This window comes from Vicia villosa, linkage group LG1, assembly GCF_029867415.1.
Source record: "Vicia villosa cultivar HV-30 ecotype Madison, WI linkage group LG1, Vvil1.0, whole genome shotgun sequence".
Lineage (NCBI taxonomy): Eukaryota > Viridiplantae > Streptophyta > Magnoliopsida > Fabales > Fabaceae > Vicia > Vicia villosa.
Window position 1 is genome coordinate 12,073,750 of NC_081180.1, and position 72,089 is coordinate 12,145,838.

General features: G+C 33.3%; 5 protein-coding genes across 5 annotated transcripts; 1 reads left to right on the forward strand and 4 right to left on the reverse strand.

The window, feature by feature from the left end:
* Positions 1-9,027: 9,027 nt before the first annotated feature.
* LOC131628646 (uncharacterized) lies at positions 9,028-16,569 on the reverse strand. Its single transcript, XM_058899477.1, has 15 exons — positions 16,121-16,569; positions 15,816-16,001; positions 14,927-15,335; positions 14,386-14,504; positions 14,203-14,280; positions 13,694-13,834; positions 12,823-12,867; positions 12,554-12,720; positions 12,182-12,260; positions 12,030-12,115; positions 11,470-11,599; positions 10,921-11,053; positions 10,535-10,680; positions 10,125-10,311; positions 9,028-9,847 (listed from the first exon to the last, which is right to left on the reverse strand). The coding sequence occupies exons 1-15, from the start codon at positions 16,409-16,411 to the stop codon at positions 9,642-9,644; spliced, it is 2,403 nt and encodes an 800-aa protein (XP_058755460.1). The 5' UTR covers positions 16,412-16,569; the 3' UTR covers positions 9,028-9,641.
* A 314-nt stretch (positions 16,570-16,883) lies between these two features.
* LOC131648937 (uncharacterized) lies at positions 16,884-18,999 on the reverse strand. Its single transcript, XM_058918700.1, has 6 exons — positions 18,840-18,999; positions 18,637-18,724; positions 17,806-18,531; positions 17,586-17,722; positions 17,326-17,537; positions 16,884-17,246 (listed from the first exon to the last, which is right to left on the reverse strand). Exons 1-6 carry the CDS (start codon positions 18,997-18,999, stop codon positions 16,884-16,886), a joined length of 1,686 nt encoding a protein of 561 aa, XP_058774683.1.
* Positions 19,000-25,005: 6,006 nt separating this feature from the next.
* Positions 25,006-27,291, reverse strand: LOC131601099 (uncharacterized). The gene is made up of 4 exons (XM_058872838.1): positions 26,873-27,291; positions 26,508-26,605; positions 25,491-25,564; positions 25,006-25,374 (listed from the first exon to the last, which is right to left on the reverse strand). Exons 1-3 carry the CDS (start codon positions 27,153-27,155, stop codon positions 25,511-25,513), a joined length of 435 nt encoding a protein of 144 aa, XP_058728821.1. The 5' UTR covers positions 27,156-27,291; the 3' UTR covers positions 25,006-25,374; positions 25,491-25,510.
* A 9,377-nt stretch (positions 27,292-36,668) lies between these two features.
* On the forward strand, positions 36,669-44,004 carry LOC131628654 (homogentisate phytyltransferase 1, chloroplastic-like). Its single transcript, XM_058899482.1, has 14 exons — positions 36,669-36,704; positions 36,909-37,019; positions 37,130-37,183; positions 38,379-38,656; positions 38,812-38,895; positions 38,988-39,062; positions 39,329-39,412; positions 39,502-39,591; positions 40,457-40,558; positions 40,953-41,048; positions 41,149-41,220; positions 41,304-41,399; positions 43,395-43,499; positions 43,577-44,004. The coding sequence occupies exons 2-14, from the start codon at positions 36,956-36,958 to the stop codon at positions 43,616-43,618; spliced, it is 1,242 nt and encodes a 413-aa protein (XP_058755465.1). The 5' UTR covers positions 36,669-36,704; positions 36,909-36,955; the 3' UTR covers positions 43,619-44,004.
* Positions 44,005-50,868: 6,864 nt separating this feature from the next.
* LOC131649016 (uncharacterized) lies at positions 50,869-52,705 on the reverse strand. Its single transcript, XM_058918786.1, has 4 exons — positions 52,061-52,705; positions 51,351-51,964; positions 51,014-51,242; positions 50,869-50,928 (listed from the first exon to the last, which is right to left on the reverse strand). The coding sequence occupies exons 1-4, from the start codon at positions 52,703-52,705 to the stop codon at positions 50,869-50,871; spliced, it is 1,548 nt and encodes a 515-aa protein (XP_058774769.1).
* Positions 52,706-72,089: the final 19,384 nt, after the last annotated feature.

Genomic DNA, 72,089 nt, shown 5'->3' on the forward strand with positions numbered 1-72,089 from the left:
GGCACAAAAAATATGTAGTCATTTGCTCTGCTAATTACTCACGGATGTTAAGTCTTTATGTAAAACAAGAAGAGAAAGTTGGGTACAAAAATGGTCAACTCAATTATGCATATTTGACAAATAATAATATGGAATGTTAGGTGTTTCTATAGATTGTTAAGTGTAAAGATATTTGAGGGGACTACCACACATCTCAAAATTTGACAACTTGTAAGGTGAACTATTACAAAATGCAATTAACTTTGGAAAATTTCTTTACCCACCTCCCTATGGGGGTCACCCCCAGCGAAATTCCCAAACTACCCCTGCTTCGGAAATGAACTTCCGAAGCGTTTTTTTTTAAAAAAAATTTCCTTGATTCGGAAGTTCATCTCCGAAAACACCTCATGGGGGGTGCGTTCGGAGATGAACATCCGAAAACACCTCATGGGGGGTGAATTCGGAAGTTCATTTCCGAATTATGCAGAAACTGTGTTTTTTTTTATGTTTTTTCTTAAACGCAACCGCATTTTAATTAAACGTTACCGGCAAATAAAATAAACAATAGATAGACTGAAAATACTAATATGATAAATAAACAAAAAAAAATACTAATATGAAAATATTATATACAAACCGAAATAAATAAAAATAGTGTGCTAAATATACAATCCAAAATCAAAAAATGAATAAACCCCACCACTACTGGTGTGCCTAACCCGCTCACCCTGGGCCCTCCTCTGCCGCCTGTACCCCGCCGCACGGCACGCATCAGTGACGATCATCTCCATCACGGCGACTGCCTCTGGTCCGCCCTGATGAATGACACCTCGATGCAACGCGTCCCGCCCAAGCATCTCTATCCGCTGGCAGATCGGAAGGAGATCAATGGCGTGGTCATCCTCCGCCTGCCGGTTCTCCAGGATCTCCTCGTGTGCTGGCCTAGGAGCGCCGGGAACGTCGGGTCTCAAGAGAGGATGGGACACCCGGTAGAACCATGTGACGTACCCCTCCACACTGTGCCAGTCCTGGGTGACCCGCATGCGACGGTACTCCTCCGGTACCACATGATGCTGCCACTCCTCCCATATGGCAGTGAGCTGCACTCTGGTCACTGTGTCAGGAGCAGCCTCGAAGGGTGACCTGGGTATGATCTGCACGAACCCAAACTGCCGCATGCACCGCTCCGGGAGATACCGGACCATGATGTCGGTCCCGCATGCCAACCAGCCTGAATATAGAGCAACCCCGTCGAAGGGGACAACCTGAGCATAGTCGGCGAACGGCCTCCAGGTGACGTCGTCGTGCATCGTGCGGTCCAGGTACAGGCGGTATGGTCCCACCGCATCGTTCCCCCTCTGGAGGTCGTATCTGGCGGCCCTGGGCATGGCGTCAACGTACGCAGGATCGATGTGGAAGCCGTGGATGCGGGAGAAGTAGGAGATGATCCAGCTCTGAAACACAAATACGATAATGTATTAAAAATAAATACGAAACATAAATAAATAAATAAATACGAGAATGTGTTAAAATCAAACGTACCGTAAGCAGAGTGCAGGATCCGACCAGCTGCCTCGTCCTCCAGTTGGAGGCCTCATTCAGCTTCTGGTAGAGATATGCCAGAGTAGCTGCCCCCCAGTTCCACTGGTGAACGGTATCCAGGTCCATGAAATAGCGGAGGTAGGTCACGTCGACGTACCTGGCGCTCTTGTCCACAAAGCATGCAGCGCCTACCACATGCATGTACCAGCACCGGAGAGCGCAGCCGCGGTGATACTCTGTGAACAGCTCGTCACCCTCACCCTCAGCCTCGGCAGCCGCGTCCAGGTGGTGCTCAAAATAAGTGCTCAGTGTGGTGAACCAGACATGAGGCCCAGATGTCGTGACGCACTCAAAGTGAGCAACCTCGTGCTCCATGCCCAAGTAGAGCGTCATCCACTCAATGGCCTCCACCCTCTGGATCTTGGAGTGGGTCAACAGCGGCCCCCTAATCGGCAGGTGGAGAAGACACTGCACGTCATGCAAGGTGATCGTCATCTCCCCAACCGCAAGTGGAAAGAGGACGTCTCCTTGTGCCAGCGCTCCACAAATGCCCCCTGCATGCCGGTGCTGATGGTGGTGTACCCCGTCATGCAGAGCCCGCTGAGCCCTGAACCTCGCACATGGTCGTTAAACCACTCAGCTGCTGGTTTAAATAGACCGAAAATCTTGCGGGCGTGGTTCACCATTTTCAGCGGCTCTCTCTCCTGTTACAAAAAAAACAAATAAGCGAGAAATAAACGGTAAAATTATAAAAAATGGTGACAAATAAACGGCTAAGTTAAAAAAATACCTCTCCCTCCCAGATCCGCCGAGCGACGTGATCCTGGTAGTGAATCAGCAGGGAAGTGTCAAAAGGCCCTCCCGGAAAGCTATCCACCTCCTGCTCCTCCTGCTCCTCCTCCTCCCCGACTGGAGGGTCAACATCCGGTATGACCTCCTCCTCCTCCTCATCCTCATCCTCCTCCTCTCGCTGGCGGGAAGAAGATACCCGAGCCAGCCTACTCCTAGAGCCTGAAGCAGATGAACTCTCCACCAAGTCCTGTGGAACGCGGACACGGCGTCCCTGTCCCTGCCCCCGTCCCTGGGTCGACGCCAGCTGCGCCGCCGCCCGCTCGCGTCTAGCCGACGCAGTCTGGGACTCTCTCCCCTGTCTGATGCGTGTTGGCTGGTCTGACATGATCCTGTAAACAATCGAAATCGATTAATATGCGAGACAAATGAAAAAACAAAAAAAAAATTAACTTCTGGTACAGTTCGGAAGTTCATTTCCGAAAACTGGGATGGAGGTGTTTTCGGAAATGAACTTCCGAAACACCCCCACGCAGAGCTTCTCTGCAACCTCCAATGGCAGACCCAAAAACCTAAACCAAATCCATTTTTTTGCCTACTAAACATCCTAATATCAGTACTAAGCTATCTTAATGTCATTTTTTCAGATTCTAAACACCCTAATATAGTTTAATCAAATAGATCTAAAACTTGAAAAAACAATGATAAACTTACCAATTAGTGTTTAATGATGAGTTTGGTTGAGTTTGGAAGAAGAGTTTGGCTACTTCACACTTGCTTCTGCAGAAATTTCGCCTATGGAAGTGTTTGATGATGATTAGGGTAAATGATTTGGGGGAGGGGGAGAGTTCTGCTTAATCTGCAGAACGCGTTTTATTTCGGAAGTTCATTTCCGAAATTGTAGTTTCGGAAATGAACTTCCGAAATAAGACATTTTTTTCAAAAAAAAAGGCGCTTTCGGAGATGAACTTCCGAAAACACCTTTTTCATGCATTTCGGAAGTTCATTTCCGAAGTCAGGGGTATAATGGGGTTTTCACCGGAGGTGGACTAGAAGATAGGGAGGTGGCCAAAGAATTTCTCTTAATTTTGTGTTTATATACTAACACCTAAAATGAAATGAAGTTTAAATGTAAATTAAATGAAATGTAAATGTTAATTACAATGTTAAATCTGAATTAATTACAACTAACATCACACATCTCAAATTTGTTATGGTTAAACTCATAAAGTAAATAAGATCTCATAAAAATTTTATAACACTTAAAATCTAGTTAAATAGGATATTTAATTTATTTTGTCATGATTGAACGGTGATTAATTTACAAATTTTTTAATGTAAGAGTGAGTGATTAAGTTCCACGAATGAGTGAAATGTTAAATTTATAAGATAGAACACATATACTAAATATCCTTGGCTATGTTTGACATTTTTAAAAAAAATGTTTGTATAGAATGATAAGAAAGTATTTATCATTACTATGTTTTTAATTTTCACAATATTATAACAACATAAAATATTTTTAAAAAAAATTGTAAACCCTCCAAAACTCTCATTTCACTATAAATTTTGAACTCCCTTAAATTATGGGAATTTTGTGTTATGAATAAAAATGAGTCCACCAAAATCCTCTCCACCTAAATCCTTTCTATTTTTTCCATCAAATTTTTTCTTTTTTTTTCAAAGCATTCTCATCTCTTCTACTCCAAACTCTCAAATAAAGCCTTAAAATTTTGGATGATAATGTAGCATATTCTTCTCTTGTGATCTTGGAGCATTTTGCGCTCGTTGGTGCTCCTAACTGTTAATTTATGAATATTTATTACAAAGAGTATGTTCCAAAATGGCAAGAAAATGGAAGTGAGTAAATGCTAATAAATGTATGGGAAATAGTCTCACATAGAAAGATTTACTCACATTAAAAGTTTTTATAAAATGTTAACATCATTAACTTAACAAAATGACAAAAGAGGAAGTATGGACAAATGTGGTGGTCTCAAGCATTATATCATTTGTCTCATCCATACAACCCCCGGCTCCATAATCGGGTCTGAGGACATGGGCGTAGAGGCGCTAAGCACTTAGGCACGACGATCAGAGTAATCAGACTACTCGCGGCGTCGGGGGCTACTTGAGCACTTGAATAATTTCGAATTCAAAAATTGCAACACTTCATGAAATGTTGCATAGTGAAAACATACAATTTCTGGAATATGTTGTTGTATGTCAAACATTGTAATTTTGGTAAAATGAAGATTGTTTCTCCCAAAGTCGCTTTCTTGTGAAACAATACTAATGTAGCCTATAAATATTTCATTTCAGATTTAGAAAATCACAATACAAAACACATATCCTCTAGAATAAATTTTAGGTACTCTTCGCTAAATTTGAGTTTCATTTGTCTTGTGCAAACTCGAGAAGACTGAAATATCATGTGTATTCCTACATCAAAACTCTAAGACATTTGAAAGTGCTTGAAATACTATAAAAAAAGTGTTCCGTTCACGATTCAAGCCTAGATTCATTCAATTTCAAAGCGTTACATAGCACCAATTGCTCCGAACTCCCCAACAAGTGATATCAGAGTCGTCGTCCAGTTTCGTGGGGGAGCGAAAGCTGGATCCTAGGTTGGATCCTGTATAGAATGTGAAAGCTTACACTCTTACACTTATAAGAAAATTATTAGATGCAAGTGTGGGAGATTAAATCTCACTCCGTCTATAAATAGATGAATTATTGAATTTATAAGAGAGATAATTCCCTTCTAATTCCTTAGTATAGATTTAAACTTTAAAAAATATATATAATTCAAAAACATAAGACAACCCTGGAAATAAGCATTTGGCCATATGGCTTAGTGAGCTTCTGCAACCATTGTTGGTTTCAATTCAAGTAGCTGATAAAAATAAGAATGCAGCAACAATCACCACAAGTTTGTTGCCTGTCAAGCAAGTTGCCATATGCGATGTGTTAATCATATGAAAATTGTTAGAGCTGTCATGTACTTTTTGTAACCATATGACATTAATTAATACTGTAACTATCAATTGGGGGTTCACATGCAATCTTTTAAATGCATATACTCCCAAATTATGCACAAATATATGGACAAATATACTTTGTTTTATGTACTAATTTTGGCGTTAAAAGAGCCCTTTTGTTTCCTTCCGTAGGGCAGGCAAAATAGCTGACTTAAAGAGTAGTAATATCTTTTTTAAGTTTTAAAAAGTTAGAATTTTAAGTTTTTTTTTTACATAATTAAGTTTTTTTTTGTTTATAAATGTTTGCATCAATAATTTTCACACACATTTGTTAGTTACTATATGTTCTGAAATTCTTTTTATATTGATCAAAACAATTAATTATTTCAAAGTTTCATTTTAAGAATCTTGAATCTTTTTATTATATATAATATATATTATGAAGAAAAAAAAGAAAACCAAAAAAATTTCTACTAAGTAAACAGATAATAAGTAGAAGGAAAAAAAACTTGGAACTGAAATTTTCTTATTGTTTTGGTAGGTGTTCCTCGAAATCCTTCATGGAATGACAATAATTGTTAGGTTTAGTTAGGCCATCATAGTGCATGGAGAGAGGATTCTCATGTTTTTTTTTCTCAAATGTCATAATTTAGAGATGGACAAATTTGAACAGTCCGATTAAAATCGACCGATTAATTTTTTTTATGTAACGGGTCGGTGTCGGGTTTAGAGATGGCAATAGGTAAAGGGGTGCTATAGTACTCGTTCCTATTCATGTGGTTTGAAAAAATTCTCGTACCCATGTGGGCACCAATGTTCATACTCGTATACATACTCTATGAGTACCTTAATGCCCGTACTCGTACCTGTTTACTCGCGTTTATAGTAAAATTAAATCGATTAATTATAAAATATCATATCATTTTAAATTTTTTTAGCAATATTAAAAAAATTATGAATATTATTGTCGAGTTAAGAAATAAATAAACACTTTTACTAAAATGTGTAATAGTCAACAGCAGTAATTTTTTTAAAATTGATGCATTTTCATTTTTATATAATAATATAAATGAAATTATATAAATATGTAGTGCGGGTATGGGACAGAGGGGTAGTAAAATACTTGTACCCGCATCCATACCCACTTATTTTAATGGTAATTATTCACATGCTTGTATCCGTATCCATTTTGCGGTTGATATTGGTTGGGTTGAATATTTTTTATTTACAAATAATCAAGATTTATATATATATATATATATATATATATATATATATATATATATATATATATATATATATATATATATATATATATATATATATATATATATATATATATATATATATATATATGCAAATTAAATTAAGAAAGTTGAAGTGGTCTAATGGTACAGTCTCTTGCCTAACAACCAACATGACATGACTATGGGAAGGCAAAATTTTAGAATTTTTTTTGAAATTTTGATGACCTTAGTGATGAACATATGTAGTATCAATAACAGTTGAATGCCAAGTGAAATTTTATTTTGACTTTAATTAACAGGTCTAATGAAAAGAACTAACATAATGTTGTTTGAAGACATGAAGGACTACACTGATCCTTTTAAAAATTATGAGACCATAATAAATTTTGAAATAAAGATAAGAGACAAAAAAATAATATTTTGTAAAATATTAGTCACTTTTCTCTATAATATGAAAATAATGTTCTATCCAAGTCATATCTAATCTCAAATATATATCGGTCCTAACATGTATAGTAGGCTTTTTATTAGAGTTTAAATTTAATTTAATAAAATAAATGTTCTTTTAAAAAAATTGAGTTTGATCTTTTTAATAATCTATTCAAATCGAGTCAAACTTAAGTAAATTATTCTTTAGACCTTTGTTGGAATGTCTGACATAATTTCTCCTTTTGATATTTTGCGAACTAATTTGAAGAAGAAAATTTGTTGAATGCAACTCTGATTAACATTGTTCATGTATACAAATTAAGTTCTTAAAATAAATGTTTGATGCAACATATAATTAATTGAAATTAAACTTCATAGAATAATACGAAAAATTCTCTTTAAAATATATAAAATTGTAAAAAAAAAAAAAAACTAAAATTTTATTTTAAAAACTAAAAAAAAAAACAGATTATCCATTAATGTAATGTCTTATACAATTAAAAAAGTATATTAAATTGTATTAAAAAAAAATCTGAATTGGTACCATTTTCACACAAAATATATTAAAACATCACTGATATATATATATATATATATATATATATATATATATATATATATATATATATATATATATATATATATATATATATATATATATATATATATATATATATATATATATATATATCCATCCTAGTAATTTTATTTTCCGGACAACCAAATTAAAAGTACTATATTTAAATAAACAATAGTGGTCCGTCGACAGTTGATGCATGAATTCATTCTTAGGAACATAGATTCTGGTCCATATCATATTATTTTTAGTAATGTCAGTGTACTATTTTATTATAGTTTTGAATAAATTCGCATGAGACCTTAAATTTGAACTACCTTGCGTAGTTAATTAGTTATGTTTCAAAAACAAATTCAATGTATGATCTTACACAACAATCAGAATACCACTCGTGCCACAACTTTATCTATGCAAACAAAATATTATCTCATTGTTTTATTTTTATAAATCAAATATCATCTGTGTGCGCCTGCACGCAGCTGCAGAAATTAATCTCTCAAGTCTTGTAAGATTATAATAGACGACAAATTCTTCCTAAAAGATTTAACATTGGTGTGTGTCCATAGCTAAATTCAAGAAAATGTATTAATTTTAAAATATCCTATTATTTTAAAGTAGATTTATTTTAAAAATAGAAATTCGGTTTTGACGTGATAAGCTACTTTAAAGTAGTATTGATTTTAGTTCTACAATTAATTTTATTTAAGGTTAGCATTTGTATTTTTGAATGTAAAAGTAATTTAATAGGGATGGTTATTATATAGCCATATATAAATTTTATTTTAGTCAGGCTAAAGAGTGTCTCAACATACTGTTTAAAATTTTCAAATATAAAAAATATATTTTTAATTAATTAATTATTTTAATTTACAATACATTAAATAATTATTTTTAAAGAAACATACCTTTTATTTTTTTAAAAACTCAATTATTTCAATTTTCGTGTCCCAGCATTTTCCATTTTATTTTGAGAATAACTTTAGAAAGAAAAAAAAAAAAAGTGAATTGAAGAATAACTATAATTGTAAGAAATTATTTCTAAAACCAAAAGACTCAATTTCTTAACTCTTGACATAAAATCAAATTTAAAAACAAAATCAATTCTACTTTAAAATATCAAACATAATTTTTATACTTTTAAATCAACTATGTTTTCAATAATTAACTTCAAAGTTGTTTAACATTAAAAAAAAAAATTAAGATGCTTATCTTCACCGCAGTTAACACTAAATGAAAAATGTTATAAAATGTAAAAGTTTCTTGTACTAAAAATGTATTAGAATAGAGGGTTTGGTCAAACAGAGGGTGATGTCTTTAAACAATAGCAGATGGGAGTTATGTGGTCCTTTCCTCCCTTATAACTTCCTGTAGTTGCATATTTATCACATCCAACTATTCCTGCTCATCACCACAACATCATAGTGTGATTTCATTTAATTCATTATTGCATCCAACTTCGTGATGCTAACTCCTTCACACACAATATAAAAAAGCTTAAGAATTGCATTACACCTAACCAATTACAATGTAAAACAGACTCATAAATGAGGTAAAAGTAAAGTCGAGAAAGCAGTTGTATAGAAATAGAATGCAGAAAACGACTGATAAACATAGTAAATCAAAAACTCAGTACTGTTACATTAACTGTTTTTTGCATGTCATTTCCAGCTAAACTATCTAGACTCATTCACAGCATCACAAGCCTAAAAAATTGTTCCGATGCAAGCTTACAATTTTTTAAAACGCTGACGTCAACAACATTCATTACTGTCAAAACTTTCATCCAAGAAGGGATACTAAAGCACATATATAACTTATAGTAACTAGCAAAACAAAATTTTAGGGTGGGGGGACCTCTCTGGTACACTAGTTGTCCACTCTCGTACTGCGTAAGCTAACCATACAAAAAGTTCCCATTAAGTGACATGCCCACATGCAGCAGCTAGAATGTAGGGTTTAGACATGTTTTATAGGGAGCATGTAACTACATCTCAACTTCAAGCCCAATCCTTATGCCTCTTCAGCTCTCTGTTGAATTAAGTGTAAGTGGTACCAAAGAAACAAATATCCTACAAGTGATTCATACATGTAGTTATGTCATTCTACAATTGATGTCCTTTTCTCAAGTAGAGACTCCAAAAATTCAGAACACAATTTGGAGAGGGGTGGCAACATATGTGATGACCCACTAAATATGGTTTCCCAAGACCTATTTGATGCAGCGGAGTAAGCCGATGAAGTTTTGTTCCTTTTTAAATCAAACTTGGGCAACTCTCCATAAATTGATGCATATCCGAATTGTCCTGAAATAGTGGAGGGGAGGAAAAATTAAAAGTTAAATCTTAAAACATGTAAAACCAGGAGAGAAAGAAAAGGGTGGAAGTATTTACATTTTTACCTATTAATTACAATTAAAAACAATTTTGATAACTAATTTCAATTAACTCTTTTTTCCTTTCCTTAAAAAGAAATAACACATTGAAAGGGATTGAAGCTGTGGTTTCTTCGGTCCTTCCATATATATGGAGAAAACAATTTAAAAACCTGATCTAAAAAAGAATAGAAGTAAATTTAACCCACCATTTTCTTCAAGCCCAACAAAATCATCATTCATAGACATATTTAGCTCGCGTGCTTCCTTGTCATATGGATCAAAGAGGACATATTCGCGATCTCTATTTAAATACGCAAGCAGTGTTTGGGATGATTTTCCATCTGCTTGTTCAGATGGATTTCCTTTAAGAAAAGCAACACTCCCTCCCTTGGCCTGAATAAAGAGTAAAACACCACAAAATTTTCCACGTTAAAGAATTCATTCTAGCATTGAACTGGCTAAAAATTAAAATAAGAAGCCAATTCCGGAAGATATGTCCAGTTGCAGTCCCAAAACAATCTGATTATAATGAACTTCTATTCCTTCAGAGATAATTATGCACAGCACATAAACGGAAAAACAAACGAAACTAAAAGGATTTGGTAACAGGCAATACCTTCGTTACAGACCAGGAAGCCACAGGAATAGGATCCGTTGCATTGAACACTAAGATTATTCCATTACCTTTAAATAAACTTTCATTTGATTTGGGAAGGAGAGCAAGGATTGCAAAATATGATAAATCTAATGCGCAGGCAACAGCTGCATGGATATGAATAGCAAATTTGTCAGATTAATACAACCCCCATTCAATGATTCATAGGTTACAAACAAGGACTATCTAGTAAAATGTAAATAACGGAAGTGACAAATATGATTACCAATAAAAAAAAAATAACAAGGGCGGGAAATTTCAACACATCTAAAGATATAGCATCGCAAGTTAGACGAGTGAAACTAGCATAATAAAAAAAAATCATAGGGAAAGATATTTCTTCAAACCTTCTATTTGAAGCCCGTATGACCACGAAGCAGCTAACTTTGACATACTCCAAACAGATAGCTGTGGTGTGGAACCATGAGATACAGAAAGAAGATACTCTGACTTTCCAACAAAACTAAGCCTACCAATTGGCTGGAAACAAAAAGAAAATGTTAGACCAGCAGGGCAGAGTACAGGTACAAATTAATGAGACCTAAAATACAGAACCGAAGTAATACTAAATAGGCATGTATTCTTAAAATATAACAGATAGAAATTATTTTCTGATGTGCTGTGTTTTCTTCCTCTTCTTTTATTTTCACGCTCCTGTATTTGATGCTTTAATGAATTATGCAACTAAAGTGCAAGCTTTGCTGCCTCCAACAGTAGCCATAATCTTCATCAAAATTCCACAAACTAATCACACAAGCAATAGCAAATGAATTTTACCACAAGCATCAGCGTGAGGAGCTGGCTTGTCTTATTTGTTGAAATGGAACACACTTGATAAAACTTGTGTGAAGAAACACACAAACATAAATAGACATGACTAGAGTTCAAAAGATCACCGATGGAGTCTCTCCTACAACAGCAATAAGCTCATTCTTGTCAGGATCCCACAATGTAATAATAGTGTCTGCTGCAACTGCAAGCACGGAACCATCAGCTGAAAAGGCAGCAGCTCTCATTGCCTTATTTCTGCAGGGGGTGGAGAAACAGCGTGATGAATTAGTTAGTCATATCATAAATGTCACATGATCAGCTATATAACTTTTTCTGCTTGCCCTATTGAAGATTAAAATTAGTATTCAACTATTCAAATGAGTAATCATACTGAAGATACGCCAAGGGGCCAGGTGACACAGTAAATAGAAGACTAAAATGCAAGGAATCTTGATTGAAATTCAAAAGAGAACTTTCACGCCAACACTAATGCTACAATTTTACTAATTAATAAGGAAATGTGCTCAATTGCATTAACCACTTTAATACAGCACCACAGGCAAAAGATGACTAGGGGTTGGTGAAACTTGCATATTGAAGGCAAAGCTTGTTAGTAAAGTTTTGTTTATTTTCTAACGCCTACAAAAGAAAATATTAAGTCTAGCAATTAAAGTAGGATTTATACTTATATGACCCAACAGCATGGCACATCCAACTAAAATTCTGTAGTGTCTGGTCTTTATGCTGAGTTGCTTCCCTGCAAACCCATATCTGAAAGAAAGAAAGAAATGTCACCAGGAAATTCTCTAAGCAATAAAAAAAGCTATCTAAAAATACCTTGAAATCTCCGCCATCAGATGTGCTGACAGCCATATGACGGGTCGGATGAAAAACAATGGCAGAAATATGAGCATCCCTGTTAATAAGAAAAAAAGTGTCAAATCCACTTTCTAACATATCTGAAGGTACAGCACACCTAACATTGTGATTCAGAAAAGTTACAACTTAGTTGAAAAATACAGATTGTGATTCAGAAAAGTTACAACTTAGTTGAAAAAAAGCAAACACAAGACTGAATCTGGTTAAGCAATGCCATCCTACTAACTTACAGCTGCTTACATAATGTAGGGAATCAGAAAGACTGAAACTAAAAAATAATCCAATGACAAACATTCTTATAATTCTTGTTCAAATAATTCATTGACACACCTGTGAGGCTCATAAATAAGGGTGGATATTGAAAATCTTTTGGTATCTGAATACAAATCCCAGAATTTCAAACAAATAAGACCTCCTATTCCTTCTTCAGGACGCTTGACTTCTACTGTACCCATCATAGAACCATCAATAGACAGTTCCACGATGGTCACCACTACCTGCAACCACATTATTCAATGAAAAAATGTAACAATCAATAATACTTGTATGCAAGGTTGTCAACGTATCATTTAAACGAAGCAATAGACAAATTGACATACCGTGACCTCGTCAACTGGTTGATAATTTCTTTCACATACTTGAACCTGCAAAAGCAACAAACTTCAACATTTTAAAATCCATGTGTTTAATTTAAAGGTTGTTAACTTTCACAACTTAAAGGCAAGGCAAATGCCAAGGAGAGTTTTTAGAGAAAGGAAATAAAAGTAATTAATAAACGGGAAAACATTTATTACATTGAAAAAAAATCATTTATTTACTGTTTTTAAGTACTTATATGAAACGTTCAAAAAAAAAGTACTTATATGAAACATTTAATAGAGCATACTACTTCTTAACCAGTGTTTTGAATCACTAGCAACACCCTAAAAGTAATCATGAATTAATCTAGACATACCAGACGAAACACCAAATCAATTAACATAAACTAAATAATGACGAAAATTTTAATTAAAACCTAATGATGTATATTTTTATGTGAGAGCAGTGAGTAAATCATATCCATTAGATCAAACAATAAATAGTCAAGATAAAAACACAAGGTCATGAGACCTTTTTAGTGGTCGTGGGCCCATTAAAAAATGTTTAATCTCAATCATCCATGTATGGGTGTATGGCCAAGTCTTAACCCTTGACTCTTGTATAAGAAAAGCTCTCTACTAGAAACATCCCATGAGTGTGTTAAGATGTTGACAAGTTTTGCACAAATACGTGAACATATTTTGTTCGCAGAAACTAGGTTTTAACTTAAATCAATTGTATATATATTTAAAATTAGTTATAATAACTTCACGAAAATAAATTGTTTTTAAGAAAATATAAAACCCGTTTTCAATTTAGTAATTTTTTAGGAGCAGGCGAATCAGGCAATTATAATAATTCCAAAAGGAAACTTGAACCTCAAGCTATTACCTCATAAATTCCACGATTGCCAAACAAGCTGTAGAATTGGATGCCATAATTCTCTGTTTGTACAGCCACTAAACCAGAAGTGCGGTCAAAGGCAGCTTGACTAGAAATGCTTTTACATGTTTCTTGAGAAGACAAAGGGGGCTGGAAAAAAGTGAATGTAAAGGTTGTATCAAAACTACAACAAATGCATTTTCATGCATGTGATTAAAACACACATTTAATATATAGATAAAATAAAGAAGAGTTTTCCCGTTGTTCTTACAAAATCGTTTTCAAAAGGCGAATGACCATTTTCTTAACACGGTTCTTATATATTCTCAGCACAGTTAGTTGTTGAAGTGAATCAAAAAGTCATATTCATACAATAACAACAGCTAAACTTTATCCCACTAAGTGGGGCCAGCCAGCTACATGGATCAAATTCCACCATGATGTTCTATCCAAAACCATGTTTCTAAGACACACTGACGACTTAACAAAAAAACAAGAATATGAATAGAGGAACTAACCTTTATCCCTGAAATAGACCTCATTACTTCCATTGAAGAGGTCTTTAATATATGAATTTGGTTATCTGCACAAGATATCTGCAGACCCTTAATTAGTTAAAACATTATAAAGAGCTAGTTTGCTGTTGGGACATACCCATAGACTAACAACCATATGTTCGACTACACAAAGGTAATCCTCACCGAGGAAAATGAAGGATCTGGAGAATCTATAAAATAACTTAGTGGAGATCCAATTCTTGGTAAAAATTTCTTCTTTCCAGTGTCTAGCTTCCAAAGCACGAGAACTCCCTCCTTCCCACCTATTAATGCCACACACAAATTTTACATTCAAAAAGCCAATAATTTTCTGCTCAACAAAGAATAAGACAGTTGGACCATCATTAACCTCATCTTATATTTGATTAGCACAACTGCTGGTTTTTGAAAGACTGGGTTGCTACTAGGTGTTTGAATATACACGTTATTCAAAGCAGTTTGAAGGGTTACTTGAAACCCTAAAGATATATAGCAAGTAAATAATTTATTAAACCTTAACTGGAGCAAGTATTGTTGCATATGAGCCATCATATGACATACATGGAGAAGTTAAGGTCCACATAAGATGATTGGAAAAGTTTTCAAACTGAACAGAAGAATATTCAAAACAGCCTAGTTCTAGCTTCGCAAACAATCATTGTCCAGTTCAATGGTTTTTTAAAATAGCTCCAGGCATATGGTTTACCTGAATACAAATAGACTCCATCCGAAGAAAAGGACAAGAGATTCACTCCGGAGGAGTGCCAATGCCATGTGGAGCATGATTCAGCATGATTATTTAGCCTTACCCCGGGCTTCGATTCCTCATCAGTCAATGATGTTCTATTCAACACCTCACCACTGTCCCGAAAGTTCTGAGCACCAAATCCTCTAAATATCAAAATTCTTCCGGTTACATCGCCTGCAGCCACAATCCTCTCAGTTGGATGGAATGCAAGAACTGCAAAGTCTTTTGAATGATGCAGGGTAATCTTCTTCAAAACAGCAGAATCAGAGTCCACTTTAGGAAGTTTCCATATATGAAGTCTCCGTTTGTCCTTTATGCCCAAAAACTTTCCACACGGACTAATGGTCAAATGTTGAGGCCGTTTAGTCTGCCATAGAGTGAAAATGTTCAACTTAATAGGATCAACAATAAATCAAAAATGACTTCTAATTAGACGATCAATGATTTCACACCGCAGCAATGCTGTAGTGTAGCTATAGTCGTTATCCGACAACATTTTGTACTAAATAGCATATCATATCGCATAGCAATGGTGTAAATAGTTCAACTTCTGCTACACTATAGCAACATAGCACCAACATATCCGCGCTATTTAACAACACTATCAACAACCCACAATTTATATCATCATTTGACAACATACAATTACAAAACCTAAAAAAGTTATAAATACCAAGGTTCTGCGAAAATAGCCACGACAAAATGGTATCGGAAGGTACCAATACATTTATTCACCGTTTAAGTGATAAAGAGCAAATTATGGTTAATTCGCACCACGTCGCAGAAACTCTACCGACCGAAATTGCGAAAACCTTTACGTCTGGTAAATACTACATAATATAGTTACCTCTTTCACGGTAAAATTGGAAAGCTTCTGAAAATTTGTCAAGTTACACTTCCTGATCTGTGCAGTACGAATCCTAGGCTTATTATCTTTATCTTTATCATTTTCAATTGGCATACACATATACGCATAAACATTCTGCTGATTTCCACTCTTTTCCTCTGAAGAGGACAACAACGAAGGTATAACCTAAAACATTCAAATCCAAAAAAAAAAAATCAATTCAGAAAAACAAACAACAGCTATAGCATCAACAAGTAAAACAACGATATAGAAATGTAAATTGAATAGAGAAGAAGGAGTTGTACCATGGAGATAATCGGGAGGTGAACGTCGATTGTTTTGATACATTCGAGAAGTGAGAAATTCCAGTAACGAATGGTTCCGTCGAGGGAAGAGGTCCAGCAGTAGGACAGAACATTTGAGCCGGGGACGACCGTTACGGAGGTGACGGTGTCGGTGTGGCCTTCGAGAGAGGAGACCTGTAAGGCGGTGGCGGTGCTGAAGATGGCGACGGAGGCTCCGCATCCGACTAGAAGACGGTTGCCGTCGTTGGAGAAGGATGGAGGATATGAGACGTAGCTTTGGCCGCCTCTCATGGTTGGTTTGACAGTGGAATTTGAGGTTGAGAGAGATGGAGGCTGTGGCAGCAGAGTTGAGTGAAGGAGGCGCCAAGGGAGGTACTGGTTGTGTTCAGGTATAAGGGTTTTGGGTTTTTGTTTTGAGTTTAGTGTTTACCGTGTGTTTTTGTTATTATTACCCCAACCTTCTGAGTTTCATTTCTGCACCTCCTATTTAGTACTCGTATTGGACGTTTGGGCCGAACTACCATTAGCGAATGAGTTTGAACCGAAGGGCAAAATGGTAAATTAAAATAGACAAAAATATGAAAATTATAATACATGAACAAGATAACTTATAAATCACAACATTTAACTAATTTAACTAATAATTCTTAACCATCAACCCCTAATTTAATAAGCTCAAAAGGTCAAGTTCAAAATAAGTAGCTTAAAATGATCAAATTCAAAATAAGTAGCTCAAAAAACATAAATATAACAAATAAGTAGTCTAATCATCTAAGATATTATGCATTCTTATATCATGATAGTCATATAAATCTTCCTCCTCATTCTCATCCTCATTCTCTTCCACTTCAATGACATCATCTTCAACAATGGAAGGAACATCTAAATCATCACCAATAACACCACTAGCATCTTCTCCAGCATCAAGTGTAATATCTTCATCATCTTCATTATCCTCCACATTCGCGATCCACTTTTCCCCTTCATTTTCATAATCAATTTCATCAACCTCATAGTTAGCATTCTTTCTCTTGTTCTTCTTTTTCCCCAATTTTGAGTTAGTCATCACAAAAACTACCTTATTCATCGTGTTTTGCTTTAAGTGATTCCTCTTCTTAGTATGAACCTAGATGATTATATAACATAAATGATTAAAACACAATAGATATTTAGAATACAATTGTTCACTATATTTGAAAACTTACCCTTTCAAAAGTACTCAAGTTCCTTTCATATCTAGATGAGTTACATGTCAAACTAAGAACTCTGAAATCAAACCACTGCAATTCAGGATGACCGCCTCTATAAGAATCCCACCATTGTGTTGGTATTTTAGTTTGAAGTGCAAATGTAGCAAAATCACTACCAAAAGATCCAGCTTTTCCTTTGAAATCCCCAAGTTGAAGATCAATCAAGCCTTTTCATTCGGGATATTCCAACATTCTAGCCAAACATTCTTACATGCCATTTGTAACTTCATTATCAATAGTGAATCCCGGAGCAAAACGCAAGATGGGGTTCAAATAAAGGCCTGCAGCATGTAATGGCCTGTGAAGTTGCTTATCCCACCTTTGATCAATTATCTTCCAAAGGGGATTGTAGCTAAAAGAGAGAGAGAATAATTGAATTACTACTCAAACTAGATGTATGATTATAAAACAAAAATTAAAGGGGAATATAGTTACCTCTTAGTAATCCCATTAAAGCTTAACCGAATCTTCTCTTTCGCCCGATCCATTTCTTCATAAATAAATCCCATGGCCGGCTTCTCATCGGAGTCCACCATACGCAACATTCTAATAAGTGGGAAAGCGCTCCTCATACAATTCAAAACATTCTTCCAAAACAACTTATCCAACACAATCTCTTCCACAATGATTCCATCTTTACTCTTTGCAATTTTGCTAGTCTTCCATTCTTTCGAATTGAACATATTAATTAGTTCACCTCGATGGTCATTCAAACATCCCAATGTCAAATAAAAAGTGGCAAAACGAGTCATTGCAGGTCGAATCAAATCAGCATTGTTAGTAAACTTATGCAACAAAGAAATAAGACTTGTTCTTGCATAAATATAAGTTATGATCTTTTTACCCTTAGCAATTGTATCTTTATGGAGAGGTATTTTATTCTCAAAATCTTCCAACATCAAGTCAATGCATTGGGAAGCACAAGGTGTCCAATACAACTTTGTTCTCTTTTCCATCAACAATTCCCCTGCTGCTTTATAATTGGCAGCATTGTCGGTAACAACTTGGACATCGTTTTCTTCCCCAACCTCTTCAACAATATCATCTATCATCTTAAAAATCTTACCAGTTGTCTTAGTTATATCATATGCATCAATAGACTTCAAAAAAACAGTTCCTTTAGGACTATTCACCAAAAAATTCAGTATAGTCCTTCTCCTCCTATCGGTTCAACCATCCATCATTATAGTGCATCCTAACTTCCTCCAAACAGCCCTATGCTCCTATAAATCTTTGTTAATCTGACCATAATAATAATCTAAATACTTCACTATAATTTCATGATAGGTTGGTGGCTTAAATCCTATACCATGTTTTATAGCAGATTCAAACATTTTTTGAAACTCTTCAGACCCTGCAACATTAAATGGAATAGAATTATTGTAGAAAAAAAGAGCAATATCCTTACATGCATCCTCCCGCAAATTCTGCTTAAATTTATCATTGATAGTGGTCTGTTTCTTGTGTACTGGTGATTCCTCTTTTGAACATATCCTTAGGTGTTATCTCCACCTGACTTTTCCCTTTTCCACTTAAACAACTATTGGCAGTAGAATTATTATCTTCAATGCTAACTTCTTGTGACTTTTGCAGCAACTTTGTTTGTAATTTGTAAACCTTATCCACCATTTTAATCTTGATGTCTGATAAGTGCAAAATTGTAGTTATTTTGTATATATGTTTTGTTGCACTTATCGATACTTTCTGTTAATACCGTTCGAATAATACCCCGTTTTGTGCATAAATACGTATACTTTGTGAATAGATATATTCTCATACACTTTTATACTTTTTTTATAGTTTTCTATTCATTTTTTAGGTATTGAGGCGTATTTGGAGCATGAGCAATAACGTGTCGAAGACACGGCTTCAAACGCGCGTCTTTGAGCATCGAAACCAACTCGTCAACGAATAAAGCTCAAAACCAAAGAATAATAAATCACCAATTTTGTTGATATGTTGTCATTGTTAGATAGGAAATTGAATAAGCTTTCCAACGCTTCGAACCGGGCGCAAATCGGAGTTACGGTTCTCAAGTTGCGCCATTTTTACTAAAAGCTGTTTTTTCAATTCAGCAGGTTGGGCGCGATGCGCGCTCCTGCGCGCGACGCACGCTGTACCAGATCCAAAATTGCATAAATAGGCGAACATCATATTTTTTTTAGGTTATGTTTTGGGTATTTTTGAACCCCAACTCATCAACCTTCAATTTTTGGCCATTAGAGCTTAGAAAACAACATTTATGGCTTGCTCATTGATGATTCGGAGTCAGGAGCTTAGTGGATCGTGTTTGACACCGCGAGAAATTGGGTTTTCTTCTCTTCATCTTCTCTTTGTAACCATTTATGATGGGGTTTTGTTGTAAGTATGCTTTGTCTATATGTATATTTATTGCTCATGGTGTTGTTTAATGCTTTCATTACAAATCTTCATTAGTGATTGCTTTCTCTATGTGGGTTTGGATTGTTTCAGACATGGATGATTTGAATCCGAGATTAGGAAGAACATTTATTGGGTTTTAACTCTAGATATAGGTTAGAACTTGGTATTCACTTTAGTGTCGGTTCTTAATGCTTCAGTGTTGCTCGTATTGTGCTGAGAGATCGTCGACGCGAGTAATACGATCGTTGTCTCACTTTGCGTTAGACATAACCTCCGTGTGAGCGATACGTGATGATGTTGATTTGTAGTTTAGGTTGATTTCAACTGAGTAGTAAGTTTAAGTATTTAACGGGTATATGAGTTTCAAATCTCGAGAGTCTCTATTGTCCGACTAATGAAATTATTTTGTGTTCATAAGTTAAATTTCCGCATTTACCGTCTAAACCCATTTTAACCCGAACTCAAGAACTAAGAATCCGTCGAACGGCAATTCAGTAGCACCGATCTCTGTGGACACGATAAATTCCCGGATAAATATTTCCAAAACTTTTGTTGCTTGCCGCTTTACCGCCACAACAATGTCATCTGGAACGGCTAAACACATCTTAGCATTATTATGGGTTCCAGCCAAATGATGTTTAAAACGATAAATACCTCCTGTAACTTCACTCTCACAGAATTTACACTTCACTCTTCTGGTAATTGGGTCAAGTAAAACGCAGTATTCCCATGTCGGGTTAGTTTTCATTCCAGCAGCATTTTTTGCGGGAGTAGGAGTGTAACAACCCGATTTTATTAGTATTTTTATTAATTATATTAGTAATTATATTATTTGATGTTTTTAATATTTATTTATTTATTTAGTTATTATGTGATATAATAATCATTTGAATATTTGATTATGTATGTAATTGTGCTATTTAGGTTAATTGAGTTATTAGAATGATATAACTAATTGGGCCTAAGTGTTATAATTATGATACTAGAAAGATTGTGGGTTAAGCCCAAATAAGAAAAGAGGGATAGTAAGAGAGTTAGGGTTTTAGAGAGTTGTTTCATAACATTCATTTTGGAGAAAGAGGCAAAAGAGAAAGAGAAAAGAATAGAAGAGAGAAGAGAATAGGGGATTTGTAGATTTTCATCAAGAGAGTGGATTTGAACTAGAGGTAAGGGTTAGAATCCAAGTTCTTATAGATTATATGATTGGGTAATGTGTTTGTGTATGTATTCTCTTCATCTTTGCCATTTCATGAAAACATAGAAAAATTAGGGTTTATGCTAATTTCTATGAATTTGTATGATTAAACATGACTTTGATGATGAATGTTGTTTAATAATGATTAATACTGGTTGTATTTGATGTTTATTGATGTTTGGAAGTGATTTGGAATGGTGGGTGTGTGATTTCGCAGTTCTGTGTTCGCTATTATTTTTCTGCATAATCGCATGTCCGCTAAGCGGATGCTGTTTGTTTTTGAAAAATAAAGAAGGCTCGCTAGGCGGACCCATCCCACTAAGTGGAGCTCGGTTTGTATTTCGCTTATGCCTATCGCCACTTGAAGCTGGGTTGTTGAATTTTTATTTCCATAAGCCCGCTTGAAGGCCGCTAAGCGGACACTGCTGTATGGAGCTTTTTCCAAACTTTGAAATGTTGTATCTTTTGATTCGCAACTCCTTTTTATGTGTCGTTTGAAACATATTGAAGCTTAAATAATTGTCTATATGATAGAGTAGGATTGGTTGGCAATTGTTTAATTTAATTATGATGTTAATTAAGAATAACGTGTAAATATGTGTGTGTGTGTGTGTGTGTGTGTGTGTGTGTGCTATGGATGAATTGTGTATGATCAATGTTCATGGATGCATTATCAGATGTTAATGTAATGAATTATGTAATTGATTTGCTAAATACTAGTTGATGTGGAATAGTTTAAATTTGATGTTAATATATGGATAACACGTAATTACTTATGTGTGCATTATGAATTAATGACTTATGACTAATATTCATAGATGTGTTAAGTGATGTGATATCCATGATATGTTGGAACGAATATATATATATATATATATATATATATATATATATATATATATATATATATATATATATATATATATATATATATATATATATATATATATATATATATATATATACTATTTGAATGTGTCTTGTTGATAATGATTATTTAAATGTGTATGTATCGAGATGTGGATTGAATAAATGTTAATGCTAGACTTGAATATGTGATTGATTGATGTATGTTAAGTGATGCCTTGTTTGGAAGTGAAATCATGTTGTGTAATGTTATGCAAAGTTGTAAAGATGTGATTGTGTAGTTTAAGAGATAGAGAGATCGTCTTAAATGCACGAGTCTTGTTTTGTTGCACACGTACACAAGCATGAGTCTTTGAAAGTGGCAATGTTGGGTAATCTCGCGAAGGTTATTTACTTGTCCCAAATCTAGCGCCGAATGAGATTTGAAATCTTAACGCGGAATGAGGCTTTTTGAGGTGGTTATCTAGTCTATAGAGGAAAGACAATCGGCGTGACCAAAAATGATAACAGATGGGATCCACATGCATATCGCATTGAGTCACACTTGAGTCGCACGTGTCGGTGTGAAATATTATTGTTGGTGTGATTTATGTGATATGAATTGTGTGGAATGATGTTGTTGGATATGCATATATGTGGATTTGGTGATTCATTTGATATGAATGATTGTTGGGTTATGAATTTGATATACGTGATTGGAACATATGTGATGTAGATGTGAATTTATATGTACTAATGATATATGTATATATGTGGATATGTGAATAATGTTTGATCGCTTATAATTGAATGAGCTAAGTAGTATGACATGAACATGGGAATCTTAATATATTATATATGGATTGTTATTTTGAGGAGAGTGATAAATTGTGAAATGTATGCTCGTTTATGTTTGCATTTCCCATTATTATGTTTTCTATAATAATTTGAATTCTCACCCTTCTGTTTGAATGTTATCCTTTGTTGGTAACGCGCAGGTTTTCGAGGATAGTGGTGCTTCGAAGGAGGCTTAACTTAGAGATTTAGATCTCTTGTAGAGTGTCGTGACTAAGTAGTCATTTGTGCTATGGTCATATGTAACACATGGGATTTGGGTTTATATTTTTATGACTCGATGTTATGAGATATTTGTTTACTCATATTGTATTCCGTATTTGATTATGTTATTTTGTTGATGAGTGGCCTTGAGCCGAGATGTTAAGACGTGGTGGATGATGTATGGGAATCATCCGATTTTACCATTTATTTGATGAGATGATTATTCCACTGTGGTTTTGCATGTTGTTTAAATCCCGTGTTATTTGGAAATGACCATTGCATGTTTAAAGATAAAATGTAGTTTTATTTTGAAATATGTGTAATGCCCTCGTGAGATGCATGCTTCTTTACTCTGATCTATGCAAATGTATGCCTTATTTGTTTAGTATAGGATTGAGGGTGTTACAAGGAGCAAAAGCACCACTTTCAGCAGTTGATGAAACATTTTGTGATCCTTTATTTGAAGTCATTACAGAGGGAAGAATCGTGGGAGGAAGAAGATGATGAAAAGAGGGAGAAGATTAGTTGATAGCAAGGTGAGAAGAATGAAGATGGTGAAAAGTTTCTGTTTTTGGTGAAAGGATGAAAGTATCGTGAGGAGGAAAGCTGCAGCCGTTTTGTGTTTCTTAATATTAGGGTTAGGAAGACACAACTTTAAGTAAGACAAAAATTTGGGTTCACTTAAAAAATATGACCCGGTTAGAAAGCCCAACAAAACAGACCCGGATCTATGATTTTTACGATCTTACTAAAAAGATCTCGATCTTGACTACAAAAGCATACAAAAAAGATTTTTGCAAGATCTTAGCACTAAAAGGCAATAAAAGATCGTAAGATCTTACGATCCTACGACCCATATCTCGATCTTGACTACATTGATTGGGAATGTAGTAAGCATTATGAAGGATAATTGAATTGGACAAGAATATTGTGTCTGCTATGAGAGTCACTATTTTATCACCATCTGGCAGTGACATGGAGATAAATGGAATGTTATATATATAATGAAGAAAATGTTTGTAAACTATGAGTGATATGGTATGTTGCTCCTGAGTCTATGACCCAAAGAGTGGATATTTTTACCCATTATGAAAGTGAATGTGGAAGTAAAAGCTACAAGAAATGAGATAACCAAATTGACCGGGAACGACACAAGTAAGAGGAATGACATACGTGCAATTACGAATTGGTCAAAAAATTATAATATCTCCCACAAAGTGGTTAAATGAGTAAAAAGGACGAGATAACATGATTACCTTGTTGAAATTTAGCCAATTCCTTAAGGAGATCAACAACTCTACAAACATCACCTTGTGTTAATTGTTTCTCTAATCGCTTCCAAATCAAGGAGACTCAATCATACCAAATAATTGATTTCACAATGGTTTCAGAAATGCATCGTTGAAGCCAAGAGAGGCACGTGTTGTTACATCCTAACTAGGGCTCATGAAGGGGATCTGAAATAGTAGGAAGATTTAGAATGACGTCAACAAATTTCAATTTGTTCTTGGAAATTAAGGCAACTCGCATGGAACGTGACCAAGTATGATAATTCTTGTTATCCAAAGATGTATTAATAAGAATAGTAGGAAGATTTAGAATGACATCAACAAATTTCAATTTGTTCTTGGAAATTAAGGCAACTCGCATGGAACGTGACCAAGTATGATAATTCTCGTTATCCAAAGATGTATTAACAAGAACATCTGATGGATTTATTTAGTCAATAGTGGATCAATAGTTTTTACTTGCTCTAGACAATTCAACAATCTTGATTCTCATTGATATATCTTATAAAGATACATGACGTGATTATCAACAAATTAAATAACAAGTTGTATTTGATGATCAAATTAAAGTTTAACCAGTAATATATACTTCTTCTCTTTTTTTTTAAACATTTTAAAAATATCTCTCTGGCTCCATAAAATCAAAATATATTATTAAAGGTAACATTATCATTTGAAATTGATTTAATTTTTTTAGAATATTTAAGACATATATTAGGCCATACTTAGTAATATGCATTGTCACATAGACATTGACATGGAATAAAATCTATTTATAATCACATTATTAAAATACTTAATTATCATATACACTATAGTTTTCTCTTGACAGAATATATATACTACTGTTTAAATCTTATCAAATTTGACAAAAAATAATAAAATTATCAGATGATCCAAATCAGACCCTGTCATTTCATAAGGCATACAAAATGTTTCTGGAGATAATAACATTGTCGCCATAAGAATGCAAGTAACAATGTTTTTCCTTAACCAAATGCAAATACAAAAACAGCTCCTAGGCAAGGAAAATCGAAACACTACTTAAACTACAATCGAATACAAATACGATACAATACAAGAACAAAAGCATTGAATCAGAAGATCAATGGTTGTAGATCAAATAACTCTTGAACATATCACAAGAATTTTTGTTTGTCTACTCCACATGTAAGTACGAAGGTATAAATATACTCAAAGCAAGAGTCTTCGCGTCTCACTTTTGATTAAATCCTACATAAAGATATCAATTGCACTTATGTGATATAAGTACTTAAAACTAAAAGTGCTTAATTGGACTTTATCCAAAGAAGGACTAAGTATTGCAAAGCAAAGGTAATAAATATTACCATCATCAGCACTAGGCAAGTCAAACATTCTGTACTTTGCTTGATACTTCTTTCACTTTTACATCTCCTTTTGCCTACAATGAAATCACATTGATAATAATCAAAAAGAGACACATTAATATACACCATATGTATATGAGAATTCATACATATTCATTTTTCACTCTTGTAACTTTTATCAGACTCCAAATTGTTCTTTGCAAATCCTCATTATCTCTTGTTATAACTGAAACTGAGCAGTCAATTCTAGTTTTGATAAGACTCAAATTTGGCACACTCGGGAATCACTTAACCGAATAAAAATGATAAAGCTAATAATCACTAACTTCATTATCAAGAACAGGTGGAAATACCCTTATTTAACATGTTCTTTAGCTTCAAGTCATAGTTTTTAGGGTAACTTACATATAAAGCATGTGGCCCAAAGGTAGACTTAACTTAAAAGGATTACTTATATCATTATAAACCCTTTAGATTAAGCTCAATGGAACTCCATTTAATTAAAAAATAAATAAAAAAACAAGAGATTTTGTCTCCCTTTTCTCTAGGAAGTGAGCAGAGCTGTGTTAAATTTTCAGAGACCCTGTGTTGGTTAACGACGGCTTAACTATAGCAAAACAAATAGAAGCCCTATATGTCAAATTTTGGACTATGTGCGATAGCATGCCTTGCATGCCCTCAAAGACGGCCCTGAGAATGAGTATTAGACTGTATGATATATGCAGTTGTGATACTACTTCTGAGCTTATTGTACAACTCGTCAAGCATTGCAACATAGTGAAACATACATTTGTGATTTCAGGACTCAACACAGACAAGGAATTGACTGATTTGAAACAAAAGTTCATTTGAAAGACTAAGCTAATAACCTAACACAAGAGATACCAGCATACATATGTTGAAATCAGATGAAATTTCATGAAAACAGGTAGAAGATTAAGCAACTCCAAAAGCATATTAAGCAATATTCAAGTGTTAATTAGTACTAGTTTAATATCAAATGAATAGCTCGCTCACCGTTCCGTTGGTCTCATAATAATCATCAAGAGCCCATTGATACTTCGACTGATTCAACCCAAACCAACGAGCCAAATGCTCATCCAAACTTGAATGAGCTGTGAAACAAACCACTTAATTAGCAAAAAATAATCAAGATAATAATCAATAATTAATCAAAAATCTCAACAAACAAAATCATGCATTAAAATAATTATGGATATTTAGTTAATCATGAAATCAAACAAATAATAATAATAAAAATTCTAAAAATAGAAAACATGACTCACTCACTCTTCACACAATCACAATCAAAATCAAAATCAAACTTTTCAAGTTTCAACAACTCATTCCAAAATTCAACTACTCAGTATAGTGAGACATACCGGTTTGAACCTTGTTAACAGCGTTCTTGAAAAATCCAACAAACGAAGAAGAATCATATGATAGGGTTTTGGAAGACGGTACAGGGTTATGAATCTGAGGTGGAGGAGGAAGGATCTTAGCGTGATGGTTACCATTGTTGATGTTTGGTGAATGAAGAGTAGTAGGAGTAACTGGTTCGGAAGAAGAGGGTTTAGGGGTTGAAGGCGGCGTCATGAAAACAGTGTACGGTCCAATTTTTCCGATGACCGGCGGCGGCGGCGAAGATTCGGCGTTGGTAGACATTGCCGGAGAATGAGAAATTTGGTCGGAAAATGAGAAAGACAAAGAAGCGGAGATGAAGAGTAGATGTGGTTGGAATGTTTTGTTTTTGTGAAGTGTAGTGTACTTTGCTAGTTGTTTCGCATTCTTTTCTTTCTCTTAACTCAACTATACTTTTATTTACTGCCTTTTATTAAAGCTTTTTACTTTTTGCTTTTCTATGTGTATCTCTAATAAAGGCATTTCAAAACTTCAATAAAATTCACCTATTAATTTCTGATTTTAGTGAGAGTGTTTATTTACTCAATCCATCAATGTAAGAATTAAAATTAACAATGAGTACTCTCTTTAAATTTTACATGTTTTTTAAGGTTAAATTTGCCAATTTTGTATTCATTCAAATATAATTTTTATATTCTTTTTCAATTGTATTACATTACTTTTTCTTTATCTTCCTATATATCATCTCAATTTTCTTGAGAATCTCTAACTCACCCATTGGAACTCTCACCTACCATGCGAGTTGTCTAAAATGTTTTTGCTTTTGTAGATGTATTTTCGAAAACACTATTTTTTTGTTTAACATTGTTTTGTTCCGTAGATATATACGAAAGCTTTCGTAGCTGCATCTACGGAAGCATTTGATGTTATATTCACGCCAGACTCTTCCTCTCCCCTATTCTTCACTTTTCTCTTTTCCAAACACTCAAACTCTCCAAACCTCAAATATCAAACTTCCACAAAACTTGTTTTCTTTCACTCGAGTTCGGGCGATAACGTCAACATGAACTATCAACAAATTCCAACAACTTCCAAATTTAATTTAATCGGTAAGTTTTCGACATTTCCAGTTATTTTAGAGTATTTGTAATAAAGTTAGAATTCAATTTTTAGGTGTAGAAACGATTGGATAGTTTTGGAAATATAGTTTAGAGACAAAGTAGGTACTGTTTGATGTGTAAAACAGACGATCAATCCACCAAAATGGGGTTTTTAATCCTCTGACATAGTGACCAGACGCCAGCATTGCGTTTTTGAGGTTTTCAGAATCTTTAGTATATTCATCTACAGAAGAATGGAACGTTGGGTCATTCCGTAGATGCACCTACGGAAGCAACCTAGTTTTTTGAAACGTAAGGTACTTCCGTAGATGCATCTACGGAAGAGCAAATTTTTTTTCTTTCTTTTCTATCTAACTCGATTTTATTTGTATCACAATGCAGACATTATGGCCGACCATCCAGACCGCATTATACATGGGAGGACTGCACATCATGCATCCGTGCGGCGTGAACGGATGCATGTTGATAACACGAAATTATATAGTATATTTGATTTGATTTACATAAGTAATGTTTGTATTTTCTTTTAATTATCTCATTTTATTTTAGTATTATGCCAGTATTTTTATTGTTTTAGATATTTAGGATATTCGAAGACTAGTTTAGGAAAGGAAAGAAATCGAGAAGAAACCGTTCAAAAAGTCAAAGAAATGGAAGGGAGGTTATATAGCAAGAGGGAGGTGAAGAAGAAAAGAAATAAATTGAAAAGGCCGAGCCCACCTCACAAGGGAGGCGCCCGCCTCCAAGGCTACGAAGGCCCACGTCTCCACCACCCATGGTGAGACGCCCGCCTCAAGGGGACTTGGGTCCCACGTCTCAAGCAATGGGAGACGCCCGTCTCCAAAGGATTATGGCCCCCGCCACTTACCCATTTTCTCCAATATTTTCGTGGACAAATTCCAAGTCTTCATTCATGTCCTATATTTTCTCAACTTCTCCCACCATGAACTCCACTATCTCCACTACCTCTCCCATGATAACTTCCAACAATTCTCACTATATAAGGAGGGGAGTATTCATGTAAAAGGGGGTTGGACCATGCTTTGTCCCAGCCATAGTTTTTTAGCATTATTTTCTACATTCCAGCAATTTATTTTTTCAGCTTTATTTTTCCAGTCTTACTTCTTTTCCGGTTCTTTTCTCACAATAGCCTATACACCGGAGACTATTATGTACTTTACACTATATCAAACCTTACGTTAGATTCTAGTTTTTATTTTCCTTGTTCTATTTTCTCCGTTCGAGCATCTGCATTCAAGTATTTTGAAGTTGAAGTTTAATTCCAATATCATTTAATTCCAGGTTTCATATTTATAATAGCTTTGATTTATTTAATATTATTGCATGCTATATGTCTGGATGTTATTGAATATGCCTGAATATATTAATTACGATTGTTTATGCATGTTTAATTTAATGAGTATGTTTAGTTAAATCAATCTGATATCGGTATGTAAATTAATCTAACCAAAGGGGCCGAAATAAATTGGCATAAATAACATTTTATTGAAAATTACCTTTTTCTGGTTTTAGTGTCTAATTGAATGTATTAAAATTTATAAAATCAACAGAGCGAAAGTTTGAGGTTTTAAAACTGGACTAAGGTTAGAAACCAACAAAGCGAGAGTTTGAGATATTTAACCGGATAGTAGACACTGGACACTAGTTTTAAGGACAGCGAGAGCGTATTAAAACTAATTAGATATTTATTTATTTTCAAAAAGTGTTTTTAAACTCGACGGGACAGCAAGAGCGTACGTTAGGGTATTAGCATAATCTAAGTCAATAGAGCGAGAGTTTGAGACAAGGGTTTTTAAGTAAATAATATTTATATGAAAAAGGCATTTTATTAATTCTGTTGTTTTCAAAAAGCGTTTCTAAATCTGATGGGACAGCGAGAGCGTACATTATGAGTTAGGATCGCAGTCTAAGTCAATAGAGCGAGAGTTTGAGAGGAGGGCTTTTAAACTGACGTATTTAATAAAGATTTTTTATTTGATAAAGAACTTGGTCAGTGGAACTTCGGATTTCCTAAGTCAGACGAATTACATACCGGTATCCGTTTATTAATATTTTATCTAGATTTAGTATTATTTTCCCCCTAAAACATAATTAAAATACCGCTAGCCTTAACTTTACAAAGCAACGATAGAATAGAGTAGGTTGACATTGGTCCCTATGGATTCGATATCTTTTAAAACTACATGACACAACTGTGCACTTGCAGTCTTCCGACTAATAGACACATAAAGTCGTGATCACATGTAGTATCACATGTGACTGATAGAGTTGTTGTTCCAGCAGATGTACCTGCTACACCCGTTTCAGTCGAGCCTTCTCCATCTGTTCTAGTTGAGGGGCCTTCTCCATCTACTACTTCATCACGAAGGTTTCAGGATGATGCTGAGGGTTCCTCACATATGCCCTCCGCCCACAGACATCGACAGGGCAGTTTTTCTACTTATGTGCCTGTGCCAGTGACGGCTGATGCATGATCTTCGGTGCCACCTCCTGAGCTGCACGAGGATGATCCAGTGTCGGAGCTTGTCTGGTACCCGGGGGTCCTATAGATGCATCCCTGTTGACAAGGTATGCAGATCATTCACTCAGACATATCTAAGATATGTAGGTAAATTTTCTTTGGTTATTACTAATTACTTTTTTTCTTTAGTTTTGGACTTTGCTTATTAATAACAGTGTTTTTTTTGGAAAATTTCAGGATAGGGATCCCCAGAGGTTCTACAACCACGACCAGAAGATTGCCGCTCTCGCGCAGCTTGACGAGCCGTGATTCCAGGATGTAACAGCTTCTGGGCTAAGGGACCTCTGTTAGGTCGACTTCTAGATGATACATAATGGGATGCTGATGGCATTTGCAGAGAGGTGGCATCCAGAGAGTTCGTCATTTCATACTGGGTGGATATTCACATTAGCTGGAGGTGCGATTTCTTGGAAGAGCAAGAAACAAACATGCATTACTCTCTCAACCATGGAATCAGAGTTTGTGGCTCTTGCATCTGCTGGACAAGAAGCAGAATGGTTGAGGGATCTCTTATTAGAGGTTCCATTAGCTAAAGACAATGTTTCAAAAGTATTGATACATTGTGATAGTCAAGCCACCCTGGCTAGAGCATTCAGTGAAATATACAATGGAAAGTCTAGACACATAGGTCTTAGACACTCTCTCGTGAGAAAAATGATAAAGGATGGGATCATTTCACTGACATATATACAAACAAGCTACAATTTGACTGATCCTTTTACTAAACCACTGGCCAGAGATTTAGTAAAGTCTACCTCGAAAGGTATGAGATTAAAACTCCTTGAATGAGGGTTCCGACAATTATAGCAACCCAGTCTGAAGTTAATACATCTTAAACAAAGATTCAATGGGTAACAACAAGTCGTTGATTTGGAAGTTGGTGCAACATTTCGCGATAATGTTGACTATTACATAATTGAGGGTTGAGTTTTAAAGAAACTCTTAATGAAGTTCTATATCGAGGATATGTATCTAAAGAGATACTAATGAAACTTCACCTATATGAATTTCGAGATGGTGCCGTCTCAAAGTGAGAGTTGGAGTTTCTCTTGTGAAAAATTCATGAAAACAGGAAAAACACATGGCCATAAATAGTGTTAGGCGAGATATGTAGGCGAAGAAACTCTAAAAGTGTGTGTATAACAATGTCGGTCTAATCACATGGGATAATGGTTCAAAGCATAGCTACCTAACATTCCGATTAGACTTTGCGTTGTCTTTACTAAGGTTAAGTTCAAATCGAAAGATACCTAACTGTATTAACACTTTTATCTTCTATATTCTGGAATTGGATTTTTCATTATTAGAACAAGTGGGGGATTGTTGTAATTAATTCAATGGAAATTACAACTTACAAGTTATGTTCTAAAATGACAAAATGGTGAAAGTGAGTAAATGCTAATAAATGCATGTAATAAAGTCCCACATTGGAAGATTCACTCACTTTGAAAGTCTTTATAAAGAGTTAATACCATTAACTCAACAAAAGGACAAAAGAGGATGAAGTGACACATTGACAAATGTGGTGGTCCCAAGCATTATGCCACTTGTCCCAATCCTACAACCACTCGCCGGTGTCGCCACCGTCGACACCGGCTCCGACTCCGGGGGCGTAGAGGCGCTAGTGGCGGCTTGTAGACGGCACTTGAGCACTTAGGCGTTAATGAGGCGGCTCCGGCGGGTGACGGCCGGCCGAAGTGTGCGTGATTTGAATTTTGAATTCGGAAAGTTGACAACTATTCACGAAACAATGCAGAAGTGAAACCATGCAAATGGTGCATGAACCAATATAAGTGTCAACAATCATAACTTTTGAAAATTATATTGTTTCACCAAGGGTCGCAACCTTATGAAACAATATTATTTTGGCCTATAAAAACATGATTCCGGATTCAGAATGTCACATCACAAAAACCGTAATTCCTCTAAAATTGCAGAGCATTCTTCGCTGCATTTCGAGTTTTTGCTGGTCTTACGCAAACTCGATAAGGCTGAATTATCCTGGATATTCCTGCATCGAAACTCTAAGACATTCGAGAGTGCTTGAAATACTATAAGGAAAGTGATTCCATTCACGATTCCAGCCTCGGTTCATTCGATTAAAACTGATATTTTCAAACATATGTCTGGAAATACAGATTTTTTTTGCCATCCTAGTTCAGATACCACAATTACTTTATTATTTATGATAATTATATAATTATAAATTTTAATAAAAAAATTATATATTATATTTATTTGCTAAACAATATCTTAAAAATTTTGGGGTTATCATGACTTAGATACTATATGTTTAAATATTTTAACAATAGACGCCATGTTTAACTTAGATTTGTTTCTTACGCAACTGGTTATACACAAGACAATTAATTGAAAACAAATAGTACTCCATAAAAATTCCAAATGAAAATTACGTGGTTCATTTATTTTCAAATAAGAACAAGAGAATGAAAAATATAAAGCTATAATTGTTCAAAGTTTCGTAATTAAGTCAAACACTTGCACTTGCACCTATTAATCATTATCATAACAACGTACAAACTCTTCCTTCTCAGCTCTTAATATCACTGTCAAATCTTCTATCAGATCATCACTTCTCCATGATGGTTAATTTAACGGCTTTTAGCTACAACCAATTAAGAAAAAAACATAAAATTGCAAAAGATTCATTTATTGAATGAATGATTCAAAATTTATTTAAACTGAATCCGGTCACTATTATAAGTAACAAAATACTTTTTAAATTGTAATTTTTTTTTTAAATTCAATGAATGAATAATATATCCGATTATTATCATATATCAGAGATATATCTATTATTTAATGGACTTATTTTTTTACTTCTACCCTTATGTTTGGATTGATGGACTAGAACGGAACGGAGCGGAGTGGAACATGATGGAATGAAGGGGAGCGGAGCGGAATGGTATTGAGATTTCATTCCATTGTTTGTGTATATTTTATAATTTGACGGAGCGGAATAGAATAGTTCAATTCATTCAATTGCGTACACCCCAAATTGGGTGGAATGAAAATTGAAGAATATGATGGAATATTCCATTCCACTCCATCCATTATTTATAAATCCAAACAATGGAATCTGATTAAATACCACTCCACTCCATTCCATTCCATCACATTCCATCAATCCAAACATACCCTTAGGCTATGTTTGGGAGTTTGGAGGGGAAGGGAGGGGAGGGCTTTAAAAAATAGGAAGATTTGGGTGAAAAGAGTAAAAAGATTTTGGGTAGGAGGGTTTTGGAGGGTTTGAGTTTATTCATAACACCAAAAACCCCATAAAATGGGGGAACTCAAAAATTGTATTGTAGGAGGGTTTTGAAGGGCTTATATAAATTTTCCAAATATGTTTTAGGTTGTTATAGTATTATGAAAATTAAAAATTTATTAATGATAATGACTCTTTTATCATTCTAAACAAAATCATTTTTACAAAAAATGTCAAATATTTTCCTATATTTTTTTAAAATTTTATTTTTGGAAGCCTTCCCCTCCCCTCCCCTCCAAACTCCCAAACATAGCCTTAGACTAGTATGTCACGAGTGCTCCAAAATATAAGCTTCTTACACAAATTAAAAAATTGATTAATTTTGTATGAATTTTTTTATAAATTTATAATCGGTTTTTATTAAAAGAAAAAAGAGTATGCACTGACAGTGTAAAGTATTTTTGCACTGTCAACCAATCACAAACATTTATTAGGATAAATCACACTTTTAATTTTAAAATACTGATATGTCATGACTATAATTCTATTGGATGATAGTGTAAAATAAATCTACTTCTAATATAATAAAGTAGATGACATAATGCATTACAATAGCTGAAAAAAATAAATATTATTTTTTTAATTCAAATAATAAATATTGTAAATAAATGAGTATAATAGAAAAAATAAAATTAACCATTATTTTTTTTATAAATTGATATGCAAAATGAAACAATTTTTTTAGTTACAATAAAATTAGACAATTGATTTAAATGTCTATATTGTGGAACAAATGACCTAAACTTTATAGGTCCCATTAAATTTATGCGAGATTTATATAATTTAATAAAAATTATTTTAATTTTAATTTTCTATTGAATTTGGAAATTTTGTTATATATGTTTTCTTTATTGTCTTGCTTCGCACTTTGATTTTGTGCTTTCGGTGCGATCTAGAAGATGAATATTTTATTTATTGTGTTTGAGATTGTAGTGATTAAAAAAAATGAAATTGGCTGAATATTGAATATTTTAATGCATATTTTTGTACTACTCATGATGACAACGTTTGGCTTAAAAATAATAGTCCTAGCCATCTTCATAAACCATTTTGTTTTGGGGATCTTATCAACTTGGAAAAACATAAACTCAACTTACATTAGCCATGAAACTAATATTATTTATCACTTGATCCACAACATGTTTATCTATTTTAATATGTTTATCCATTTTAATATATATATATATATATATATATATATATATATATATATATATATATATATATATATATATATATATATATATATATATGAGGAGGGATCAAATTACACCCGAAGAGTTACACCACGAGTTACACTCGTTCAATAACTATATCTCGAATTAATATTTTTTAAATTCAACCGTTGGATTGAAACATAATATCATATAGATCATACCTATAAAGTTTGAGCTTAATCTATAATGATTTACTATGTCATTGAATTACATCAAAATTAACGTTATATGAAAGCTCATTTTGACGTTAATCTTTGGATATCTTGATCGTATAGTAAATCATTATAGATTAAGCTCAAACTTTATAGGTATGATCTATATGATATTATGTTTCAATCCAACGGTTGAATTTAAAAAATATTAATTCAAAATGTAGTTATTGAACGAGTGTAACTCGTGGTGTAACTCTTCGGGTGTAATTTGATCCCTCCTCTATATATATATATATATATATATATATATATATATATATATATATATATATATTATGATAAAATTTAATAAGATATATAAAATTATAATTTTGAGTTCTGTTAAAATAATTTAAAATAATAATAAAAATAGAAAATTTTATAATAAAGTTACAATGCTATTACATATTTATTTTATTTTACATTATAATAAAATATAAAATGTAAGAATGAGTTTTTTCTAAAATGATAAAAATAGTAATAAAAGGAAAAAAAATAAGAAGATAAAAGCCTACTTTATATCATTTTCGAGAAAAAAAATCATAAATTAATAAAAGAAAAGTTATAAATTACAAAATTAAATTATAAAATAAAACTTTTTATATTAGTTCGAGTTGACTAACTTTTTAGATAATTTGTTAATTAATTTATGCATCCTCTTTTCAAAAAGTTTAAAATTAGGTGAACACTTCAATAAGCCTTAAATTTTGATGGGTATTAATATCCTCATCTAATTAAATAATGTTCATTTTTAAAATTAATTATTTTAAAAAAATTAAAATTTAAAGAGTGAAGACCTATTTTAATTTCCACAACAATTGCAAAGTCTAGATTAATTTATGAGAAAACAAATTCATATTTAATCCTTTGTAAAATTTAACTAAGTTATATTAGTCTCTATTATCAACAACAAGATCTGAGAATTTGAAATCAAGAGTGAATGGTTCGAAAGCAACAACAAGTCTACAATTAACAAAAACTTTGGAATTTGAGCCGAAGAGAATACGACCATTATCATCATCATCGGAGAAAAAAGTCATCGTCTAGGGTTTCAACACAATTGAGGTGCAAAATAAGATGACTTAGGAATGTTGATACTGAAGAGAACATTGACGATAGAGATTCTCTCTTACTTTTTGTTAATAATTATTAGGAAGATCCTAAAGTCTCACATTGGTTGGAGATAGAACACTAAAATAGTATATATAAAGGTACACTCCTCACCTTACCAACAAATTTTGTAAGAATGAGTTAGGTCAAACTCTAATAATAATACATATGGCATAAATAATATATATGATACTTTAATTACAATTTAAAAATAAAAAAAAATTAATTTAAAAAAATGTTAATAAAATGTGTCAAGACCCAAGACTCCACCGCTGAAGTAAACTGTTGAAATTAGATAAAATTTAAACATGGATATAAAATGGGAGCGGAGAGCATTCGAGGATTGTAGCAAGCAAGGAACACGTGCAGGCAGCAGAAGCAGGTATAGTATAGCATTGCCATTATCAGCAAATATAATACTGCAATAATTACTTAGTGGAAAAACGAATCTGTTTCTAATTCATATGTCATTTTTGGTATTTTTTGGCTTTTACTTAAAATCAATCGAAAGCGACACTGTTTACTCTTCTCAATGCGCTGAAATTATAACAACTACATATATCTTTTTCGATTTGGTATTTCGCAGGTAATACCAATCGAAACCGTGCTTCTTTGCACACGCCATTGCGCTCTATGGATTCGTTGCTTGTTAGTTCTTTTCCTAACTCATACTCATATTCAAGCACCACCACCACTAGTATGAATCCTTCTTCTTCTTGTTCTTGTTTCATTTCATCTATTTTTCCTCTTTTTATTGTTATTATATGATGAATAAAGTTATCTAGTGATTAACGCTTCAAGTTTCAGGTCGGAATCTATGGCGGAGTAAAGCTTCTGCTAATAATTACTGTTCAATTCCAAGTATGTTTACCGTTTTCAATTTATTATTCAAGCTACTTCAAATGTTTTTTTATTCATTAACCTGTTGAATTTGACAGAAAGGGCTTATTTAGGGTTAGATTGATATGTTAGTTAACTATTTTACCATTGATAATCCTTATGATTAATCTAGTACTTTCATTTTATAATTATCTTGACAGTACGGCTGCGTCGCCGGCCCATAAAGGCTTTTGCGATTTTGGTCGGTACAGGTGTCATGACCTTGATTGTGGTCGTTATGGTGTGAATTAACCACGGTTTTTTCTTTAACATAAAACGGTGATGACGGTATCACCTGCCGATACCGTTTTGTCGCGGCTGCGTACCGTTTTTTAAAACCATTTATTGGAGAAATGACATGTTATGAGAAGACCATATCTGAATGTATAACCTAACTTTGCTGTTGTTATTTTTGTGACGATTCAAAGCATTATGTTTATCGGTTGGTGTTAACCATGGCATGACATTTTCAAAGCATTATTTTTGTGACGATTCAAAGCATTATGTTTATCGGTTGGTATTTATCGGTTAGTTGAATATGACATGGCATTTTCACCTAAAACTTTAGTGTGCTCCCCAATCTGGTTCCATAAACATGACTATCTCCAAATACTTGGAGAGGAAACCATGATGTCATTTGTTGGGGTCTGGGGTATTGGTCAAAGCAATAGACCACAAGGACTGAACACTGTATTACGTCTTCACACAAAACCTCCAGACTTCAGTTAGTTTTTTTATATGTTAGTTTTTTGTTGTCAAACAGTGGTTATAGCAGCATTATAGCACTGCTGCGTAGCGGAATTTGAACAAACCGCTAATGTTTTGTGATACACTATTTAGTACATAGTTTTGTCAAAAAGCGGCGTTATAGCATCGTGGAATTCAAACAGACTGTTATTTTCCGTGATTGACAACATCAGTACACATCTAGTCAATAGTAGACTCTCACTTAGATTGGCAATTTCTCTTCCTCTCACGTTTGAGTTTCTATTTTGCTTCACTTCCCTTCGCGGCATGCCAACGTCTCTTTGGGTCTCACTTTCCTTAAGTTTAGACGATGATAGTAAAGTTCTTCCTCTGTAGATTTTTCTTTAACTCAGATGATTCATTTAAGACAAGATTTTTCTATTTCTTTAACATGATCGCTGATACTAACATTTGAAATTTGATGCTCTAGGTTCTTGTGCACCAAAAGCTTCAAGGCACAAATGGAATATTCAAAAAGAATATAATATTTTGCAATTCTGGAAGCCAAGTTTAAGTCTTTATTGCAAAGGCACTGAAGGAGGGTCTACACATCGAGAATGCAATAGAAAATTTATTGTGAAAGCGGCTCCTGAACAATCTTTTGAATCTGAACAGCCTGATTTTGATTCAAAAAACTTTTTGGATGCTGTCAAAAATTCCATTGATGCTTTCTACAGGTTTTCTAGGCCACACACAGTTATTGGCACAGTTAAGTTTAATTTTTTTTCTCTGATTTAATCTCAGAAACTAATCCTCAAATGTTATTGTCAATACTTAATACAATTCATTTGTATGAACCATTTATTTTAATAATTGTAATATTCTGAATGTTTTAAAGGGCTAACAGTTTCTTGTTTTGGCAGGCATTAAGCATACTTTCTGTGTCTCTCCTTGCAGTGGAGAAAGTATCAGATATATCCCCACTATTTTTTACAGGTGTGTTGGAGGTGAGACCCCAAATCTGTTATTTCTCTTTAAAGTTATACTATCTTATTACTCTCTTGCCCCTGACTCCATTGATTTATTATTTATGTTTCAGGCTGTAGTAGCTGCCCTGTTTATGAATATTTACATTGTTGGTTTGAATCAATTGTCCGATGTTGAAATAGACAAGGTATGAAACTATAAATCTCCAATAAATTGATTTTCTGTCTTTTGGGTTTCCAAGTTTTTCCAGTATAAAAAATATACTATGCAGGCAGAGATGCTGTCTAGTTTATCAAAGTTTGATATATACAGATTATGTGTATGCTTCTCCAGTTATTTTAGCCTCTGATTATGTGGTCCTGAAAACATGCATCCTTTTAAAGCTTACAACTTTTTCTGAGTAACTACCATGTGGTGTCTCACTATTGATCTGTGCTGCATGTTTTAATGCAGATAAATAAACCTTATCTTCCATTGGCATCTGGAGAATATTCCTTTGCAACTGGTGCTATTATTGTTGCATCTTCTGCAATTTTGGTGCCATATAGATTCATCCCATTTTTTCATTCAAAATAAGCTTCACTGACGGAGTAGAAGGCGACTTACTATTTTATTCTCTTTTACAGAGTTTCTGGCTTGGCTGGATTGTAGGTTCAGGACCATTGCTTTGTGCTCTTTTCATCAGTTTTGTGCTAGGGACGGCTTATTCAATCAATGTGAGTTCTTTTGAATGTGGCGAGACATACTTTCTCCTTTCATACTTTTAAGGCATAATTATGTTAAGATTATGATACAATGTCTTCATTTTTAAAATCTACATGAACAGTATCATACAAGTTCAGTTTCAGCATGGTACTTGCACTGCAAAATTTCATGGTGACAAATGCCAATAACATCCATTTCTTTTACTTTTCCTCGTATGAAGAAAACTGTTTTAGTTAAATGTGGGATGCAAGAGTTGATATTGTGTAGAAATAGAATGTTAATTGTAAAATAAAATGAGGTTCATATTTTAGTAATAACACCGTTATTTCGAGTAGTAAATTCTTAATGGATTAATAGGATATAGATTCTGTTCAAATAAAAAATTCCATTGCAGTTTTACTGGTTATTGATTACTTCTCAAATTATTGCCACATGTACTGTTGATACAGGTTTTTACTCTACCCATGTTTGAGCTTGCTGGAAGACAAATAGCTTGTTTTTAGTGACTGTCGGGAACTAATTATCCCAAATGTTTAAGTTATTAGGTGAAGACACAAGCATAGTTTTGTATTACTCTAATATGCTCCTTCACACGTGAACGCCCTCTGGGCTTGTAGCACGGACAATACAAGCATCCCACTTATATTATAATGCAATTAAACTTTTTTATCTGAAGCAGCGGCAAGAGTTACGCTCTAGATCACTTGGTCATAAAAACTCTTATATTGTGCCATAAACCAACTATCCCAAAAGCTTAATTTATTAGGTGGAGACAAGAATGGTTTTGCAATAATCTATAAAAAGACATTCACAAAGAAAGCATCATTTTGAAGAGTTATTTGACAGTCAACTTTTTGTCTTTTGAAATTTTTTTAGGTGCCCTTGTTGAGATGGAAGAGATTTGCAGTGCTCGCTGCGATGTGCATTCTTTCTGTTCGTGCAGTTATAGTTCAACTAGCATTTTTCCTTCACATGCAGGTTTTATACAATATATTTTTATGCCTTTTGGAAACTTCTAGTTCTAGACACACATGCATTAACTTGTATACTTGTAACAATGACAAATCTTTATCCCAAGTTTTTAGAACTGGTTTCTTTAAATTCATGACCAACTATTTGAAATCTCTATCTGTATGCATTAATACACTTTCACCATATAGGCCTGGAAAGGCTCATATTCTCTAATAAGCTTTCAACCGTATTGACCTAATTGAGAGAGATTAAAGGGATTTTTTCTTAAAGGAACAAATGCATTTTAACAATGGCATTGTAGGCAGCATGTTGTCTGACTAGCATGGCATAACTTTTAATCCATCTAATATATCTGCAAAGTCTGATATTTTCGGTTGCTAATTCATGTAACATTGTCCAGACATTTGTGTACAAGAGGCCAGTTGTCTTTTCAAGACCATTGATCTTTGCAACGGCATTCATGAGCTTCTTTTCTGTAGTTATAGCACTGTTTAAGGTAAAAGGCTTCTAGTTTCTTTATGTATGCAATTGTTCTCAATATCAAACTTTTGGTTCAATGTGTACCTAATATAAATATTTGTATTGAATTTATATAGGATATACCAGACATCGAAGGAGATAAAATATTTGGTATCCAATCTTTTTCCGTACGTTTAGGTCAGAAGCGGGTATGTTCTTCAAATGCAACATCTCATCATAGTTGACTGTGCCATCCTTAATCCCACTGTATTCTCTAACAATTCTCTGACAGGTATTCTGGATTTGTGTTTGCCTTCTGGAATTGGCTTATGGAGTCGCCCTTGTAGTGGGAGCAACATCTTCTTCCTTATGGAGTAAAATTGTCACGGTAATATGCTTGTTACTTACACAAATATATTGCATTTACAGGTGTGGTGTATCTTTTAGAATAACTTAGATTATATCTTTGCATTGATTTTTCTATTCCTTATGTCATGATTTGTTTCTTTATAAATTACCACTTTTCACCATCCCTTTAGTTTGATTCCCCTAATCCGGCGATATTCACTCCAATCCATTCCCTGTCCCTTGTAAAATTTTCTTGGAAAATTCTCCTACAAAATCAACTCCACCCCGCCTCTTTAACTCCATTGATTCTTTCAAATTTATAATTTTTCATGCCAAACTTGAAATGCGTATCAAGAGTTTCATTGAAGAAGGCACGAGTTCCACCATTAATGGCTGTTTTACCCACTTTTAAACCTAAAACACAAGAAAACTAGTCTATCCAGGATCAAAGAAAAGATGAAAGAGGGCCTGGTCTTGCAAGATGGACATGTTTTCAAAGAAGATATCCTTCTCATATTGCTCAAAACCTCTCTTTTCTGTGAGGGTATCGATATTGCAATTTGCAATTGTAGGGGTCAGTCACAAACCTCAAAACCCTAACGTGCCCATTCGGGTACAAAATTACTTTAGTTTCAACGTTATACCATCTCCATTAATACGGAAGAAGAAGCAGATATTCTTTAGAAGCTCTTAAAGGGCCTTATATGCATTTTCTTCATTACAAAAGGATTGCACCAATGTCAATCCTAAGTCCCTATCTTTTTACTTTAATTTTGGAACTAATCACGTAACATATCCAAGAGGTAGCACCGAAATGTATGCTTTTTACAGATAATATAGTCTTATTTGGAGAGTCAGAGGTGGATTTAAATTAGAGGTTGTAGACTTGGAGACGTACCTTAAAAATGCATGGTTTTCGAAGTAAAAGTAAGAGAATTATATGGAATGGAAGTTTTGTAAAAGGAGAAGTGTATCTAACATAGACATGAAAGATGGAGACCATATCATCTCACAAGTCACGCGGTTTAAATATCTTGGGTCCGTAATACAAAATGATAATAACTTGGGTCTGTAATACAAAACGATGGAGAAATAAAAGGTGACGTAAACCATCAAATTCAAGTTGGATGACTGAAATGGAGAATAAAGTAAGTGTAGCGCAGATGAGGATATTGTGTTTGGATGTGTGGTAAGACTAGACGAGATAAGATTAGAAATGACAAATGACAATATTAGAGAGTGTGTTGGGGTAGCACCTATATTAAAAAAGATGGTGGAAAATAGACTTAGGTGGTTTGAGAATGGAGAGAGAAGACTTGTAAATTATGTTGAAGGAGAGTAGATCAGATGAAGAGAAGTCAAATTGCTAGAGATAGAGGAAAATCTAGAAATATTATAAGAGTAATTATTAAAAAAAATCTCGAGATCAATGAATTGGATAGGAACATAGTCTTGGATAGAACATTATGGTAGAATTTGATCCATGTAGCAGACTCCAGTTAGTGAGATAAGATTTGGTTGTTGTTGTTGTTGAATTGTGATATGAACCGTTTTATGAAACAATATAGCTAATGATCAAAATTGATGGTTCATGATGAACAACCTTCATCCTAGTCTTCATATTTCTTTAATAAACATTATCAGCTTGCAATACATAAGATATCTTTACTGTTCTACTAAGGAAACATCTTTCTTGGCAAGCTGTTTTTGTTTCACAGAATATTCCAACTATTAGGGGTGGCAAATTAGATCTATAAATCTATAGCCATCCACTTTATAAAGTAACTATTATTGGATTTGATCCAATCCATCCATTTCATAATATGGATTGATCACTATCCATTCACTTATGTTATTGAGTCCAATTAATCAATTCAAATGACATTCAATTCAAAGGTAGAAAATCAATCTTTAAAGGCGGGCATTCTTTCAGTAGAAAGCTTAGGTCTATTATTTTACATATTGACGTTAAGTGAGTGCAAACTTGTTTCAACTTTCCATCAATTCTGAACTTTATTCTTTGCCAATGTATTAGGGTCTTGGACATGCTGTACTTGGTTCACTTCTTTACTATCATGCCAAATCCGTAGATTTGAAAAGCAAAGCTTCCATAACATCCTTCTACATGTTCATCTGGAAGGTAATCAATCACCTGCTGTCTTTTTCATGTATAAACTTAAACACAAACTTGTATTGATATCTTGTTTCTCATTGCAGCTATTTTACGCAGAGTACTTACTCATACCTTTAGTTAGATGAGAATGCAGCGGCGGTATTGTTGATTTGAGTACTAGTTAATGGTGCTGCTTTTGTCACAGGCTAGCTTTGAGTTTATAATTGGTTTTAAGTTCATAACTGCAATTGTAAATGAAGGGTTACATCTGTTAGGCTGGTTCTTAGTTTTTAACTATCAGTGGTTTCTTTAATAGTTTTTTAGCCTATTAATAAAATGTCTTGTTTCTCTTCATTATCTTCTGCATGCATACAAAGTACAAACTGGACAGTTGTATGCTATTAGTTCATACCTGGAGAAATTGTTTATGAACAAACACTTGCTAGTTGCTACAAACTATTGTTCATAAAGTAGACAGTGTAAATGTAGATGTTGATTGAATTATGTTAAATTCCAACAGTTGTTGATTTTACTGTAGAAACATTTTAACTAATCATTTTTTGATATTTTGATCCTTAAATTTACTTGAGAAGAAGCTATTTTAGAGCTGTTGCAGTTGACAGTTGACACAGATAAATTGCCTGATATAATTCTATAAACAAATATATCAACGACTGGATACACAATATGTTTTATGGTCTCCACTAAATTTGTTGTCCTAAATTTTTTCCATCTTTTTCAATCATTTCTGCCACATCAGTAATAAAAGAGAATGACAAAACTATACTAAATATATGAGTTCCATCTAGTATCTACACCTTCTTAATTGTACTTATTTTATTCAAGTCACATCCACTAAAACTATTTTCTTGTTGCAGTGCTTCTTCCACCTTTGCAATTTATCTTTTACAAAGATATTTATTCTTCAGTATGAGAGTCATACCTAACAAAAATCTTTAATTAATGTTCAGTAGTTGTCATTTACCTAAAAGAGCAAGGTTCACCGATCTCACATTCCGCTTATCAAAGCCATCCTTCTTTTATGCTTAAAAACAACAGGTTCAATCCGTCGGATATGTTTATTTTGGCAATACTTTTTTTTTTTTTATTATGATGGGTTAAAGTTTAAAACCCACATGCTTTTTTACCAATATTTTTTGACTTAAATACATTTTTGGTCCTCGTGTTTTAACCAATTCACGAAAATGGTCTTGCCTTTTTTAAATTCACGAAATTGGTCCTAACCTCCACTCCCCCCTTCCAAAACGCTGACGTGTCAATAAAAAGGCTTATGTGGCATGACTGACATGGATTTTCACAATTTAAATCCTTTTTCATTATTTGTAAAAATTCTGAATTTTTTTTTAAATGATTAAATGGTCAAATCCCTAATTCATTTTCACGTCATTGTTCTAATTACCCAGAGTTTCCATAACATACTCATCTTCGTTTTTCCTGTTTTTCTCCAATCTCTGTTTCTCCAACATCTCCGTCTTTAAGGATTTGTCCATAATCATCAATGTCACAAGCGAGTTACATGTCGACCTCTAGCTGTGCGTCACGAAGAAGAGAAGTTCGTTGCTTCTGTGACCTTGACTCACCTCTCACTACTTCATGGACGACTGGGAATCCTGGGAGGAGGTTTAATTGGTGTGGGTTATTCAAGGTAAGTGAAGTTCTCTTTCTGTTTGAATCTGTTGTAGGGAGTCTGGTTATCTGGTTGCAGGGAAGGATGCTAACATTATTTGTCAATGCAGTTGTAGGGAAGAAAGGGATGCAATTTCTTTAGTTGGTATGATGACGAAATGTCCGTTCGTGCAAAGAAGGTTATTTTGTCACTAATGAAGAGAATTGATGAACTTAAGCAGAAGGACAATATAAAGTTGAAACAAGATGAGGATTTGAGGAAGAAGCTAAAGTTTTGGCAAGGATTGTTTGCTACATTTGTTGTGGTCATAATATGATTGATCTGTTTTGTCAGCTTGAAGAATTGAAGGATGTGATACTTAGTTGTTATGTTTAGAATTGAAGGAGGTTATTTTGTCTGCTTTGTTAGGTTTTATGTAAGGGTGTGATGTTTAGCTGTTATGTTTGGAATTGAAGGAGGTTACTTTGTCTGTTGTTAGGAATTGTGTGGAGATATTTTATATGTTGTGGTGTACTTAATATTGTTTGAATGAAAATGAAGTTGTGTTGAACCAATTTGAACCAATTGTGTACTTAATTGTGTTGAACCAATTGTCAATACAGTGAAGCTTGACACCCTCAAGCAAAGTGATGATTGGTTTCTCCCTTATGCTGAGTATTGCCCTATTGAAAGCTTCACACATGTTATTGACATGCAAATCACATGTTGTGTTAGTGCTTGTAATACGGTGAACTGACTTTTATAATCGAAAATGTTGCGGTAAGCAAGAGTCGCCACCGACTTTTATTTTATCCAAATTAATTAGAAATGCTAAAAGAAACAGGAAAAAACCTTTTTGAGAAAAAACTTAGTTCGGGGGTAATTATGCAAAGGGAAGGTGTAAGACACCCTTTGCATCCATGGTTTTCCATGGGCTCTTAATTGCTTTGCTCTTTGTTTTCAGAAAAGTAGAAGAAAAGAATATGGACTTTAGCTCGTAAATGAGCGTAGCCATTTTGAAGATTTATGAGAAAGAATATGAAAGATTTTTAGAGCAAGGCAAAGCAATTAGGGGCAATTACCTTATAGTTTGAAAAATGAGTTCTTTTAGCCTTTCAGGGTGAAAGGGTCTTTCCATGCCATAAGAGGGCAGGAAGCCTTTCATTTGGAGGTTGAAGGGTCATCGAGAGTTCGCTCACCATAAGACTGTCCCATGCCATAGGGGGCAGGTAGTCTAAGGGAAGAACCAGAATAGCCTTTTCGTAGGCAGCCAGAGGATACCTCAGCCCTTTCGTAGGCAACTTCCGAGGGTCGAGATCATGTTTAGTGTATCGAAGGCAGCATCATTAGGGACTCATGATCTTAATCGAGGCAACATGGCTGAGGTATCCTCGTATTCGAGGGACATGGCTATTCTGCAAAAACATAAGGCAACAAGGCAACAAGGCAACAGAGAGGTTATCCCAAAAGTGTGCGTGTGTGCACCAATCATGTGATTATATTCAGATATTTATCTTATAATAGTTAAGTGATTCTAGTTTAATTCAGGGTTGCACTCCCTAAAGTTACTAACACAACAATTGATAAACAAATATAATTAAAGCAAATACGGGGAAAGGGAAAATGAAATCAGCGGAGGAAGGGGGAATTGAAACCAGCGGGATAATAATATTATAGGCCTAACACAAGTAATAATTAAGATCAAGGTTTAGGGTTACCGACTATTCGTAGCTTTGGCAATTGACAAACCCTGAAGAGGTGGGAAAAATAAGAAACAATAGTAGGGTGAGTGCATTATCGGTTCGGAGGCAAACATGGCTAGCCCTAATCAAAAATAAAAGGATAAAAGAAATAAAAATAAATAACGAGACACGTAGCTTTGAATTTGATCTGGTATGGTTGGCAGTCGGAGGAAACCTCGGGGTTAACCCTGAAAAATGGCAAAGGCAAAGGCAAAAAAAATAGATGTGAGTGTATGCGGAGTTCGAAAGATAAACCTTAAAATAAAAGGAAACAAAATAGACTTAAAAATTAAATTGAAAACTTAGCTTCGGATCTTGGTCAGGCGCGTAGTCGGAAGATGTCTGGTGATAAACCCGGAAAAGGATACAAACAAATATTTTTTCAGTGTATGGAATGTTCGTCGTAAACCCTGATTAGGGTATGAATTGAATAAAAAACGTAAACGATTTAATTAATTATTGGTCTCGCGACCTAATTAATTAAATCGGGAGGCGAAAATAAAATCGGGCACACAAGTATTTTTATGAATTTTTTAGAGTTAAAATAAGATAAATATGAATTTTTGAATAAATAAATAATCAAATATAATGTAAGAAATAAATAGATATATAAATCAAATAAATTAAATGAAATAAACAATATATGTAAAAGAGAATAATTTAAATAATATATATATATATATATATATATATATATATATATGAATTAAAATAAATAATATAAATGAATTACTAATTATAATAGAAAAAGTTTTGAAAATAAAATATAATGGTTTTTATAAAAATAAACAAATAAAAATAATATATATATATATATATATATATATATATATATTAATATATAAATTAAATAGGTGTTATGTAATAAAAATAAAATAAAATTGAAAAATTCTTATCTTTTGATTCAGTGTGGCGCGCCAGTGATGGAACATGGTAGACCGGCGCTTTCTAGAACGTAAGATCTGAAGAGATGATGATCCGGTGGCTGATATAGTGGAGGAGCATCGTACGCGTGCATATGAAGAGCATGGGATTGGTCACCACTTTCTCTTTCCACGCGCGCCAAAACCTTTTAAAATAAGCCAATCGGAGCGTGACAACGCATCGTCTTCTCCAACAGACTTCTGCAACACAATTTTTTACACCGCTTATTGCAAAGCGCGCTGTAAAAGACTTTCTTTTTGTACCTGTAAAATAACGAATACGACCTAACGACCACAAAAATTTGGCGCGAGGCCATGGATAACTTCGTCTCAACCTTGCGAATCCGATGGTACCTGTCCTAAGGTCTGATTTTGCATGATTAAAAAAACCCCAATTTAAAGGTCCAAACCCTAACATGGCGTATTGTCCATAACAACATGATAATGCACTAAAATCTCCAGAATCGGTCAAAACATCAAGATAAATAAGAATATGCAATTAATATTGAGTTCTGATGCATGATTTAGCGAGATCGAACAAGTTTAGAAAAGTGCAAACCAATGCTTATTAGCGATGATTCTGAGAGCTTTGCTCGATGAGAAGTATTAGGTTAGCTTCAGTGAACCTCCAGGGACGTTTTGCAATGCTTGGAATTCTTTGGAATGCCTTCAATCTCCAAAACCGAGTTTGAAATTTTTTAGGATTTTGAGAGCTTGAAGGTTGTATTTGGCTGCAGATTTTCGTGACCTAGGGCTTGCTGTGAGTTATGTTTATATAAGAGAACACTTTAGGTCAACAATTATGGAATGAATCTTCTTCAATCTTTGTTTTGTTCTTTGAGAAAATTTGATTTGTAAATCTTTCTAAATGTGTCCAAATTCAATCTTTTCCTCACCAATTTGCTTTGCACGAATTTTTTAGTGATTATTGGATATTTGTGTGATTGATGATGATTGAAAAATAAGAACAAATCATATCTTTTATATTTTATACTTTTATATAATTAATTCATGATTTAAATGATTAAATTCATAAAATAATTAATAAAAAATAATAAAAAATATAAGGATATGATTCTTGGAACGTGCATGGGCTTGAAATGAAGATTGGGTGAGAAGGAAATGGGCCCATTTGAAAATATTTGAATTTTTAAACCTTTTCTCTTCACATATGCCCTTGAAAATAGTCCAACTTTGACAAGGTCTATCTCCCTCAATTTTTGAGGTATGGAGGTGTTCTAGGACTTTTTAGAAACCTTAGAGAGTCCTCTAACCAGTTTCTTTGGTCTCATATCAAAATTATTTTCCATGCTCCTTGTATGTCCTTTTGAAAAAAGTGACTTTTTGTTGACTTTTGAAAAGGACCTATAATGTTTTGGTCCATATCTCTTAAATGAAGCATTTTTAGACTTGGCATGTGAGAGACAAAGTTGTAGAGAATCAAATTTCCTTCAAGATGAGCTTTGGATGGAAAATTTATGATGTTCCATGTGAAAGTTATGGCTGGTCAAAGTTCAGTTGACTTTATCCTATACAAACCCTAACATGGAACTTTTTGATTTGTTGATTTCTGATCTTTCCTTGATGAACCATGATTAATACTTGATCAAATGGTGAATGATACTTCAATATTAGGATTTTGACAAAAAATCAGGAGTTTTGACTATACTTTGACCATAGTTGACTTTTAGGTTAACTTAGTCAACTGTTGACTTTCTGAACAATTGAGTGACCAATCCTTTGAGTTGAGACTTGATACTTGTCATAGAGGTAATGTAAGATACTTTGAGCCATATGGGATGCCTTGGAGCCATTGATTCATTGATTTTCCCTTGAACAAACCAAACCCTAGTTCCTGAGCCTTGTATAGGAGAATGTGTCTTGGAGCTTTATATATTGATTTGAATTTGTATAAGAGAAATAGTATGGGAAAATTTTGGGGTATGACAGCTGCCCCTGTTCAATTATCTTAAACCTGAAGATGTAGAGTGGTTGGTATGCCAGTCGGTGTCTGAAGGTGGAAGATGATTGAACACTAGAATACCAAGAAATTTGCCCTAACTGAAGTAGGGACTTTTGTCGGAGATGGGCTTGAAGATGCCATCCAGTAGTTGTTTGAGTGTTGATCGTTACGGAACCGTCCGAGGTTTCCGCTTTAGATTCTGAAACGTTGATTGTTTAAGGAACCGTTCGAGGTATCGACTTAAATCTGAGGCAGATCATTAAGGAACCGTCCAAGGTATCGACTTAAATCTGAGGTAGATCATTAAGGAACCGTCCAAGGTATCGACTTAAATCTGAGGTAGATCATTAAGGAACCGTCCAAGGTATCGACTTAAATCTGAGGCAGATCATTAAGGAACCGTCCAAGGTATCGACTTAAATCTGAGGCAGATCATTAAGGAACCGTCCAAGGTATCGACTTAAATCTGAGGTAGATCATTAAGGAACCGTCCAAGGTATCGACTTAAATCTGAGGCAGATCATTAAGGAACCGTCCAAGGTATCGACTTAAATCTGAGGCAGATCATTAAGGAATCGTCCAAGGTATGGACTTAAATTTGAGGTAGATCATTAAGGAACCGTCCAAGGTATCGACTTAAATCTGAAGGTAGATCATTAAGGAACCGTCCAAGGTATCGACTTAAATCTGATGTAGATCATTAAGGAACCGTCTAAGGTATCGACTTAGATCCGATGTAGATCATTAAGGAACCGTCTAAGGTATCGACTTAGATCCGAAGGTAGATCATTAAGGAACCGTCCAAGGTATCGACTTAAATCTGAAGGTAGATCATTAAGGAACCGTCCAAGGTATCGACTTAGATCCGAAGGTAGATCATTAAGGAACCGTCCAAGGTATCGACTTAAATCTGAAGGTAGATCATTAAGGAACTGTGCAAGGTATCGACTTAAATCTGAAGGTAGATCATTAAGGAACCGTCCAAGGTATCAACTTAAATCTGATGTAGATCATTAAGGAACCGTCTAAGGTATCGACTTAGATCCGAAGGTAGATCATTAAGGAACCGTCTAAGGTATCGACTTAGATCCAAAGGTGTAAGTTGTTTATTTGACCACGACAATAACCTGAAAAAGCAAAGTTAGAAACACAACCTGTGTTCCACATTCTCACCAAGTCTTTTAATCACCTCCACAAGTCCCTGCCACATTATAGAAACCAAGGTTTTACATACTTATACAAATCAGTATTATACAAATCAATATTATACATAATTAAATACATACCTTTTGCTGGTCAGAAATAAATGTATACTGTCTAGGTATAATTTGGTTAAGATCTTCCAGCAGTAGGTCAACAAACAACTTCCAAGAATCCCTTGTTTCAGCTTCAACCACAACATATGCAATAAGCATTATCTGGTTGTTTCCATCCTTTCCTATAGCTGATATAAGTTGACCACCATGTTCACCTTTCAAGAAACAAGCATCCAATCCAATTAATGGTATACATGTGCTGGCAAATGCAATCTTGCAAGCTTCCAAGCAAATGTAAATCCTTTAAAAAATAGGTCCTATTGCAGACTGTCCACATTTGATAATCACTGTGATATTAGGATTTAACCTTCTAATCTCTTCAGCATAATTTCTTAAGTGTGCATATTTCTCACTAGCAGCACCCTCTATCAGCTCCAAAGCTCTCTTCTTTGCCCTATATGCTTGAAAATTATTGAGCTTAACATTCCACCTTATAAATGCTTCTTGTGCCAATCCACTTGGTTTGCTATGAGGAGTATTCATAATCAATGGAATAAAATTCTTTGCTAGCCATTTAGTTTTAGCCTGTTTATTGCCAGCAGACCTAACACACTCATGTTTTGGTTTCAAAATTTTCACTTGCCAATACTGACTTCCACTCCTTTTAGCAACTAACATATGAAATGGGCAACCTAATTGATATTTCACAAAAACCCTAATTGCATCATTTTTCTTTAACCATATGTTAGTCCTTGTTTCCATAACATTATCCTTCACAACATCTATGATGACTTCCTTTGAGACAATCTGCATACCTAACTCAACCCTAACTGGAACACCATTCTCAAACACTTTGAAAGTTGGAAATTTCCTTTTGTGAACAACTTCATCATTATTTTCAACTGGAGTATGCATATCACTTTCATCTTGGTCTGACTCTTCATATGCAGCAGCTTGTGATTCATTCAGATTACCACCCTCCTGATTATTGTCAGCAAATGTCTCACTAGGTAATTCATGTGTCCAATTTCATTCTTCTCCTTCAATAGGAATATCTAAGTCAGTTTCACTTTCAACTTCACTTGGAACATAATCCCAATCTTTTTCACTATCAGAATTCCTATTAACTTCTTCATCAATTCTTACTCCATTAGGAACTTCCATATTGACATCTTCAGCGTCATTATTATCCAAAGGAACATCATCATCCAAATGAACTTCATTACTCATAGGAACTTCAGTACTGACACCACCATCCATAGGAACTTCAGTGTTGACACCACCATCCATAGGAACTTCATTGTTGACACTACCATCTTTAGGAACTTCAGTGTTGACACTACTATCCATAGGAACTTCAGTGTTGACTCCATTAGTTCCTTCTTTCTCAGCATTGCTAACATCTTCAAATAAAGGGACTTCATTAATGACATCATCATCTAAAGGGCCTTCATTACCAAACTCAACTACTTCTGGTATATCCACTTCATGTTCAACAAAGACATCTACTAAGCTATGCCCTTTTGAATCTGCAATAAGCTGCAACAAGTCACCGTATGAGTTTAATGGCTTGAGTCCATGCTGAAATGAGAGTTTTGGATGTTGGTACGACAAACACTTAAACTTCGTATACCCAACACTAAGGACCAGGCTTTCAATGTCCTTATAGTTCACAAAATCAACATCAACACTAAAATCCATCTCATAAACTAAACCCTCCATGTAATATTTGACGGGAAATAACCATTAATACGTAGCTTCAACCTTTGTACTTCACTTGGCCCGTGTTAATATCAAGACAACAAAATAACCATCCATACGAAATACATCATAGAAATATAAACCCTAATTTCTAGTGTGCTGCTTTCTTAAAACCCTAATTGAAACAATAAGCATGAATAGAAATAGAAACCCTAGTCGTAATACATACCTGAATGTATATTACGGGTTATGCTCCTCTCTCCAGTTGCTTACCATGTTCTACAATGGTTCCCCTTTCAACGCTTTTGGAGTGAACAAGAAGATGTTCCGGGTTCTTGGTTGGAGTAAGAGAACGATAATAAGAGGTGGAATGAAATGGTGAAATGAGTTAGGGATTAGGGCTTAGTGATTAGTTAATTTAATCTTTAAATTTTTTTCAGACTTTTGACAAATAATGAAAATATATTTAAATTGTGAAAATCCATGTCAACCATGCCACATAAGCCTTTTTATTGACACATCAGTATTTTTTAATGGGGGAGTGGAGGTTAGGACCAATTTCGTGGATTAAAAAAAGGCAGGACCATTTTCGTGAGTTGGTTAAAACACGAGGACCAAAAGTGTAATTGAACCTACTTTTTTAGGGTGGGTTAAAATTTTAAACCCACATGCTCTAATATGACTGTCATGTCTTGTCTCATTTTTTTAATTACAAACATAACATAAAATTTTCAATTTTAGATATTAAAAATAAAGTAGTTGTGGATCCTCCCCGCTCTTTAGTTTTTTTGCGTGACGAACAAGATTTTAAAGCCACGCCCTTAACTCTCAATTATGGGTGTGCAAAATATCCGGTTGTGTGATCCAAATCCATAACCAAATTCATATGCGTTTTAAATATTTGGATATAATTAAATGATTATTAACCGGTTTAGTTATTGACGGTTGGTTATCCGTTCATATAATCCAGATATAATTAAATGGTTATTAACCGATTAAATTATTTTTGGATTTGGTTATAATCTGATAATTATTCATAACCAAATTTAAATAATTAGTTTAAAATTAATTTTTTATAGAAAAATTATTTAAATTTGGATTTTTAAAAAAACTAGTTATATATTCATAACCAAATTTATAATCAGTTTTATAACCAATTTTGATTGAAATGTGGTTATAGTTATAAATCCACACTATTTAAATGGTCTGAAAATGGTTATAAATTGGTTTTTTAATAATAACAAACCATGTACACCCCTACTCTCAACCATGATTACCAAATGGAGAGAGAAAATGGAGAGGATCATATCTCATCAACTATGTCAACTTCATTTCACCCTATTATTTTTAGACTTTTACGAGACAAATTTAAATGGGACGGCTTTGCCATCCCCTTCCCACCTAACCATACAATTTGGAGTCACTCCATGAACCACATTTGTATCCACACAACTAGAGCTGTCAAAATGGGCTAATTCATTTGGGCTGGTCCGCCAGACTAAAAAAATCATAGGGTTTGGGCCTTAAAATTAGAGCTCTTTTTTCAGGACTTTTTTAGCCCAGCTCTAAAAAGCCCGCTACCCATTAGCACTAGCCGATATGGACCGTGGGTAGCCCATTAGACCCGCATAATTATAAATTTTAAAAAAATATTAATATTTATATTATCTTACTCCAAAATAGCATATTGATTTTTCTCACTTCACTAAATTTCATCTCTATTTTATTCACTCTTTCTCTTTTAATATTATACATTAATATAACCAACATTTTTTCATCGTATTATATTAGTTTTTCTCTTATAATAAATATTCAAGTATTATTTTATACAATTTAGACATATATTGTATTTAGAAACACATTATAATATTTATAAGAGATAATATAGTATTTTTATTATGTTTATAGGAACAAAAAAATTCTTCTAAAACGACACTTAAAAAGGAACGGAGGGAGTAATTTTTAATTTCATTTATAATAAATATTATGGAGTTTTTATTTTAATTTTTTTAAATAAAAAAATTTATTTAAAGTCGAGTAGTCCGAAGTCCATCTAGAGCCGGACTCGGATAGTAAATCTCGAGTCCATATTATATAAGACCTATTTAGCCTAACTCTAAAAAATTTATGACCTGCCTAAAGCGATCCGATTAAAGATCAGATAGCCCATATTGACGGTTCTACACATAACCTCCATACTTTAGCCAACATTTTCATAAAAGAAAGATAATAAATATCTAGATAATCTAACTCAACGACCTTGGTTGACAAACCTAGTACTCCACGAGGCAAGTCTATTAGAAATAAATATGATTAGAGACAAAAGTAAATGTTCTTTTTTTGGAATTGATTCTTAAGGGCAGATTGTTGGGTTCAAGTCACACATTATCTATGAATAGATAAAACATTAGAGATAAAAAAACTAAGTAATTTCATTTGCCTAATATTTTAAAATTTTGGGTAAAAATGTGATGTTTCATCGGAGTCATAGAGCATTAATTCTACTATTGCTACCTCTCCATCACAAACCAAAATACTTAAACGTGAGGGTACCAACTCTAATGTTAACAATGTATTCAACCATATTAAAAAAGGACTATGCCACATTAATACAATCTATTTTTCCTTTCTCTTATTATTTTTTCCCTACACTGATTTTAGGAACTTAGGGTGTGTTTGTTTGATGGATTAAATTTACAATCCTGAGAAAGTTATTCTTAGGAATGCTAATCCTTAGAAAATAGTTTTCATTAATTTGTTTGGCAAATTATCTAGGTTTCTAAGTATATTTCAAAATGTGAGTAGTTATAGGTGGTTACTTTTTATTCCTATGAGAATGTTAGATTCCTACCCATTAATATGAGAATAAATCCTTAAAATTTTATGAGTAAATTTTATTCCAAGGAATAAAAGTACCTAAAAATAATTTATTAAAACTTTAAACAAACATGAGAATATGAGATTCTCAACTTCACACTCCCAAAAATCCTATTTAAATTCATGAAACAAACACCCATTTAAAAAAAATTAAAGATCAGAAGACCAAACCGTAAAGAAATATTTTGGAACCATGAAATCTTTTATTATTGCACTCGGTTATGAAATCACATCGTACGACTTCAAGTACCTAGTTGCTCTTTTTTAATTACCATGATGTGAATTTGTTGATGCTAGTATAGTCAATAGGGTGGTGCCCTTGGTTCAATTTATTTTCTTAGTGCATTCATTCATTTCTTACAATTAATTATTCCTTTAAACAAACCACGGGTCAGTATTTCTTTTCTGACCCAAACTGGTCAATTTTCTACATTAAAGAGTTTTATATATTGCTTTTTCCATGTTCTCATTCATTTATTTTTTCTCTAGAGATCCTAGAAGGCTACTTCTTTTTTGAGCCAACAACTTTATGCTCCAAAATCTGTTAATTCTCACCTAAGGAGGAAATTTACAAATAAATACATTCATAATGTAAACTCACAACTAGGGAGGGTTACTCATGTAAAGAATGGAAACCATAACAATTTTCCTTTGTTACCCTCTTATCAGGTCAAGTCAACGGTCTCCCATTTTTTGGGACTATATATCTTTTTAAAAATTATAATTGTAACTAGTAAGATACCCGTGCTTTCGCACGGATAAATTTATTTAATATTGTATGAAATTAATTAGATAGATATAAATTTTTAATAAATGATTTAATTACAAATGAAAAATATTATATAAATTTAATTATATTAAATGATTATATAAAAAAAGAATCTGGAAGATGAAGATAAAAAAAATGAAATTTTAACATTTAAAAATAAAAATTAGATACTTTGTTGATAATGACCCGTGAAAAAAAAATTATTTGATCCGATATAAAATATATTTAAATAAAAATGTAAAATGAACAATAATCATATGAATTTAATTGTATTAAATAATCTTTAAAAAAAATCGTGAAATGAAGAAAAGAAAAAAAATTTAAAAATAAGGATATTATCTCTCTAATAAAAACAATGATTGATTAAAATAAAATAAGTATTTTGTTGATAGTGACCCGTGATATTACAATATTTTTAATTTTATTAAAATTAAAAAATAAATTATTTTTTAGAGTTGATACATAAATAGAGAAAAAGAATTAAAATGAAAGTAAGAAAGTGTGGGAAGAAAATTTGAGAGAAATTTGAAATTTTAATTAAGAAAGAGAAAGTGTATAATGATCGATTAAAATAAATTAAATATTGTATTGATAATGACCCATGAGATAAATAAATATTTAATTTTATTAAAGTTAAAAAAAATAGATTATTAATAATTTTTGTGATTAAATGAAAAAAAATTAAAATGAAAGTAAGAAAGTGTGGGAAAATGAAATGTGAAAGAAATTTGAAAATTTAAGTAAGAGAGAGAAGAAGTGTGTTGGGGAGAAAAAGTTAGTTATTGAAAAGTTAAAAAGTTGGACCAATGAGAGGCCGACAATTGGTGCTTAGTTATTGAAAGGTTGAAAAAGTGATATGTGATTTTGTTAGTTACCGAATTGCCCTTTTTTGTTTGTAAAGAAATTTTTAACTAAGGGCATAATAGTCAGATTGGTCAATCTTTTATTAATTGTTTGTATGTATAGTAGATTTGAGGTTGGTGCAATATTACCCTGCTAACAATTTATATTGAATATATAGACAAATTATTGTATAATTTTAGAAAAAACGAGTATAAAAAACTTGTAATATTTTAATATGATTTTTAAAATTATTGTATAATTTTTATACTATAATTTTTATACAATAATTTTTAAAATATTAATTTTTAAAACATATATATATATATATATATATATATATATATATATTAATTAATTATTGAAGATTAAAAAATAATTAAAATTAAATATTTTTCGAAAAGATATTTTAAAAAATTTTTATAGAAATAATTTGAAAAAAATTTCAAATTTAAGTATTTTTCAAAATTTTGATATAAAAAATACAATAAAACAATAAAATATTTAAAATAACATTTTAAGAATAATTATTTAAATCAATTTTTTATATAAAAAATTAATTTTTTTTTAAACAAAAATATATAATAATATAAAATTCGTTTTTAAAAGAGCTGAAACAAATGGGTCCTATATATAATTTTAGTTATAAAAAAAATTCTTCGAATTTCTTAGACAAGTCATTATTTATGAGGATTTAACTTGCCACCCCAAAGTTGAATCTAAAGTTGAATCTGACACCCCCAAGTTCAATGGAAAAACCATAATATCCTGGCTAAAGTATCTGCCATTTTTAAAATTCACTCAAACGAATAGAAAATTTAGAATCTCTCAAGCAATACCGGAAATTCTTCAAAAAAGGGAGAGAAATACCGAAAAAAGTTGGAATTGTTGGAAATTTTTTTCAAAAATTTTAAAATTTCCGTAAAATTCTACCGAAACTTATGGAAATCCTGGAATTTGTTACCAACAATTTTAAAATTTCCAGATTTTATTTGGTTAATTTGTACCGAAAATTTTAAATTTTTCGATAGGCCAATTTTTTTTGAAAATGGTGAAAACTTTAATTGGAGGTGCCAAATATTTTGTTGAATACCGAAAATTTCAAATGACTTACCGAAAATTTTGTTCGGACAATTTATTTTATTGACCAGGGGCATTTTTGATAAATTAAAACCTCCTTATCTAGCTACACACCCATAGAGTATCTCAATATCGCTAGTCTACTTCTCATTCTTAATATGCATTAATTGCATTGTTTTAAATTAGAAGAAGAATGGTTAAGGCAAGATATAATATCTTAACATGCCTGTGCACACAAAGGGAAATGGCCAACGTCGCAGGCCTGACATATGCATTTTGAGGCAAGACAAACTTCTCATGCAGAGGGTTCTTAATGAGTGAGACCTTCATCTTAGAGTCATGGTTATCGACCATAAACACTTGCTCATGCCTAAACATCTCCACTGGAAGGATATTTTAGGGCCTATTAGATTATCTTGCTTTTGCTCTATGTGGACCGTGTTCTCTTTACATATGGTACACATAGGTAATTACATGCACAAATCCATTTTTGTAGTATCGTGTGATGAGTCACGAGGATAAGCATCCACATTCGGTCAAGAATAAGTCATAAGTGAAAGAGACACTATATATTCACTTAAGTAATGTGAGACTTCCAACTCACACTTGCGTCCACATTGATGATGATAATACTAAAAGTCAAGCAACTGCTGAAGATAGCTTAAGCGGTCAAAGATGCACAAGATGATTGATCAAGTTATTCTCCCAAATCAAGATAAACATTTGTTTTAAAGTCAATATTGTAGTCGAACGACTCTCAAGTGAAGACGAGCTTTCACACTTTATCTCTTTAACACTTTAAAATTTTTAAGGTTTATGATCACCGGAGGTTTAAACTTTCAATCTCTCATATGACAATAATTAACATGAAGATATCTCAAATCTCATAAAAAAGACTCAAGATTCTCGTGTGATACTAAAGTCAAAGATAATGATATCGTGTGTGTCTGAGTGATCAATTTATTCATAGAAAGACATTTCTAAAAACATCATTGCGAAACCACAAATAAAATTATTTCTACAAATAGAAATAGATTGATTTCATAGTCAATCCATTAAAGTGTTGAGAATTCTCTTGAGACTTGCACATAAATCATTTCCAAACCAAAAATAAACTATTTGAAAGTTGAAAGTATCATAAAAATCCAACTATTTGAAATTCTTTTATTAACATTTACATCTATTAATAACAAAATGAAATAATTTTATTAATATAACAGTGTGATTAAAAACTGTACACTATCCATACATATAAATTAAATCCTTTAGTAATATCCTAGAAATATTTATATAAAAATATCTATATATTTTGTAGGCGCACACTGTATCAGTACTTCCACTGACAGAGTAACGGTTCTGTTGTTAAAGTTCAAGTCTTCTATACATGCATCTTGTAAAAATATTGTTCTTTGCATCTTTTCATTTATTTATTTTTTCTCTAGAGATTCTAGGCTGCTGCTTTTTTGAGCCAACAACTTTATGTTCCAAAATGTGAAAATTCTCAACTAAAGAGGAAACCTTCAAAAGTTTTTGAGCCAACAACTTTTGAAGTCATTCATAATGTAAACTCACAACTAAGGAGGGTATTCATGTAAAGAATACAAACAATGTTCTTCCTTACCCTCACATCTGGTCCAGTCAATGGTCTCTCTTTGTTTTGGTCTATATATACTTTTTTTAAATAATAATTGTAATTTGTGGTTGGTGCAATATTTGCTAGCAATTTTGTTGAATAGATAGACATATTGATTCTTAAAATTATGGGGCATTAAATGGTCCTTTCATCAACTTTTATAGCTAGAGTTTATAATATGACAGATTAATTTAATATGTGGCCCGTTAATCTCATATGATATGTTTTTAAAAGTAACTAGTAACAAACCCGTGCATACGCACGGGTTCGTTACACGCATTTGGATATATCATTTATTTTAAATAAAATATTAAAAAAGAAAAAATATTTAAATAACTAATTGATTATTTCGTATATAAAAATATTTATATCAATAATAGATTTTTTCCCGTATACTATTTTTGGATCAATAACTTTAATCATAAATATCATTTCTCGTAATATTTGAATCAATAATAGATTTTTTCCCGTATACATACTTCATTTTTGTTTAGGTATCATTTACAAAAATATTTGGATCAATAGTAAATTTCGTATATAAAAATATTTAGATCAATAGTAGATTTTTTCCCGTATACCATTTTTGAATAAAAATATTTGAATCATAAATACTATTTTCCGAAAATAATAGATTTTATATATGTATACAAATATTATTTTTGTTTATGTATCATTTACAAAAATATTTGGATCAATATTAAATTTTCGTATATAAAAATATTTAGATTAATAATAGATATTTTCCCGTATACCATTTTTTAATCAAAAATATTTGATCATAAATACAATTTCTCGTATATAAAAATATTTAGATCAATAATAGATTTTTTCCCGTATACAAACTTCATTTTTGTTTAGGTATCATTTACAAAAACATCTGGATCAATAGTAAATTTCGTATATAAAAATATTTAGATCATTAGTAGATTTTTTCCCGTATACCATTTTTTAATAAAAAATATTTGGATCATAAATACCATTTTTTCGTAAATAATAGACTTTTTTCCGTATACAAATATTATTTTTGTTTAGTTATCATTTACAAAATATTTGGATCAATATTAAATTTTTGTATATAAAAATATATAGATCAATAATAGATTTTTTCCTGTATACAATTTTTGGATAAAAAATATTTGATCATAAATATCATTTCTCGTATTTAAATTTTTTTTATCAATTATAGTTTTTTTGCCGTATACAGACTTCATTTTTTTTTAGGTATCATTTATAAAAAAAAATTGGATCAGTAATAAATTTCATATATTAAAATATTTAGATAGATAGTAAATTTTTTCCCGTATACCATTTTTTAATAAAAAATATTTGGATCATAAATACTATTTTTCGTAAATAATAGATTTTTTCCGTATACAAATATTATTTTTGTTTAGATATCATTTATAAAAACATTTGGATCAATATTAAATTTTTGTATAAAAATATTTAGATGAGTAATAGATTCTTTTTCCGTATACCATTTTTGGATCAAAAATATTTGATCATAAATACCATTTCTCGTATATAAAAATATTTAGTTTAATAATAGATTTTTTTTCCGTATACAGATTTCATTTTTGTTTAGGTATCATTTACAAAAATATTTGGATCAATAGTAAATTTCGTATATAAAAATATTTAGATAAATAGTAAAATTTTTCCCGTATACCATTTTTAAATAAAAAATATTTGGATCATTAATACCATTTTCGTAAATAATAGATTTTTTTCTGTATACAAATATTATTTTATTTTAGGTATCATTTATACAAATATTTGGATCAATATTCAGTTTTCGTATATAAAAATATTTTGATCAATAATAAATTTTTTAAATAAATTTTTCCCGTATACCATTTTTGAATAAAAAATATTTGGATTATAAATACTATTTTTCGTATAGAAAAATATATAGACCAATAATAGATTTTTTTTGTGGAAGAAAGAAGTGAGAAAGTGATGAAAAAAGAGAATGAAGAGAGATTTGGTAAGTTTGATAAAATATGAGAGTTGTATTATTTTAATAATACAATTAAGAACTTTAGTGTGCAAAGACCAAATAAAGGCAATTTTAATGTGGTGGCAAAAAATCAACTTAGGGTATTTTAGACTTTTCCACAGCCATTAACTTTCTTATATTATAGATACATCGACACTTCACCCAGACCTATTATGTCAATACTAGTTAGACTGTGTACAATTGTAGTTATATAAAACTTTCAAAATTTTATGGACACAAATCCTTATTTGGGTACTCCAACCATAGAGTATCCCAACATAGCCAATCTAGTTATGAATCTTAACATGTATTGCATTGTTTAAATTAGAGAGAAATGACAAATGAACAAAAACGATTAAGACACGATAGAATATCATAATATGCATCAATGCGCAAAGGGACATGACAGGCATCGCGGGCCAAACATACGGAGTTTAGAGCAAGGAAAACATCTCACATAGAGGGTTCTCAATAAATAGGGACCTTTATCTCAGAGTCATGATTATTAGTGTAACACCCTAATTTTTGAATCGACATAAATAAGAAAATTCAGAAAATAAATTCAATCAATTAGAGTGTCATGCATTATCCACCAATCATAAAAATCAAAACAAAACATTCTTTTGATAATGCACAACGGAATAACAGATAAGTTTGACATAGAAGTCTCATCAATCACAAACTAGTCATAATTAATTTAACAACTTCAAAATAATATAAAACATACAATAAAAACAACAAAAGAACAACTCGTCTCCAGTGTTACATATCATAGCGACTCCACTAAGACCCAATGAATAAGTAACTAAGGAGACATCGACACCATCCTTTACCTCAAGCAAACGTCTACTTCTTAACCTGAGTGTACCCTAAAGCGGCACAGACACCACAACAAACAAAAAAGAGTGAGAATTAGGGGCGTTCATTGGTTCAGACTAATCCGAACCAAATCAAACCATAAAGTTTGGATTAGACATTTTTTCAGTTCAGGCAAGAGCTGGACCAAACTAATGAAATCCGATGACAATTGGTTCGGGCATCGAGTTTTCAATTTTCTACCCGCAAACCCGTCTACCCGAACCAACCATAATTAATTATCATGCAAATTACTACCAAGCATTTAACTTCAAGAAGAAAAAAGTGAAATGTCGTATGTGGACGAGTTATGCTATTTTAATTTGATAATAGAAAATTGTTAGTGTATTGTGCTAACTGGGCATAGAACTATGAAACACATTCATTATCATATTGGCTCAAGTGACTAATTATAGATTCTAAACTCTTTATGTTAGATGTTTTTGTTGTTAGATATTTTTGAATATATTATGAAAAATTATTAGTCTAGTATATATAATTGAATACCATTAATACTATATATATATATATATATATATATATATATATATATATATATATATATATATATATATATATATATATATATATTTATATTATTGTGAAAATTTAATATCCGTAAATAAGTCATTTTTTCAAATATTTTTTTTGCATTTTGTTTAATCTATCTGATCAATCAAATTCAAACCAATTAGTTGTTTCTCGGCCCGGTTTGGTTTGACTTTTATCACAAAAATTTGCAAATCCAATTTAAACCATTCCATATAATTTTAATCAGTTTGGATATCGAATTCTCCCAAAACTGAACCAAACCGGCCCGCGAACACCCTTAGTGAGAATACACTCAAAATATGGTAGCGGTGCAATACAAAGCAATGGTAGCATAATCACATAATCTTCAATTACACACGATATTCACAACCATCATTAATCACATAAAGTATTCTCAACCATCCAAAAACATCATGATTATTCAATTGCATAAGCAGAAATGAATGCAAATGTACTCAACACCTCGACTTTATATGCATGTGGTACCGTTATGGACATCACAAGTCCATACTCGCTCCCGATCCCCTCATCACAACCACAACACACGAGATATCACCAATAATCTCCTTTTAGCAATGCCTCACCGATTCCTCATTGAAATTAGCTACTCGTTCCCAATCCTCTCCTCTGGACCAAAGCACACCAAACCAAACCTATGTCCGTACACCATTATGCATGAACTCAACAATAACTTGCAATTATGAACATGCACAACCGGCCCCTCTTATGACCGTGTACATTGCCAACAAGGCCACCTCAACACAACAAGTATGATATGCACACATTCAATAATACATAAATCATACCATTATCTCCACAACACATCACCACACATATATAATCATAATTCACGAATTAAAAATTATACAAACATTTTTAATATCATACATTTATTCAACATAACATCACACATTAATTAAATCTCAATAACTACCCTAGAATAATAGCCAAAACATCGACTGCACGGAAAAGCAACATCGAAAACTAAACCAGTCATTCAAAAATGGCCTCTGGTGCCCGTGGCGATCTGGATGATACCCATTCACCTTCAACTCGTTACTCATGTGACGACCGGCAGGAGAAATCCTGCCAGGAGACCATGACGGTCTCCCCGTCACCCCACTGACGACCGTCTGCAACTTCAGATGCGTGACAGTCAACCCGTCACGTTTATGACGACCGTCACCCTGTTGCAGAAACCAAAATCTGGAATTTTGGCCATGGGAGCTCATTTAAAGCTCCAATTTTGACCCCTAGCACCCCAAATCGCACTAGAAAATTAACAGAGTCATTTTTCATCAGTTATACAACACTTATGCATCGATTATCATTCAAATACATCAATTAATCATGAATTCAAGATTATGTTCATATCACGAAACCACATCAATGGCAACAACCAAATTAATAATTTACACTAACTCATCATGTATAAAAATCAATACATAATAGAACACGAAATTGCACACTTACAAAGCTCATAAAACATAACAATGGTAGAAGAACCTAGAGGAGGGTAAGGATGTCTCTCTACCTCTTCATGCAATACATCCATATTCAAGTATTTTCTCCCTCTTACTTGAATTTCCAGCAAGCACAAGTTCAAAGTGTTGGTTATGGTTTCTTTTTTCTCATAAAACTCTTGTTCTTGTCTCTTTCTCCTAATATCCTAAATATCACATCCTGACAACTCCCCGAATCACACTAATCTATATTTATCTTAACCTATTTTTCAGCTCTATAGTTATTTCACTTTTGCCCATCAATTTTTGATTTCTCTCACCTTGTCCCACCACTGATCTCATTATACCAATTTCTACTCCATGTCTCACTATTTTGTTATTTTCTATTTATTTTAATTAATATCCTACTATTTTAATTAAAATAAAATAATTAAAATTCAAATAACCCCGAAGCACCACATAACACATATTATCACCAAATAAATGGTAAAAAACATATCAAATTATTTTAAATACTTAAATAATGCAACAAAATTAAATAAAATAAATTAATTGAATTTAGAGCGTTACAATTAGCCACAAACTCATACTCATGCCCTGACTTTTGTACCAGAAGGATATCCGGGCCCCTATCATATATTATCATTGCTTCTGTTCTATCTGGACCTTATGGCTCTTCACATATTGTACATATAGGTAATTACATTCGCAAATTCATTTTGGTAGTATCATGAGAAACTGAAGTGTAATAGTCATGATAGAAAGATATTGATAATGATGTATCCTCAAAAGGCATGGTTTTATCGTGTATTAATAACATATGGCCTAAAGAATGTTACGAGGACCAAATATACCTACATAGTCCATGAAGTGTTGTTGATATTTGTTGAGATATTACATTTGAAGACATCGTCATTTCATCTGCTCATTGGTGAGATTAGCTTTACCCAGGAAGATGTTTCTTGTTTACTCTATCTTCTTATCAAAGGTCGAATATTGGATCATTATATAACTCATGGATTTGAAGGATTAGAGTTGATGGTTTAACACTCAGGAGTTTATTCTGATGAGGTTCAAACAAAGATAATTTGTACGAGGATGCCATGCACATTTTAGACTGCTCTTTGAATGATGTTATTTCTCATCACGATGATGATACGCTCATGGAGAATAATAGGTTGTCTGCCATCAGGATATATTTTTTGTTCTTGGTTGACACACCACTTTTTATGGATAAAAGTGCAACGTATGTTGATGTTATATATCTCAAATAATTCTTAGATATACAAAATATTCATGAGTACAACTAGGGAGTTACATGCCTGTCATACTTGTACGATCAACTGAACGAAGCAAATAATTGTCTCGTTCATGTAATATTAATGTAATTTGTGTTGCAGTGCAAATGATCATATCCACATATATTCATTGTGTTTTGAAGACTGATTCAACAATTTTTATGATTCTAAGAAATGGTTATATATAGTTATTTGGGTGCAGAAGATGAAATGACAAAAAAGAAATTGATATTTGAGTGTAAATAGTGAGAAAACTTGTAGGGTTTAGATTTCATCATTCTTATTCTCATGTATAATCATCGGTCAATATATTTTAGTGAGAATTGGATCGAACTCTAGTGTGTCGAAGGGTAGCTTTTGGTTCAACAGAGATTGTGTCGAAGACCTACATATTGTATTCAAAGTATGTTCTAGTATGTGGGTGTTGAAAAATCTAGGGTTGTTAGTATTTCGAATTGGGCCTGTTTGTTATGTCCAATTGTTTAAGTTAGCTTGTACTCTAAGTTTGCTTGTAATGAGTATTTGTGAAAAAACCCGTTAGTTTAGTATGTTAGGTTTTATTTTAAATAGCATACTAGTCTCTCATCATTGTATACTGCAAATCCTAATTTAGGGTGAGAGGGTTATTTGTTATTCTTGTAACTTGTAATATTGTTTAAAGAGAAAGGAAAGAATAGCAGTTATAAACAATCCTCGCTGTTCTTCTTGTTTTCCCTAATTATCTATTATACTTTGTTCTTGACATCGTTTTTCACAACAATTTGTCTACTACTCAGCAATTAATATGCCCACCCGTTGCTTTCATCACAACTCATCTCTAATCTCAACGACGTGAGATGAGTTGTATTACCTGATAAATGATCTCTTACTCTACTAAATTTCAACTATGAATACAAATATCATTTATCAATATACTTAGGGATGTTAAAATAACCCTATCTATAGGGATGGAATTTCAAATTACTAAGTAAGGTATGGTGTTGCACCAAAGGAAGTATGTCAAAGAGATATTCAAGAGATTCAGGATGGATGATTCGGATCTTGTATCCTCACCTGTCGAACCAAATTTGAAAATGGAAAAGCATGGAGAGTAGGACAGTCAATGTAATTTCGTTCAAATAAATTGACAAATCTTTGAGATATGTGTGCAACAGTCGACCTAATATAGATTTCTTAGTTGGATTGAGGAGTAGATACATGAGTGAAACAAGGATGTCACACAAGAAGGCTGCAAGAAGAATCGTGAGATACTTAAAAGGATCAATAAACTGTGAAATTATGTTTCCACGTGTCATACCCCAAAATTTTCCTTCCATATTCCATTTACAATAATTCAAAGTTCAAGATTCAATTCCAAAGCCTTGCTCAAACAATCCCAAGATCCACAGTCAACTGATTCAAACCTGAAGGTCAACTACAATCAAAGCATGATTCAAACCTATGATCATTGGTCAAACATCAAGTATAGAGGTGCATAACCATCATTTGATCAAAGATTGATCATGATTCCATTAATAGAAACTCAGAGATGAACAAATACAAAAAGGTTCAAATTAGGGTTTCTTAGGAGAAAGTCAACCCAACTTTGACTGGGCATAACTTTCACATGGAACATAAAAAATGCCCACTCAAAGCCTATTTTGAAGGAAATTGGATTATCTACAACTTTTCCTCTCACAAGCCAGGGCTAAAAATGCTTCATTTGAGAGGTATGGTGCAAAAGATTACAGGTCATTTTCAAGCATCCTTCAAAAGCAGTTTTCTGGCAAAGAGGATATGATCAAGATAAAAGCTCCAAATGAAAAATATGTTCCAAAGTGGATTATAGAGGACACTTTGAGGTTTCCAAAAAGTATTAGAACTCCCTCATAGCTTAAAAATTGAGTGAGATATGCTTGATCAAAGTTGGGTGATTTTGGAGGACCAAATGTGAAAAAGGAAGGTTCAAATGGAGAAATTTTGCAAATGGGCCTATGGTTTTTAGATGCAATCTTGGTCCACAAGTCATTAGCATGCCTAAAATCATTTGCCACGAAATTTAGCATTATATTTGATTTAATATGATTTTTATCTCATTTTTAATGATTTAAGTCACGTGGAAAATCAAATATTTTGTTAAATAAGTACATATAGATTGATTCCAATCAATATTAATGAAAAATACAATATGATTTTCGTGCATATTGATTGGAGAAAGATCAACACAAACTTTTGCAAAAAGAGAAAGTTTCTATTCAAGAAATAAAATCAATTTTTCTCAAATGGCAAGATTGGATTCAAGAAGCATTTGGGCTATTTTTCTTAACCTAATCCATTGCCTATAAGTAGTTGAAGTTGGGCACACGAATAGGGGAGGAGGATTCTGATCAGAGGCAAGGGTTCAAGAAAGAAATAAAGCTTCAATAATCGAAATTCGGTTTTGGCAATTGAGAGGTTTCTAACGAGGATTGAAGATTGCAAAAGCTTCCCCAAGAGTTTCTGAACGTGTGAGGATCATCACGCTGCAACAACACCCCCAGATTCTCCTCCGATTAGCCGAGGTATGTGGTTTCATAAACTTGATCGATTAACATAATACACACATGATCATGATGTTTTGATTGTATGTTTGACTTTATTTTGATGCTATGAACGTTTGTGCATAGTTAATTTGGTTTCTGGGTGCGTTTCATGTGAGTCACCATTAGAGGCCGTATGAAGCTTTTAGGGTTTTCAATTAGGGCTTTTCGTTAGGATTAAAATTGGATTGAATTGAATGCATGTTTGAATTCGTCTAGTCTGGACGAAGCTTTTGGAACAGGTGCGAAATATTTTTGGTTAGGTATGGGCTAATCGCTATTATCCAGGTTGAATCGCTACGAATGAATCTGTAGCAGATTCGTAGCTAATTGTTTCAGGAGATCGCAGGTTTGTTGAGGAAGACGACGACGTGTCTTCTCGTTACTGGCTTGTTTTAAATTTTGCGCCTGTTTTTCACTAATAGCTTGTGTTTTATATATAATATTCTGGAAGCGTATGTTAAACAACAAGGCAACTTGGTTGGGGTGGTTAAGAGGCGTGTCTTTGGGGTGGAGGTCATAGATTTGAGCCTCCCCTCCGCCTATTTATTTTTCTGAATATTTCTCTATGATCCTATGCGTTTCTCATCATGGCTTCTACCGTAAACCCTCAAGATCTCACTCTTAATCCTCCACTATGCCAGATCTAGCGCCCCTGATCAAGTCCCTATAACATGAACCCTAACCACAACCTCATTGAATCAAAACCCTAAATAACTAAATAAATTTTAATTAACATATTTATTTTAATTAATTCTTTTAATATATTTATTTATTTAATAATGATTATTTTCCATAAATAAATTAATATGTAATATTTATATTAAATTACAATTTGTTGTTCGTTTCGATTAAATCAATTAATCGCTACGGTCAACAATAATTTTAATTAAAATGCTATTTAATTAAAATACAAATTAAATTATATTCGATTAAATGGTTGCAACTATCTTATTAGTTGTGATGATTAATCCTTTCTTTTTTTCTCTAACTTCAAATTTGTTATTCTTTTTAATCGAATCAATCGATTGCGAGGGGTAACAATGCAAATCAATTCATAAAATTATTAAAAAATATTATAATTCATTATTAGTGATAATCGAATCGATCGATTAGAATCGGTAATGATACAACTATTAATCTGTTAACTATGGTAATTGAATCAATCGATTATCGCGGTTAATAGTACAAATCAAAATCAGGGTTGTACGCCCAAATCTCAAAAAAACACTTTTCAAACCTTTCAAAACCACAAATTTCAAACTACGGATTTCCATCCTCACTCAAAACTATGATAGGCCATTCAAAAAGCCTTCAAACCATCTCAAGTCAAATTTCAACTCTAAGGGCGTACAACCCTTCCCCGAACTACGTTGACTCTGATTCTCCATAAGGAGATACGTAGGCACTTGGATAACCAGGGCGAGTCCCCTTCCCTCTAAATCTCATTTTTTCCCGTTTCATTTTTCTTAATTATTTAACCCTCGAAAGCATAAACCTTACCTTAATACTCTTAGCCATAAAACTGTTGACCTTAGATTCAAAGCCATAGGAAAGGGTTGAGGATGCCTAACACCTTCCCTCGACCTGAATATAGTATCTTACCCTGATCTCTATACTGCGTAGGGTTTCCTATTCGCCCTTCAGAATAGGTGGCGACTCTCTAAGTTATAAATTTTTAGGCAGGTTGCTACAGCTGGCGACTCTGCTGGGGAAAACTTAAATGGTGAATACTATGCTCCTATAGATTTTAGGTTTTGGCTTGGCAACTTTTTTTAGGGTTTGGCTAACGTGTTTTTTTTTAGGGTTTGTAATTATTTTTATTTTTTTATTTTTTAAATTTTGTTTATTTATTTATTTTTATCTAAAAATATTTAATTATTTAGGATATGTTTATATCTAATCGCTTATGTGAATATATTTATATTTTATTGCCTGTTATATTTTTATATGCACTGCTGGATATTATGTCGTGTTAAAACCCTAAGTGTGGGAGTTAACTTTGAGATCAATAGAGGACATGAATCGCCTACGAGTCTCATTGATAACTCCACTCGGAATGAGTTGAGTATTCAGAAATGTCCAAAACGAGGCTTGACTTTGTTGAGGGCAGGACTGGATACTTGGCTGATCTCTCCGAGAACCTACCCCAAAAATTCGAACCTCATGGATAAAATGAGTTGTTCAAAAATCCAAAGAGACAAAAAGTCTCGGAGGCTACGAACGACCCCATGAGACCTTCTAGAACCCCCCATAAAAAGGTAGGCTCCCTAGAGCCGCTACGTCGAACCTATGAACCTAGGACTTTTGTGCTTCTGTGCTCTTTATATGTTTGCAATTTATATGTTTCGAATATCTATGCGTTTCGATTTTGCAGGTATCCCTACGTGGTCCCTAGCCTGTAGGGACTCTAATTTCTAAAGACCACATCTTTCCCACGAAGGATATCACCGCCTATGCATTCCCTAGCTTGTAGGGATTTTACTTTTATATCCGTGAATTTCTGTAGCTACGTGTCCTTCCCACAAAGGACATTTCCATTAACGCACGTCGATTGGCCTCTCGATGGCCATGAGATATAGTGACTGTCTCGAACGGTCACTCTGCGCTTGCTTCTACGAACCCCCTAGCCAATAGGGATTTTCTTTTACGTTCGTGTGTTTCTACAATAATGTGTCCTTCTCCTGAGGGACGTCCTTAATAACGCACGTCGATTGGCTTCACGATGGCCATGAGAGCTGGTAACTATCTTGAACGGTCACCATGTGCTTATATCTATGCATTCCCTAGCCTGTAGGGATCCGATTTCTAAAATCACATCCTTCGTTCGAAGGACATCTTCGTTTATGCACGTCAATTGGCCTCTCGATGGCCATGTGATTCAGTGACTGTCTAGAACGGTCACCTCGTGCTTGCTCCTACGAACTCCCTAGTCTAAGGGATTCCCATTGGCGTGTCATAACATCTATCTTGCAAGGATTTCAATAGGGTCTAATTTCGCCTCTAAGGCTATCCCTAGGACTATACGTCACATGTCTGCATTGCATGCAAGGAGTTATAATATGAAGGAGTCTTTTGCATACGCATGCATTCGCATTTTCATGCATTCATACATTTACATTTGCATATCCATCTTCGCCCGCATCCTTACTTACCACACTAGCCGGTTTCCCGAAATTCCCGAAGAAAATCAAAAGGATCCTAGACTATGGAGAAAAGAGGATAAACTATTAAGAATGATCTTAAGGTAAAGAGGATGTCTTTCACCACGCCCTGTCATAATAGGATTATAAATACAACAAAGGTTATCATCGAGCAAGGATTGGTTCAACAAAAGAGTTCCCTCATAGATACACTCAAGATGTGTCTAGTCATTAAGGGGTTCATTTTAGAACATAGCCAACTTACAAGGACGCTCTACGATAACTCGGGGGCAAGGGTCAGTCTAACTGGGGCAATACCCTAAACGAAGATGCACAAC

What these genes read in the sequence shown, in the direction of transcription:
- LOC131628646 (XM_058899477.1), bottom strand. Translation starts at nt 16,411, where the DNA reads ATGAGAGGCGGCCAAAGCTACGTCTCATATCCTCCATCCTTCTCCAAC. An exon ending in GGTCTATTTCAGGGATAAAG is followed by an intron (nt 13,835 to 14,202) that starts GTTAGTTCCTCT and finishes ACTTTTTTCCAG; the next exon opens with CCCCCTTTGTCTTCTCAAGA. An exon ending in CTGATGGCGGAGATTTCAAG is followed by an intron (nt 12,116 to 12,181) that starts GTATTTTTAGAT and finishes TCTTTCTTTCAG; the next exon opens with ATATGGGTTTGCAGGGAAGC.
- LOC131648937 (XM_058918700.1), bottom strand. Translation starts at nt 18,999, where the DNA reads ATGGTGGATAAGGTTTACAAATTACAAACAAAGTTGCTGCAAAAGTCA. An exon ending in TATCATGAAATTATAGTGAA is followed by an intron (nt 18,532 to 18,636) that starts GTATTTAGATTA and finishes TTGAACCGATAG; the next exon opens with GAGGAGAAGGACTATACTGA. An exon ending in TGATAATGAAGTTACAAATG is followed by an intron (nt 17,538 to 17,585) that starts GCATGTAAGAAT and finishes CCGAATGAAAAG; the next exon opens with GCTTGATTGATCTTCAACTT.
- LOC131601099 (XM_058872838.1), bottom strand. Translation starts at nt 27,155, where the DNA reads ATGTCTACCAACGCCGAATCTTCGCCGCCGCCGCCGGTCATCGGAAAA. An exon ending in TGTTAACAAGGTTCAAACCG is followed by an intron (nt 26,606 to 26,872) that starts GTATGTCTCACT and finishes TTTGTTTCACAG; the next exon opens with CTCATTCAAGTTTGGATGAG. An exon ending in ATTATGAGACCAACGGAACG is followed by an intron (nt 25,565 to 26,507) that starts GTGAGCGAGCTA and finishes ATTTCATTGTAG; the next exon opens with GCAAAAGGAGATGTAAAAGT.
- LOC131628654 (XM_058899482.1), top strand. Translation starts at nt 36,956, where the DNA reads ATGGATTCGTTGCTTGTTAGTTCTTTTCCTAACTCATACTCATATTCA. An exon ending in CCGATGTTGAAATAGACAAG is followed by an intron (nt 39,063 to 39,328) that starts GTATGAAACTAT and finishes GTTTTAATGCAG; the next exon opens with ATAAATAAACCTTATCTTCC. An exon ending in CATTTTTCCTTCACATGCAG is followed by an intron (nt 40,559 to 40,952) that starts GTTTTATACAAT and finishes AACATTGTCCAG; the next exon opens with ACATTTGTGTACAAGAGGCC.
- LOC131649016 (XM_058918786.1), bottom strand. Translation starts at nt 52,705, where the DNA reads ATGGAGGGTTTAGTTTATGAGATGGATTTTAGTGTTGATGTTGATTTT. An exon ending in GGGATTATGTTCCAAGTGAA is followed by an intron (nt 51,965 to 52,060) that starts GTTGAAAGTGAA and finishes GACAATAATCAG; the next exon opens with GAGGGTGGTAATCTGAATGA. An exon ending in TATGCTGAAGAGATTAGAAG is followed by an intron (nt 51,243 to 51,350) that starts GTTAAATCCTAA and finishes TGCATTTGCCAG; the next exon opens with CACATGTATACCATTAATTG.